Consider the following 71,608-nt stretch of genomic DNA (forward strand, 5'->3'; position numbering starts at 1 on the left):
TCTGGCTGCTCCTCTGTGAACCAGAGATGCAGAAATCAAATTCCACCACTCTGTGCTGATCCCAGGCACTGATGTTCACTCAGGTTTGGCTTCTGTTTCTCTTGTAGTCCGTCTCAATTCCAGAAAATTTCATTTCTCTTTCCTACAATTGGCTGTTGCCAAGAATTTCAGACATATTATAAATAGCATTTCTCAGCTTTCAGGGAACATGAGATGTCTCAAGAGGATGCATTACTGGATCATACTCAGTGTAGGGTCTGACACTTGGACCTCTCTTGTCCCAACCACAACCCTCTTAATCAGGTCGGGCAACTGACAATGATTGATCCTACTCCTGTTCCAGTCCCACCTACCCCAAAGCCAATCTGAGGAGTGGGGATCAGACAGCATGCTACAGGCCTGGTCACTCTGCTCAAGGTCACCTAGGCAGTGGACACTGGCATAAGATTTATTTATTTATTTATTTATTTATTTATTTATTTATTTATTTATGTATTTATTTTAAATAATAAATTTATTTTTTATTGGTGTTCAATTTGCCAACATACAGAATAACACCCAGTGCTCATCCCGTCAAGTGCCCCCCTCAGTGCCCATCACCCATTCATCCCCACCCCCTGCCCTCTCCCCCTTCCACCACCCCTAGTTCGTTTCCCAGAGTTAGGAGTCTTTATGTTCTGTCTCCCTTTCTGATATTTACTTTCTTCTCCCTTCCCTTCTATTCCCTTTCACTATTATTTATATTCCCCAAATGAATGAGAACATATAATGTTTGTCCTTCTCCAATTGACTTATTTCACTCAGCATAATACCCTCCAGTTCCATCCACGTTGAAGCAAATGGTGGGTATTTGTCATTTCTAATGGCTGCGTAATATTCCATTGCATACTTATTTATTTTATTTTGTTTTTTTTTTTAAGATTTTATTTATTTATTCATGAGACACAGAGGCACAGACACAGGCAGAAGGAGAGGCAGGCTCCATACAGGGAGTCTGACGCGGGACTCCATCCCAGGTCTCCAGGATCACACCCTGGGCCAAAGGCGGCACTAAACCACTGAGCCATCTGGGCTGCCCAATTCTAACATTTGATGACAGCACAATGAATAACTAATTTGTGGTATATACATAAAATGGATCTGTCCACAGACTTGAGAATGAGCACTCTAGAACTACCTATAACAACACATCAGCTAAAAGAAGCCAGACAAAAAAATACATATGGCATAGTATTTATATGAGCATTAGCTTTGTTCCCCAAATCAGAGCATTAACCCACATATTATCTCCTGCATTTTGGAATTAAGACACCAGTGTAGGGAGGTCAGCTCTGTCCAGGACAACGGGCACTGATGAGCCGGGAGTTTTCACAGATGTGTTCTCATGAACCGGATGTGGATGATGTCACAGGAAAACAGAGACATCAGCAGAGGCTGTGACAGAAAGAAAGCCCACACCCAGAGGCCAGAAGAGGGGCTGGATTTCCTTCCCTATTTGCCTGCACTTCTCTTTTGGGCTCATTGCCACAGTGACCTCAACCCGTGCTGAGCAGAGATGTCACGAGTCTTTGCCCTCAGGAACCCATGTTCCCTGCAGAATCTCTGGGTCTGAGGAACCTGTAATGGTGAGGACCCCAGGGATGTGCTGAGAATGAAGGAGACCCAATGGGGGAGGCTCTGGGAGGAAGGATATGTCCTGGTCTCCTCATTTGGTTAGGATTTCTCAGGAAACCTGAGTTCAATTTGCTGCCTCGAATGGACACCTCACTAGGGGCAGGGGAGGGGATGTTCCCCTTCCTTTAGGGATGCTGACAATGACATCTTGACAGGCAGGACTGGCTTCCGACTGGCCACACTCTGTGTGTATCTTTGTCCTGTGAGCACCATGGTCCCACTATCTGAATAGCTTAGCCAGAGACAGAAGACAACATGACCCCCAACCTCACAGCCCTGCTCTGTCTAGGTGAAGTCTGAAGAGAGGGGGGATGCCCTAGTCTGGGAGGGGCCTGTCACATAGCCAGGCCCTGGTCTGTCAGAGACCCCAGGTTTAGGAGGCTCATGGGGAGGAGGTGTTCTGCTCAGGATTTGAGGCAAACCTCTCACAGGGACTCTCTTCCAGGCCTGACTGTGGACTCCAGGACCCGAGTGCAGGCAGGTGAGTCTGTCTCCAGGGGTCCCAGTCCCACTTCCTCACTGGGGACAGGGACCACCGATCAGGCAGGAGGCATGGAGATCAGCATCTCTGGGCTAACAGAGGGGGACTTCTAGGGGTTTGGGGCTGAGCTGGGAACTGGGAGTGGGGAGGATCTTGTGACACAGCCTCTGTTTCCTTCCAGGGACCTTCCCCAAACTCACCATCTGGGCTGAGCCGTGATCTGTGATCCCCATGGGGACAGCTGTGACCCTCTGGTGTCAGGGGAGCCTGAAGGCTCAGGGGTACCTCCTGCATAAACAGGGACACTCAGGGACCTGGAACAGACAGAATCCACTGGAGCCCAAGGACAAGGCCAAGTTCTCCATCACACATTTCACACATGTATATGCAGGATGATATTACTGTGTATATCTCAGTGCCACTGGCTGGTCGGAGCCCAGTGACCAGCTGGAGCTGGTGATGACAGGTGCAAGCCTATTCAGGGCGTCCCCTCCTTTCCCCAGGCTCTTCCCTCAGGAAGGGGGTCTGCTCTCAGGGTGTCGGCCTCTCACAGCCCAGCCCTGGGGATCATGTGGGGGGATCTGAGCCCCATGTAACTCAGCCCCTTCCCCTCTCCTAGGATTCCATGGCAAACCCAGCCTCTCAGCCCAGCCCTATCATGCCCTCAGGAGGAAACATGACCCTCCAGGGTCCTGTTCACGGACAGTATTTGACAGATTCCTCCTGATGAAGGAAGTAGAAGGCCAGCCCTCCTGGACTTGGGACTCCCAGTAGGCCCCCATTGTGGGGGTCCAGGCCCTGTTCCCTGTGGGCCTCATAACCCTCAGCCTCACATGGATGTTCAGATGCTATGGTTATGACTGAAACACCCGCCAGGTGTGGTCACTGCCCAGTGACTCCCTGGAGCTACTGGTTTCGGGTGAGAAAGTCTGGTTTTTGTCCTATGTTTTGAAGTACCAGACAGGTTTCAGGGGCTCTATTCTCAGGTAAGCCCCAGATGTGCGGGTGGAGTGAGGGAACTACAGGGGCTCAGAGGTCAGAGACACAGAGGGTGAGGGACAGTGAGACTCAGGTTCAGGATGGGAGAAGGGAGGTTTTGGGGAGAATCAGCCCCTACAATCCATGGCTGGTCTTCTCCCAGGTGTGTCAGGGAAGCCCTCCCTCCTGACCCATCAGAGCCCTGTTGTGACCTCTGGACAGAGCCTGACTCTCCAATATCAGCTACAACAGACTCACTCTGTCCAAGGAGGGGGAACATGATCTTCAGCTTCATGGCCGGCAGACCCTGGCTAGGCTCTCTGGGCAGAGTTCATCCTGGACCCAGTGAGATCCTCCCATGGGGGCCGGTATACATGCTATGGTGGACACAACCTCTTCTCACAGTGGTCAGCCCACAGTGACCCCCTGGACATCCTGGTTGCAGGTGAGGGGCCAGAAGTGCAGGGAGGGCCCCAGAATCTCACTGGTCCTGACAGAGAACCCGACGAGGTGGTGGCCAAGACCCGGGTTATGAGGTCCCCAGGTAGGGAGGAGACAGAGAGAGAGAGGGGATGGGGATGGGAGAGACTCAGAGGACACAGACATCTCAGGTCAGGACAAGGCTAGATCACCACTCACTCATCCTTCCTCTCTCTAGGACAGTTCCCCTATACACCCTCCCTCTGGGTGCAGCCAGGACCTATGGTGGCCCCAGGAGAGAATGTGACCCTGCTATGTCAGTCACAGAGCTCTGTGCACACTTTCCTTCTGTCCAAGGAGGGGGCAGCTGATCACCCCCTGCATATTAGATCAAAGTACAAAGCTGGGCAGCACCAGGCTGAATTCTCCATGAGTCCTGTGACTTCAGCCCATGGGGGGCCTACAGGTGTTACAGCTCATCTAGTGCCTCCCTCTACAACTTGTCTCACCCCAGTGACCCCCTGGAGCTCCTGGTCTCAGGTGAGGAGCCCTGACTCTGTCCTGTCTGAGCTCCATCATCTCAGGACCCACATCTCAGGAAAGCCTGGGACAGTAACAAATATGGGGGTGTTGGGGGCTCCATAGAGGAGGGTCCAGCCCAGAAGAGGGTGGAAAGAGCCACAGCCTCCACCTGGGGCCCCCCATTCTGCAGTATCAGCAGAGGTAAGGAGTAGGGGGATGCATGGAGGGTGGGTGAGTGATGATGATTCTGAGTAGACACAGGCCTCCCACTCACCTCTTGCTGCCTCAATATCAGAGCCTGAACCATGGTGTCAGCCCCATGGACACTCCCCTAAAGAGAAGCCTCCCTGCCTGTGGGCACTTCTCTGCTGCCCCCTGTGCCCCCCATGCCCCTCGGTCCCCACCTGAGCCTGAGGAGGGGCCGTGCCTGGCTCACAGGAGTCTCTCCAGGGTTGCTGAACCCTGAATCCCTGTGAACTTGGTGTGCACTCTGCATTGTGTGTGGAAACTTGTCCAGCATCCCTGTGCCTGCTTCTCACACCATCTAGAGCAACCCCTGCACACATAATGACAGATGTGACTCATGTGACAGGGATGTCAGACTCAGAAACACTCATCCTTCTCCTGTGTCCATTGGGGTTAGATTAGATTCACATGATCCTTGTGGGGAAGACCACCTGGGAATTACCAAGTCTGAGCCCATTTCAAATGAGTCTAATTTATCTATCTCTCTATGAATCTATCTATCCACCTATCTTAAACTTTTGATAGCAAAAGTTTTTGCTATCAAAAAAAGTTTTTTGATAGTGCATTATTGATTTCTGGTATTAAACTCAGTGATTCTTCAGTTATATGCACTTCAGAGCCTTTGAAGTTTATTCATAACAGTGATGTCAATTCTTAGCTTGTCTGAAGAACTGCTCACCTACTTTAATACCATATTCTTAAGTTGTCTGAATAAAAGTTAGTATGTCTAAGAGAGCTCAGTCTGGGCATAGTTTATGTGCTGTGAACTCAGTCACACTCTCCCTTTTAACTATTTCTCATACGCTGCTAACTACTATCATAACCACGAACACATGGAATTTCACTTTCTCGTTTCTAAGATGTACACCTATATTTCTCACATCAAGGACAGAGTAAATCGTGCTCACATTTCACCTCAGGGACACAGGTTTATTTATACCCCAAACTTATTTTATTTCTAAGGAAAGTCTTTAAAAGTCCATAGTTATATCTACAACACCATTGATCTATGCATTCCAATTCATTTTACTGTTTCATTAGGCTTTTGTTAAAAATATGCTCTTTTCCTGAAAGATGTACATCTCTTGAACAACTGTATTTTTTCTCCTTGGTTGATAACTATATGAGGCTCTTTACAAAGGCTTCCTGGTTTCAAGCACTTGGATGTTAATCCTACAGCATTACATATACAGTTCATTGTATTTTCTGATTTGTAGAAGCTAATATTACTTAGACTATTTGTATGAATCCTTATAATTAGGTTCGGTCCATATTTTGTTTTTCCTTTCCTTTTATTTTGTTTGCTAATTTTGATTTTCTGTTTTTTAATTTAAATTCAATTTGCCAGCATAATCCACATCGTTATTCTCAGATGTAGTTTTCATAATTCATCAGTTGCATATAACACCTAGTGCTCATCCCATCACATGCCCTCCTAATGCCCATCACCCAGTCACCCTATATCCCACCCTGTCCCCACTATCAACCCTGTTTGTTTCCCAGAGTTAAGGGTCTCTCATGGTTTGTCCTCCTCTCACACCCACACCTCCAGGACATTCTCCCTCTCTCCATGACATTTCCTTATCCACTGACCCTCTCAACCACCAATTCCCTTTCTGTTATTCCACCCCTAACTCTGCTGTCTGCAATGTCACCCTGTCAAATGTTACCTCGCATCATCCCCCTATTGGCGGTTTCTTTTGGTACAATGGCACCGTTTCTAAATCTCTCAATACCTCTGCCTCTCTCCTCTGTCTGCCTGACTCTCTGGTTCCACAATTAACTATCTATAGTCAAGCAGAAGTAGCTCTCCTCGCCAGCCCCCTGGAAAAGCAGAAACGAGTAATCTTTCTCCCACTAGTTATCAGGGTCTCCCTGGCCTCAACCCTGGTGGCCACGGGATTGGGGACAGGGGCCTTAATCCACTCTGTAGATTCCACCAGGGGCCTATCTGAAAGGCTTCAAATGGCCATCGAGGCCTCGGCAGAGTCTCTGGCTTCCCTACAATGTCAGATAACCTCATGGCCCAGATAGCTCTCCAGAACTGACGTGCCTTAGACCTCCTCACCACAGACAAGGGCGGAGCCTACATGTTTCTCAACGAAGAATGCTGTTACTAGATGTAATATCAATGAAACAGGTGTAATTGAGACCAATCTCCACACCCTAGCCAAAGTTCGTGAGTCTCTCCAAAACCGGTACCACCCCAGCAGCCCAACTACACCCCAATGGTGGCAGACCCCACTAACCACATGGCTCTTCCCCCTTCTAAGCCCACTCCTAATCATTGGCATATTATTAATGGTGGCCCCTTGCATTCTCCAATTCATCCAGAACAAATTCGCGAAATGTCTTGAGTATCTGCCAACCAACTCCTCCTACATCCCTACTCCTGTTTGCCCACTTCCGAGGGACCCCACGATGCCCCTTACTCAGCAGGAAGCAGCCAGATCTGAACTGACTCCCTATAACAACAAAAGGATCAGAATGTTGGGCCAGCGGGATCAAGGGGGATCAGGAGGCACCAACAAAATGGCAGTGGACCCCCACACCTTATTGCCCCCACCTCAGAACTTTCCCATCACCAGAAGACTGCCGGGGGACACATCATCAGGGGGAGACTGGACCTATGCAGGAAACCTGAACCATACTTTACCCACACCCCATAAGGGCATGGGCAGTTGTTGCCCCATGCCAATTTCAGCAGTAATATGCCTAATACCTATTATTCTGTACAGACATACAACCCCTTACCCCTCCCCCCTTAAAAAGCCCATTTGCACTGCCCTGGGCACAATTTCCCCAGCCCATGACTTCTCCGCTCTCTCCCTCCTCTGCGGGCCACAGAACTCGCCTGGAGCGCATCCCATTAAAAACCTGATTAGACCAACTTTTGCCTGGCCTCTTTCATTTCATTACCATTTGGATTAAACCTGACACTATGGATCTATGACTATAGGTATTTCTAACTATATGAAGAATGAATTAATGCACATATCCTAGGATAAATAGGTATTGATTAAACTCCCGACTCTGAAGGAAGGATGCTGGTTGACACAGAGCGACAGGGACCCAGCCCCAGATATTGTCCCCTCTGTGCTCCGGACAGGAGCCCCTGACACCAGGTCTTCATCCAGGGATGCTGGGTCCTTGGATCCTGCATAAATGGGAACTCTCATCTAAAGGGATAGGAGCACATGAGGTCTTGTGCTGACTGAACAGAGAACATACAAGGACATGATGATTTCTGTGTTGTAAGGATATTTTCCTCTGTAACCCTGAGCTCTTAGAGCACAGCCAGAATCTATCCAGACTGACTCAGAAGCAAAGTCTGAAATCAAGGAAAACAAGGAGGCTGAGGGAATCCACTGAGGAGAGCAGAAGAACCCCTCTAATGCAGAGAAAGGCTAGTTCAGGAACTGTAGAGAAATGACCTGATGACAAGTGGAGGGATATAGAACATAGAGCAGAGGGCAGGCTGGATGGGAGTCTCCAGCTGCTCACCATGTGCTTCCTTTCCCCCCAGGAGTAGCTGACACCGTGAGTCCACCCCACAACATGTCAGACTCCAACAGTGGTGAGTAAGATAAAGTCTCAATTATGCGACTGATGTGGAGGGTGAAGTCCTGTCAGGGGAGTGGGGGGTAAGTGTGTGTGTACCCTTGGAAGACATCCTATATCCCTTGAGATCTGGGACAACCATGACCTCTGCAACCTCTCGTGTCCTCAGCCTCTGACTCCAATGATTACACAGTAGAGCATCTCATCTCCATGGATGTGGCTGCCTTCATCGTCATGGTCCTTGGCATTCTGCAACTAGAGGCTCAGCACAGCCAGAGAAGGAACCCAAGTGCAGCCAGGAGATAAACACAGGGAACAAACCCACCTTTCCTGCGGCAGAACTTTGGACATGAATGTAGTGTGCCCAGGGGGATCTGGAAGAGAGCATGAAGCTCCTGCTAGCTGAGCTCTCTGCTGAGAACACAGAGAGGGAAACATGGTTTAGAAGCCAGGAAGTGTCTGGGCTGTTCCCTGTCCAGGACTCATCTTCCATGATGTGTGATGCTGTCCCTCCTGCAATTGTTGGACGTTCTTGACTTCCCCCAGTCTTTCCTCATCCCTGTGACATGAGGGTATGTCCCACACAACAGCTTTTGGTTCATACCTTCCTATAGCAGCATCTTCTGTTCCTATGCGTGGCATACATTTTCCTTTCCTTCCCATTTCCACATTCCCTGATGGGTGCTATTGACTTCCATCCCTGCAGCCCAAATAACAAAATCTGTCTTCAGAAGTAAATACTTGGGTGAATATTATGTCCACACTGGAAAAAAGAATCCAAAACCACTCCCTAAATCCTCTCTGGATTCATAGAACTCTTCTCTCCTCATCAGGTGATACCTGGAAGTTTTTCCAGAAATACCATCAGTTTGAGTGAATTCAGGGGCATTTGAAGTGATACCCTGGTAGTGAGCTTCTATACTGGCTCTAAGAATTCATCATTTTTAAACAGATATCATTCATGACATTTGCTTATTTCTTTGATGTAAACACTCCCGTCATGACCAACATCAACGTGTCAAGTGAAGGCACTGTGTGCCCAGGAGGAATGTCATGGATTCACCATCTTTCATGAGTGTGTTCCATCGGCTGGCACATCTCACCTGTGATCTCAACCTGTACTTGTGCTTCCTTCTATTTTAAAGATCGTTTCCATTTGAGTGTAATGACACAGGTTCAGGGAAGTTGTGATGCTGAAAACATAGTACAACTACCTGAGTGGCAAGAAAATACAATGGCAATATTGATTGTTGGAAAAAAAACTATTGTGTACTTAGACCCACAATACATTACTGATAGGAGTATAAATTGCTCCAGTGAATAAGGGGAGTAGATCAAAATTGCCTGATTAAAAGAAGGGACACAGCTCTGGCCCATGACTCCATACCTAGAGGAAATAGTGTGCATTTGCATGGTGACCCTGTGTGAGGATCATGACAAGGAGCTCACTCAATGTAGACAAAACCAACAAATAAAATGACAATTAAAGAATGCTTTGTTATGTGTATATAATGGGATATTTTATGCCAGAAAAAAACACAAACTAAAACCAAAAGCCATCATACAGATCAAATTGGGACATCCCAGTGGTAAAATAAAGGGAAATTTTAAGAACCATGAGTGTATATTTATTCCATCACATAGGCAAAGTTCAAAAATAGAACCATTTCCTGCTTACAGAGGTGAAGTTATATTTAAGCCTCAAAGTAAAGCAAGGAAAGAATCCCATGGCCTCCCTTAGATGGCAGACTGCAAAGTGATGTTGGGAGGATTTGTTCAGGATGGAAACCACCCTGTGGAGCCCTGGCAATGTTCTCAGTGATGCTCCTCTGTCCATGCAGGGTCCAAGTGTAGTTCCTGGTAAAGAACACATTTCTGTTGTAACCTCCACCTATTCTGCAGATACCTTAGTGAGATGGGGCTGTAGGGGCTGGAACAAACAGTCTGCACTGGACCCTGAGTATCAACCCAAGTCGCCCAGGTGCTGACACAGCCCCTACCTCACATGTTGGCACTGAGGTCCCCCCAACATAGGATCACCATCTACCTGCTGAGCCTCACCCAAGTCTCCTTAGACATTGAGCCACATCCCAGGGGAGAAGCTGGGTCTCTGAACAGACACTTCAGTGTCCGGGGTGTGTGATTAGGAAATAAAACTGGGTTCCTGCGTCTGGACCCATCAATCCCCAGGATCTAAACTGGTATGTAGGTCCTTAGTGCAGAGGTGAGGCTACTTCCGAGTTGAGGCACAGGCATCTCCGATTTTCTTTGTCAACATGGATGATCAGGACCATGACGGCAGGGACTCTTATTCTGACATCCTGCTATCTGTATTTGTTTGAATTCTAACATTCCCCATGTGTTCCTATGATCTACTTTCATCTTCCCTTTTTTCTTAATATTTCTTAAATTGAAACCAATATTGCATGTCTTACTATTTTGACCCCTTCATGCAATCATCAGATTCCTTCATGATATATTCCTATTGCTCATTGCTAATTACATTGCTGCTTCCTCAGGGGACACACTGCGTAGGAGAGCAATTGGGAAGTAACTGGAGGTTCTTCTATTTTTGCTTAATAAATGCTTAACATTTCAGGAACAATATGAGCCATAAGATGTGCATTCCCTCCTGGTTGCTACCTGTGTGACACCATATTATTTGCATGGTCCCTCATTTTATATATAAGTATCACATATTATTACTCTGTGCATATTTATGTAACATAATTAATGAAAAGCTTTCTGATATTTGTACACATTCAATTAAGCATTTACTGTATAAAAATCAATTTCTGTACACTTACCCTGTTATTAATAGATTTGTAAATCTTATAATCTTATGGAAATATCAGTTTGAATCTCCACTTACGTACAACCTGATGCTTTGTGTATTTCAAGGACATGTGATTGCACAAATTCATGTATGTGAATACTGTATCTTCAAAAATATGAAGGGGATGATCCCAATCTTTTGGAATCTGTTAAGACCTGATTTGTGACCCAGTATGTGATCTATTCTGGAGAAAGTTCCATGTGCACTTGAGAAGAATGTGTATTCAGTTGCGTTTGGATGTATAGTTCTGTAAATATCTGTGAAATCCATCTGGTCCAGTGTATCATTTAAAGCTCTTGTTTCTTTGGAGGTGTTGTGCTTAGAATACCTGTCGACTGTAGAAAGTGCTACGTTCAAGTCACCAAGGATAAGTGTATTATTATCTAAGTATGTCTTAACTTTGGTTATTAACTGATTGATATACTTGGCAGCTCCCACATTAGGGGCATAAATATTCAGCATTGTTAGGTCCTCTTGTTGGATAGATCCTTTAAGTATGATATAGTGTCCCTCTTCATCTCTTACTACAGTCTTCAAGATAAACTTTAGTTTATCTGATATAAGGATGGCTACCCCTGCTTTCTTTTGAGGACCATTTTAATGGTACATGGTTCTCCAACCTTTTATTTTCAGGCTGTAGGTGTCCTTATGTCTAAAATGAGTCTCTTGTAGGCAGCAAATAGATGGGTCTTGCTTTTTTATCCAATCTGAAACCCTGCACCTTTTGATGGGGTCATTAAGCCCATTCACGTTCAGAGTTACTATTGAAAGATATGTATTTAGTGTCATCATGATACCTATTCAGACCGTTTTTGTGGATTGTTCCCTTGGACTTCCTCTTTCTATTACAGAATCCCCCTTAGTATTTCTTGCAGAGCTGGCTTCATGGTCACATATTCTTTCAGTTTCTGCCTATCTTGGAAGCTCTTTATCTCTCCTTCTAGTCTGAATGAGAGCCTTGCTGGATAAAGTATTCTTGGCTGCAGGTTCTTCTCATTTAGGACCCTGAATATAGCCTGCCAGCCCTTTCTGGCCTGCCAGGTCTCTGTGGAGAGGTCTGCTGTTAATCTAATATTTCTCCCCATAAAAGTTAGAGATTTCTTGTCTCTTGCTGCTTTAAGGATCCTCTCTTTATCTTTGGAATTTGCAAGCTTCACTATTAAATGTCGAGGTGTTGAGCGGTTTTTATTGATTTTAGTGGGGGATCTCTCTATTTCCTGGATCTGAATGCCTGTTTCCTTTCCCAGATTAGGAAAGTTTTCAGCTATGATTTGTTCAAATGCATATTCTGGACCTCTGTCCTTTTTGGCACCCTCAGGAACCCCAATTAAACGTAGATTTTTCCTTCTGAGGCTGTCATTTATTTCCCTTAACCTATCCTTATGATCTTTTAATTGTTTTTCTCCTTTTTCCTCAGTTTCCCTCCTTGCCATCAACTTGTCTTCTATGTCACTCACTTGTTCTTCTACCTTGTTAACCCTCGTCATTAGGACCTCTAGTTTGGATTGCATCTCATTTAATTGAGTTTTAATTTCTGCCTGATTGGATCTAAATTCTGCAGTCATGAAGTCCCTTGAGTCCTCTATGCTTTTTTCTAGAGCCACCAGTAGCTTTATAATTGTGCTTCTGAACTGGATTTCTGACATTGAATTGTAATCCAAATTTTGTAACTCTATGGGAGAGAGGACTGTTTCTGATTCTTTCTTTTGAGGTGAGTTTTTCCTTCTAGTCATTTTGCTCAGTGCAGAGTGGCCAAAAACAAGTTGTACTAGGAAAAGGAGAAAAAGAGAGAAGATAAAAAAGAAAAGAAGAAGAAAAAAAAAGTGGAAAAAAAAGGGGGGGGGGAGCAATCAGAAAACAAAAAATAAGGGGGAGTATCCTCTGATTCTATATACTGTATTCTATACACTCGACTTCCCCTGGAGCTTTCCAGTGCTGCTTGGTCAATAATTTGTTTTCCCCTTGTCTGTCTAGCTGGTCTTCTGGGGGAGGGGCTTGCTGTGCTGAGTCTCAGGTGTGAGCACCTGAGGGAGTTGCTCAGCCCCCTGCCTGGTGCCCAGCTCAGTGGGAGTTGCTTATCCTGTTTATCCTGTGAGGCCACTGTGAGGCTCAGTGGAGGTTGTTTATCCTGTGAGGCCCCAGGAGGAACAACAACAGTGGCGGCGGCCAGCTCTCCAGCCCTGGAGTCAGCTCCCGCAGGAACTACCGCAGCTCTCAGTCTGCAGGGGCCTGGAGGCTCCGGGGCGGGGCCGCTGATCTGCACAACTCGGGGCCACCCAGCGGCAGGAGCGTCCTGGCTGTCCTGGGCCCTCCCGGCCTCTGCCTGTCCCGGGGGGAGTGCCGGATCCTGGGCTGTGTCCCCCAGCGCCCTGGCTCCAGGGCCTGCGCCACTGGAATGACACTCCCGGGGCTGCACAGCCCCCTCGGTGCAGAGCCGCTGCCTGAGCCGCTGCCGGAGCTGCTCCCGGGGCCCCGCCGGGCGCTGCAGCCCTTTAGGGAGCTGGGCCTCGGGGTGTGGCACACTGTCCCCCGGGCGCAGGTCCTCTGTTAGTGCCCCTGGGAGCCTGAGGGCATCCCCGCCCCTCCTGGGATCCTGCTCCAACTCCCTGCGAGCGCCTTTCCATCCCGGAAGATTGGTGAAGCTCCTGCTTCTCTGAGACGGGGCTTTCCTGTCCTGGGGACACTCACCACAGGGCCTTAGTCTGGCTCCTCACGGGGGCCCCTCCCCCTTGGATGCTTTTTATTTCTTTCTTTCTTTATTTTTTTTGTCTTCCTACCTTGATAGAAGAGCGAACTCTTCTCACTGTAGCATTCCAGCTGTTCTCTCTTAATCTCAGGCCGAATTCCAAGATTTGTGTAATTTTGATATGTGTATATGTGTGTGTTTATGCGTGTGTGTTTGAGTGTACGCATGGTGTGTATGCATGTGTGCATAATGTGTGTATGCATTGGGAAGAATGTGTGTGTGTGTGAGTGTGTGTGTTTCTAAGTGCACAAGTGTTTGGAGGAAACTGTCAGTGAAGCCTCCTCAACAGACACATTTATGTATTACAAAATGATTGTCCCCATGGCCTTAGCACACACTTCCATCCCACAACATAGTTGCCTTTCTTGTAAGTGATAAGAACACTTAAGATCTCCTTTCATTGCAACATTCAAGAATATGATACAGTGTTATGAGCTGTGGTCACCATGCTATAGATACATCAGATCCCCAGAACTTGTGCTCTTGTAACAGTTTAAAACTTGTTCATCTATGTATAATCTTGACCATGGCCTCCCATTTCCACATCCCCAGCCCTGGCAGCAATTCTGTTCTCTGTTTCTGTTTCTACATCCTTCAGTTTTTGATCAGAGAGGGCATTTTTTTATCAGAGTCAATGCATTTAATGTATGCGTGAAGTGACACATATTTTCTACTTCTCCTTCATCACTTTGACAGCTTCTATTTTAGGATTTTGACTGTTTAATCTACATATTCTCATATTTCAACATAAAATTGTTCACAAGGTTCTCTTAAAAATTTAAGTACTGTAGAATGTGATGAATTCCTGATAATGGCGAAATGTGTCCTCACTCTTCACTGTTATGACTATGATTTATAAAAGTAATCAGGGTTTAAAAAAATGAACATCCTTTTTCATTGATTTTTCTCAATTTTTTTTATCCTCGTGGTAGCTATCTCATTATTTTCTTCCTTCTACCTTCATTTGAAGTAATTTGATATTTTTGTCTAAATTTATGATATAATGGGATATGTCATTAATACTTTAGGCTTTTTCTTTTCTAATAATTTTGTTCTTGGTTCTTAATTTTCCCATTTTACAGGTATGATGTGTAACATTTACATTATCCTTCAGGGTAAACATTCTCTCATTTCCATTTTGGTTTTCTCATTTCATTCCTGGATTATTGAGAAGTCCATTGCTTTAATTTCCAAAGTGCAGGGATATTAGCTATCTTTAAGGGCAGAATAGAGTGACTCCCAGAGGACTCCAGGAGTTCCTACTGGTCTGTGTGAGGAGTCCAGGTTGCCTGGGGTCATCAGGTAGCACCCACTGTGGGCAGGTCCTGTGCCTTCCTTGGGTCTGTGGGGTCTCCCTCCCTGGAGTATGGAGTCTGGATTCTTCCTGAGCTAGCAGATGGGCAGAGCAGCATACACTCTGGGCTGTGTTGGGGGCTCCCCTGATTGGGAAGGAGTGGATGCACTTGTCTTCTGTCTGTATCAGAGCTAGGGTGTCTTGGGTTAATACTGAGAGTCTAGTGCAGACTGTCTGCTCCATCCCCCTGCAGCTCCATCTCACTAAGGTGTCTGCAGAATAGATGGAGGTTACAGACAGAAACGTGTTCTTTATCAGGAACTACACCTCTTACCCTGTGTTGACAGAGGAGCTTCACTGAGAACATTGCCAGTGCTCCAGTGGGGGGTTTCCATCCTGAACAATACCTTCCAACAACACCTTATGGTCTGCCATCAAAGGGATGCCATGGGACTCTTTCCTTGCTTTATTTAGAGGCTTAATATAACTTCACCTGCTTAAACTGAAAATGTTTCTATTTTTGAACTTACCTATGTGATGGAATAACTCTACACCCATGTTTCACAAAATTTCCCTTCATTTTTTCACTGTGATGTCCCAATTTGATCTGTATGATGGCTTGTAGTTTTAGTTTGTACTATTTCTGCCATAAAATATTGTATTACATACACATAACACAAGCATTCATTAATTTTCATATTATTCGTTGGTTTTGCCTACACAAAGTGAGCCATTGTCAGAATCCTCATGCAGGTGTCAGCATGAACATGCACACAGTTTCCTGTAGGTATGGAGTCATGGGCCAGAGCTGTATCCTTTCCTTTAATCAGGTGATTCTGATCTACTTCCTGAATTCACTGGAATAATTTATACTCCTGTAAGTAATGTCCTGTGAGTCAAAGTACACAATATTTTCTCCAATAATTGATTTTACCATTATATACTTTTGCTTATCTTGTGGTTACTGTAGGAATTCAGCAGTACAGTGGTCATGAAACTGTAACATTACACTGAGGTGGAAAATACCAGGGCCTTTATTTATTTATTTTTTTTGGGGGGGAGGCAGAGATATGTTTATTGTATGCATGGGTCATCCTGGGTCATTGAACAGCCAGGATGAGGTTTCCTCAAGTGACCCTTGGCAGGGAAGAGAGGTGACCCGGCTGAGGGAAGATCTGTGACAGGCTGACAGCTAAAATCTGTTGCTTCCTGAATAGCCAGGGACCATTAAGAGTCCAGGGGCCTGCTGATGGGTCCCACAGAAGGAAAACACACGCACATGAACACATGCACACACGTGGCTGAGGTTCTGGGATGTACCCCAGTGGGACCAACTCACACTGACCGCCCCGAGTGGCCGTGGCTGCCCCTCCGTCTGCCATTTGTGGACCGTTGGCAGTGCTCCGGGTGAGATGCCAGGCCGAGGCCCCAGAGGATTCCAGCCATAGCCTGGGACAGGAGGCTGACAGGGGGGAGACCACAGGCTTTGCCCCTTAGGCCAGTTCCCTCCCTGACAGCCTAGATGCATCCGTGTCCCTATACCAGGGCCTTTAAAACAGAAGGAAGCATACGTGCACATCGAGGTCACCAATGAGGTGTGCAGCAGCTGGATCACACTTACTTGTGAAAGATGGTAAATCTATGACATCCCCCTGGGCACATGGCACATTCACATGACACCTTGTGTTGGTCATGACCGGAGTGTTTATACCAAAGAAGTGGGCAAATCCATGAGTGACAACTTGAAAAAAAATCAGTATTTTCTTGGAGCCAGTGTAGAAGCTCACCACCTGCTTCTCAGTTCAAACATGCCTGAGCTCACTCAATCTGATGATATTTCTGGAAAACCCTACCAGGTATCAACTGATGAGGAGAGAAGAGCTCTATGAGTGCAGAGAGGATTTAGGGAATAGTTTGGATTCTTCTCTTCCTTTTTTTAAAATAAATTTATTTTTTGTTGGTGTTCAATTTGCCAACATATAGAATAACACCCAGTGCTCATCCCATCAAGTGCCCCCCTCAGTGCCCATCACCCAGTCACCCCCACCCCACCCCCACCCACCTCCCCTTCCACCACCCCTAGTTCATTTCCCAGAGTTAGGAGTCTCTCATGTTATGTTTCACTTTCTGATATTTCCCACTCATTTTTTCTCCTTTCCCCTTTATTCCCTTTCACTATTTTTTATATTCCCCAAATGAGCGAGTTTCTTTTGAATGAAGATCCAGCCTTTTCCTCCGGTTATTCCTCCCATTCTTTTTAGTGTCTGAGTTTCCTCGTCTGTGCAGAAAGGGGAATGTGGTGTGTTGAGGAAGAGGAGGGGAGCTGGTGAGGAGCCTAAGGCAGTGGCTTGGGCAGTGGAGTTGGCTTTGTTGTTGCCCTGGGACACTGGGTCCTTGGAGGATTGGTGTCCACGACAGTGGACAATGGCTACTTCAGTGGGAACACTGAGGGCCTCTAGTAGTTTTGAAATGAGAGGCCCATTGATTATGGGGGTTCCCTTGGTTGTAAGAAACCCTCACTCTTGCCAGAGGAAAGAATGTGTATGTGTGATGAGGGAGGCATATTTGGAGTCAGTGTATATGGTAACTCATTGCCCTTTGGACAGGTGAAGAGCCCTGGTGAGAGCTGTAAGTTCTGCCTTATGATAGCTTGTCCCGAGGGGAGGGGAACTGCCTCTAGGATGGCGTCTAGGGTAACAACGGCATATGCTGCATGTCTTTGGCCATCTGGGGCGATGATAGAACTACCATCCACAAAGACTATTCGGTCAGAGTTAGGGAGGGGTTGATCAGAAAGTCCTGGATGTGGAGGAGTCAGCTCCTCCAGGAGTTGAGGACAGGAATGGGAGGGTTCTGAGTTAGTGGAAGGGGTAGGTAGGAGGGTAGCAGGATTTAGATGAGAAGTTGATAGATGTCAGGATTTTCAATGAAGAAGAGGTGAGTAGAAACAGTGGGTGACGGAGAAAGATGAAATGGTGGCCTTGAGTTTGTGTAGGATATCCCGGCTGAGGAGAGGAGCTGGGCAGGAAGGAATTATAAGGAAGGAATGTGAGAAGGGGAACCCATCCAGGCTGGAAGAGAGGAGTGGTGTAGTCTGTGGAATAGAGGAGGTGCCATCAATTCACATCACTGCTACTGGAGAGGTAGCCCCCATGTCCAACAGGAAAGATATGGACTTATCTGCTACCTGAAGCATGACCTGGGGCTCAGCCTAGTTAGGGGAGTGTCCGAGTCTGGGCCCCATCAGTCATCGTTCAATCCAAGTAATTGGAAGGCTGGACTTATCAGCTCGGGGTTTCCTCCACATGGAGGCACCGAGGATCCTCGGACACCGGGGCAGTCGGATTTCCAGTGGCCCATCATTTGACATTGAGGACATGGCTGTGTTGGCTCCTTGGGATTGGGACATTGACAGGCCCAGTGTCCCTTGGTTCCGCATTTGAAGCAAGCCCCAGGCAGAGTGCGGTTGATTTCCCCTTTCTCTTGGCTCCTGGAGACAGCCAGACCCAGGGCTGCTACCAAGGCTTGTGTTTGGAGTAGGACCTTCTGCTGGAGTCTAGCCTGCCTCTTAAGTTTAGCCATTTCCTCTCGGGTGTTAAAAACTTTATTTTTTAAAGATCTTATTTATTTATTCATAGACACACACACACACACAGAGAGAGAGAGAGAGAGAGAGAGAGAGAGAGGCAGAGATACAGGCAGAGGGAGGAGCAGGCTCCATGCAGGGAGCCTGACATGGGACTCGATCCCAGTTCTCCGGGATCAGGCTCTGGACTGAAGGCAGTGCTAAACCTCTGAGCCACCCGGCTGCCCTGTTAAAGATTTTAAATGCCATTTTCACCAGGTCAGGAATGGGAGTTTGAGGACCCTCCTTGGCCTTCTTTAATTTTTTATGGATATCGGGGGAGGACTGAGAGATAAAATGTGTTGCAAGACGGTAGCCCCAGCTGGGGAGGTAGAGTCCAGGTGAGTATATTGTCTTAAAGCCTCAGTGAGCCTATTAAGGAAAACTGCAGGGTTTTCATCTGGGTTCTAAATGACTTCCCAGAGTTTATCATAGTTGACGGCCTTGTTAGAGGCCCCCTGTATGCCAGCAATGAGACAATGGACCATGTGGTCGTGGCGCCGGTGGCCATCCTGGCCAGCCTGATAATCCCATCCAGGATCCACAGCGGGAACTGCCTGAGCACCAGCCGGCATAGCGCATAGCAGCATCGGTTAAATGGACCTGGTCAGCGTGTTCTCAGGCAGCAGCCTGAATATGTTTCCTCTCCTCTGGTGTAAGGGTTGTGGTCTGGACAACGTGCAAATCATGCCAAGTCAAGTCATATGCCTGGGCCAAATATTGGAATTCCTTGATACAGTTTCCTGGATTAGTAACATAAGAGCCCAGCAGTTTTTCAATTTGGGAAAGGTCCTGGAGTGAGAAAGGAGTGTGGACCTGAGCAACCCCTTCAGCTCCCACCACGACACCTCTCACAGGGGGCAGACCACGTCAGGGGAAGAGGAGACCTTGTGAGATCTTGCGCACATGGAGATTGGAGGAGAGGTAAGGGATGAAGGTTGGGGGTCAGAAACGGGTAAAGAGATGTGTGGTTGGGAGGCAGGAGGAGAAGGAGAGGGGGCGGAGGTTTCGGATAGGGAGGGGGGAGGACTGGCATTCCCTTAGTAGGTGGACAGACCAAGGTCTCAGGAGACTCCGAGAGAGGGGAAGGGGGAAAGGTTTCAGGGGCTTTTGGAGCTGAGGCAATAGGTAGAAGGGAGGGAGGGAACAACGCCCGCGCCAAAAGGACCTGGGTGGTAGAACAATGGGAGCAGAGGGAGGGGTGAGAGCGGAGGTCCCAGAAAGCCTGCATGTATGGGACCTCGGTCCACTTGCCGTGGCGTCTACAGAGATTGTCCAAGTCTGTGAGAATTTGGTAGTCAAAAGTACCCCAGGGGGCCATTGAGACTGATTGTCTAGGCAATATTGGGGCCAGGCCACCATACAGTAACGAATAAGGTGGCACCTTTTTAAGTCCTGGGAAAGACCCAGAGTTTTGAAATTGGCCGGTAGACAACCCAACGGAGTTTCGGGGTCGAATTTGGATTAGGCAGTTCCCATGATTCCTGCCGGGTAACCCAGAGACTGAAAACAGGCATCCCCATTTGCAGCTCAGGGTCACAGACAGAAGTGGAGATCACCATGAGGATGAGGACTTCCTGATCCCCAGGGACCGATGGAGAGCCACCCAGTGGCTCGGTGGAGTTGCCCTGGTGTGGCCGTGGCTTCAGGCAGGACCACCCAGATGGAGGCACAGAATCAGGGAACTTACCCAGCATTTCCAGGTGCTGGGTGCAGTTAAGGTCCTGATGATGAGAGGAGAGAGGCTCCCCACCAGCGTGGGGCCTCCATCTCCTTCCGGGTTTTGGCACCAAATGTCAGGTTTAATACGATCGGTAGTGAAATGAAATAAAGAGGTCAGGCAAAAGTTGGTCTAATCAGGCTTTTAATGGGATGAGCTCCTGGGTGAGGTTCTGCAGCCTGCAGAGGAGGGAGAGAGCGGGGAAGTAGTGGGCTGGGGAAGTCCCACCCAGGGAAGTGCAAATGGGCTTCTTAAGGGGGGAGGGGTAAGGGGTTGTATGTCTATATGGGATGATGGGCATTAGGCATATTACTGGTGAAATTGGCATGGGGCAACAACTGCCCATGCCCTTATATGGGGTGTGGGTAAGGGTAAAGTATGGTTCAGGTTTCCTGCATAGGTCCAGTCTCCCCCGATGACGTGTCCTTGGGCAGTCTGCTGGTGATGGGAAAGTTCTGAGGTGGGGGCAACAAGGTGGGGGGGTCCACTGCTATTTTGTCGGTGCCTCCTGATCTGCCTTGATCCCATCGGCCCAAAACATAGATCCATGGATACAATGATACATAGATAGGTACATAGATCTGTATACATACATCTATATCAAATATTTTCAAATGTATCCCCTAAGGTGATATGCAGTAATTGGATCATGTAAACATCATTATTGGGATGCCTGGGTGGCTCAGTGGTTGAGTGTCTGCCTTTGGCTCTGGGCGTGATCCCGGGATCCTGGGATCAAGTCCCACATCTGGCTTCCTGCGTGGAGCCTGCTTCTCCCTCTGCCTATGTCTCTGCCTCTCTCTCTCTCTCTCTGTGTGTCTTCCATGAATGAATGAATGAATGAATGAATGAATAAATAAAATCTTTAAAAAAAACCATGATTCATTGCTTATAATGTGGATCTAGGCAAGTAGAGCAGTTACAAACATGTGAAAACCTGTGGGATGAGGCTTATGAACATGAGGAGGAATGGCTGTAGATACATACGCACACACACACACACACACGGATATATATGTATATGTATTATGCATTCATAGATTATATATGGACATATATAACCATGAATATTTCTAAAATTGCTGATATAATAAATATACACTCTTAATCAGGTGTATATGGAGGGATATCTACATCTTTCTGAGTAGAGAGAGAGGCAGAGAGAGGCGTGGTCTGTCTGTACCTCAATAGGAGTGCAGCTGTTTTTGTGGCATGTGGGTAGGCAGGTGACAGGAGGGTCTGGGCACAGCTTGGGGGCTTCATCATCATCTCAATGTTTGAACACAAATGCTAGCAATATGGTGAGGGTTCAGGTAGGGATAGCTAATCATTTTATTTTTTATGAAAAGACAACCTCTGTCTCCACTATATGACTGAGCCTGAACTGAGGGGGTCTATATGTGTGGATTTGAAACCTCCAGGAACAGAGAAGTTCAGTAGAATTATACATGGAGAGAACACACAAACTAGGAAAGCATGAACGCTTGTTACCTCATTTTTTGATATGAAAATCTAAGTTATGCTAAGTGAAATAAGTCATTTGGAGAAAGACAATTATTATATGGTTTCACTCATTTGCGGAATATAAGAAATAGTGCAAGGACCAAAATGGAAGGAGGAAAAATTGAAAGGGAAAAAATTATAGAGAGGAAGATAAACTGTTATAGACCTTTCATTCTGGGAAACATATTAAGGGTTGCTGGAGGGGAGGGGATGGGGGTATGCAGTGACCGGGTGATGGGCATTAATAAGGGCACACAATGTGATGAGCACTGGGAGTTATATGCATCTGATGAATTATGAAATCTACATTTGAAATGAATGATGTAATATATGTGACAAATTAAATTTAAAATAAAAAAGAATATCAAAAAGGCAAACAAAATAAAAGGGAAAGAAAAACAAAATATGGACCAAAGCTAATTATAAGGTTTCATACAAATAATCTAAGTAGTATTAGCTTCTACAATTCAGAAAATACAATGAATAGTAAATGTTATGCAGTTGGGTTAATATCCATATGTTTGAAACCAGGAAGCCTTTGTAAAGAACCTCATAGTGTTATAAAAAAAAAAAAAAGTTGTTCAGGAGATGAACATCTTTCAGGAATAGAATACATTTTTAACAAAGCCTAATGAAACAAGGAAATGGATTGAAGTGGATAGATCAATGGTGATGTAGATATAAAAACAGATTTTAATTAACTTGTTTTTTTTAAGACTCCTAACTCTGGATTGGGGCAAGATGGTGGAAGAGTAGGGGTCCTCAACTCACCTGGTCCCACCAACTTACCTAGATAACTTTCAAAACATCCTGAACACCTACTAATTTGACCTGAGATTTAAAGAGAGAACAGCCCGAACACTACAGAGAGAAGGGTTTTCACTTCTAGCAAGGTAGGAAGGCAGAAAAAAATAAAATAAAAAAGAATCAAGGGGGGAGGGGCACCACAGGGAGCCAGGCAAAAGCCACTGTCAGTCCAGGACAGGAAAGCCCAGCCCCAGAGAAGTGGGAACTTTAAAAATCTGCACCGGATTTTTCTCCAGAAGGAAAAGTGCTTAGCAGGGAAATCAGGCAGACAGATTAGGGGCAGTGAAGGCTCCAGTTTCCCAGAGTCACTAATAGAGGAAGTGCACCCCGGGGGGAAAGTGCACCACATTCTGTGGACCGATCTCCCTAAAGGGCTGGAGCGCACAGCCAGCGGAGCATTTGGGAGAAGCCAGTTGGTTAGGTGGGTAACTCCATATGGAGGTGTCTGTGCCCTGCTGCTTTCGGGAGCCATGTGTCCCAGGGATGCGATTCCAAAAGCACAGGACCCTGGATCCCAGGGTGACAAGCAGACAAAGCCCACAATCCTGCACTCCACCTGGGACAGGTGGAAGTGAGGAGGGCACCGGACAGAGAGAACTCTCCTGCTGCTAGGCGCCCCCAAGCTGTGCAGATCAGCACACCCAAGCCAGCCTCTGGAGCATCTAGGTCATTGGAGACTGGGAGATTGCATTAGTTACTAGTGGGGAGCTGAGTCTAGAGCTGGAAATCTGGCTGCCACTATTGTTGTTTTTCCTCCTTGTTTCACCTGTGCAGGGTCACCAGGAAACAAAGACCTCACAGGATGAAGCTCACACTGAGCCAGGCACCCGGCAGGGGGCGGGGCATCTCCACCCAGGCAAAGACACTGAGAATCAGCACAGCAGACCCCTCTCCCAGAAGACCAGCTAGAAGAACAGGGGAAGAGCAATTTCTTGACCAAGTAGCACTGGAAAGCTCCAGGGGAACTCCAGGGGTTTATACTATTTAGAACTAGAGGGTACCCCCCACTTTAAAATTTTTTCCCTTTTCCAATACAACTTGTTTTTATATCAGACTAAAAATTTCCAATATTTTTTCTTTTTCCACCTTAACTACAATATTTTACCACCTCTTCTTTTTTTTAAGATTTTATTTATTTATTCATGGGAGAGAAAGAGAGAGAGAGAGAGAGAGAGGCAGAGACCCAGGCAGAGGGAAAAGCAGACTCCATGCCGGGAGCCCAATGCGGGACTCGATTCCGGGTCTCCAGGATCACGCCCTGGGCCAAAGGCAGGCACTAAACTGCTGAGCCACCCAGGGATCCCCACCACCTCTTCATTTTTAAGTTTCTTCCTTTTTGACTTTCATATTTCTACAATTACATGTCTTACATATATTTTCCACTTCTAGATTCCCTTCAACATATTCAATTTAATTTTGGGAGATATACAAGATATGGTTTTTTGCTTTCTCTGCCTCATTTTGTTCTATAATGGCAGAAAACATGACCAGCATGCACCCATAACCAAGTGGTATACCATGCTGGTTCATTCTGTGAGATTATATTCTCTCTTCATTCCTATTCTGCCCCCTTCTTTTGTTTCATTTATGTTTTGGTGGTCAATGTTAGGACTTTCTACAAGTATTGCTGATTTATATAAATTTGGGACTGAGTATCTTCTAACATACAGAACGTAGTACACTCAGAACCAAGAGGATCACCCTCTATGACCCCTCAGGTATACTACATTCTCCCTGCACTACAACTTTCACCACCATCATCTCCCAGTCCCCCCTTTTTTCTTTTTCTTTTTTTCTTCTTCTTTGGGATTTTTGGCCTTTTATTTTTTACTACTTGTTTTAAAATTTGTTTTTCACCTTCGTGGTCCTTTTGTTTTATTTGGTTCTGATCTTCATTTTTATTTTCTGGTCTCTGACCTCGTAAGAATAATCTAGGGTGAAATTTACTTAGGTCGTGGTTCATATTCTTGACTCAGCCCACTTATATAGCCACTCTGCACTGAGAAAAATGACTAGAAGGAAGAATTTACCACAAAAGAAAGAATCAGAAACAGTACTCTCTGCCACACAATTACAGAATTTGGATTACAATTCAATGTCAGAAAGCCAATTCAGAAGCACAGTTTTAAAGCTACAGTGGCTCTGGAAAAAAGCATAACACTCTAGAGACTTTGCTACTGCAGAATTGAGATCTAACCAGACTGAAATTAAAAATCAATTAAATGAGATGCAATCCAGACTGGATGTCCTAATGATTAGGGCTAATGAGGTGGAAGAGTGAGCAACATAGAAGACAAGTTGATGGCAAGGAAGGAAGCTGAGGAAAAAAGAGAAAAACAATTAAAAGACCATGAGGAAAGGTTAAGGGAAATAAATGACAGCTTCAAAAGGAAAAATCTAGGTTTAATTGGGGTTCCAGAGGGTGCCGAAAGGGACAGAAGAACAGAAAGTGTATTTGAACAAATCATAGCTGAGAACTTCCCTGATTTGGGGGAGGGAAACAGGCATTCAGATCCAAGAGATAGGACACCCCAAGAAATCAACAAAAACTGTTCAACACCTCGACATTTAATAGTGAAACTTATAAATTCCAAAGATAAAGAAAAATCTTTAAAGCAGCGAGAGACAAGAAATTCTTAACTTATATGGGGGGATTATCAGATTAACAGCAGACCTCTCTGCAGACACCTGGCAGGCCAGAAAGGGCTGGCAGGATATATTCAGGGTACTAAATGAGAACATGCAGCCAAGAATACCGTATCCAGCAAGGCTGTCATTTGGAATAGAAGAAGAGATAAAGAGCTTCCAAGATAGGCAGAAACTGAAAGAAATTTGACAACAAACCTGCTCTGCAAGATATATTAATGGGGATCCTATAAAATAAAGAGAAGCCCAAAGAAATAATCCTCAAAACAGGGACTGAATAGGTACACAAATTACCAAACAGGAAACAGGAAGAAATAGAAAACCTGAACAGGCCTATAACCATGGAGGAAAATAAAATACTCATCAAAAACCTTCCAAGACACTAAAGTCCAGGGCAGATGGCTTCTCAAGGGAATCCTATCAAATGTTTAAAGAAGAAACCATACCTATTCTACTAACTCTTCCAAAAGACAGAAGGACATGGAATACTTCCAAGTTCATTTTATGAGGCCAGCATCACATTAACTCCAAAACCAGACAAAGACCCCACCGAAAAGGAGAATTATAGATCAAAATTCCTGATGAACACAAATACAAAAATTCTTAACAAGACACTAGCCGATACAATCCAACAGTACATTAAGAAGATTATTCACCATCACCAAGTGAGATTTTTCCCCGGGATGCAAGGCTGGTTCCACACTCGTAAAGCAATCAATATGATTGATCATATCAACAAGAGATAAAACAAGAACCATATGATCCTCTCAATAAATGCACAGAAAGCATTTGACAAAATACAGCATCCATTCCTGATCAAAACTCTTCAGAGTGTAGGATAGAGGGAACATTTCTCAGCATATTAAAAGCCATCTACAAAAAGCTCACAGCAAATATCATTCTCAATGGGGAAACACTGGGAACCTTTCCCCTAAGATCAGGAACAAGACAGGGATGTCCACTCTCACCACTGCTATTCAACATAGTACTAGAAGTCCTAGCCTCAGTAATCAGGCAACAAAAAGAAATAAAAGGCATTCAAATTGACAAAGAAGAAGTCAAACTCTCCCTCTTCGCCGATGACATGATACTCTACATAGAAAACCCAAAAGCCTCCACCCCAAGATCTCTAGAATTCATACAGCAATTTGGCAGTGTGGCAGGATACAAAAGCAATGCCCTGAAATCAGCGGCACTTCTCTACACTAACAATGAGACTGAAGAAAGAGAAATTAAGGAGCCGATCCCATTTACAATTGCAACCAAAAGCATAAGATACCTAGGAATAAACCTAACCAAAGAGGTAAAGGATCTATACCCTAAAAACTACAGAACACTTCTGAAAGAAATTGAGGAAGACACAAAGAGATGGAGAAATATTCCATGCTCATGGATTGGAAGAATTAATATTGTGAAAATGTCCATGCTACCCAGGGCAATTTACACATTTAATGCAATCCCTATCAAAATACCATGAACTTTTTTCAGAGAGTTGGAACAAATCATCTTAAGATTTGTGTGGAATCAGAAAAAACCCCGAATAGCCAGGGGAATATTAAAAAAGAAACCAGAGTAGGAGGCATCACAATGCCAGATTTCAGGTTGTACTACAAAGCTGCGGTCATCAAGACAGTGTGGTACTGGCACAAAAACAGACACATAGATCAATGGAACAGAAAAGAGAATACAGAAATGGGCCCTCAACTCAATGGTCAACTAATATTCGAGAAAGCAGGAAAGACTACCCACTGGAAAAAGGACAGTCTCTTCAATAAACGGTGCTAGGAAAATTGGACAGCCACGTGCAGAAGAGTGAAACTAGACCATTCTCTTCCACCATACACAAAGATAAACTCAGAATGGATGAAAGACCAAAATGTGAGACAAGAATCCATCAAAATCCTGGAGGAGAACACAGGCAACACCCTTTTTGAACTTGGACACAGCAACTTCTTGCAAGATACATCTATGAAGGCAAGGGAAGCAAAACCAAAAATGAACTATTGGACTTAATCAAGATAAAAAGCTTCTGTACAGCAAAAGAAACAGTCAACAAAACTAAAAGACAACCTATGGAACAGGAGAAGATATTTGCAAATCAGATAAAGGGCTAGTATCCAAGATCTAGAAAGAACTTAAGAAACTCAACAGTGAAGAAACAAACAATCCAATCATGAAATGGGCAAAAGACATGAACAGAAGTGTCACAGAAGATGACATAAACATGTCCAACAAGCACATGGAAAATGTTCTGCATCACTTGCCATCAGGGAAATGCAAATCAAAACCACACTGAGATACCACCTCACACCAGTGAGAATGGGGAAAATTAACAAGACTAGAAACAGCAAATGTTGAAGAGAATGCAGAGAAAGGGGAACCCTCTTGCACTGTTGGTGGGAATGTGACCTGGTACAGCCACTGGAAAACTGTGGAGTTTCCTCAAAGAGTTAAAAATAGATCTTCCCTATGACCCAGCAATTGTACTGCTGGGGATTTACCCCAAAGATACAGATGCAACGAAAGGCCGGGACACCTGCACCCCGATGTTTATAGCAGCAATGTCCACGATAGCCAAACTGTGGAAGGAGCCTCAGTGTCTGTCGAAAGATGAATGGATAAGGAAGATGTGGTCTATGTATACAATGGAATATTACCCAGAGATTAGAAACGACAAATACTCACCATTTGCTTCGAATTATATGGTCTCATTCATTTGGGGAATATAAAAAATAGTGAAAGGGAATAAAGGGGAAAGGAGAAAGAAATGAGTGGGAAATATCAGAAAGGGAGACAGAAAATGAGAGACTCCTAACTCTGGGACACGAACTAGGGGTGGTAGAAAGGGAGGTGGGCGGGGGGTGGGGGTGACTGGGTGATGGGCACTGAGGTGGGCGCTTGATGGGATGAGCACTCTGTGTTATTTTATATGTTGGCAAATTGAACACCAATAAAAAATAAATTCATATAAAAATAATAAAATATAATAGAAATGACAAATACCCACCATTTTCTTCAACGTGGATGGAACTGGAGGGTATTATGCTGAGTGAAATAAGTCAATCGGAAAAGGACAAACAATATATGGTCTCATTCATTTGGGGAATATAAGAAATAGTGAAAGGGAATAAAGGGGAAAGGAGAGAAAATGACTGGGAAATATCAGAGAGGGTGAGAGAACATGAGAGACACCTAACTCTGGGAAATGAACAAGTGGTGGTGGAAAGGGAGGTGGGTGGGAGGTTGGGGTGACTGGGTGACGGGCACTGAGGTGGGCACTTGTCTGGATGAAAACTGGGTGATATGCTGTATGTTGGCAAATTGAATTCCAAGGTGTTATTCTATATATTGGCAAATTGAACACCTATAAAAAATAAATTTATTAAAAAAATAAAATAAATAAAAATAAAAATAAATAAACTCAACAACAAAGAAACAAACTATCCAGTCATGAAATGGGCAAGAGACATGAACAGAAATCTCACAGAGGAAGACATAGACATGGCCAACAGGCACATGGGAATATGCTCCGCATCACACTGTGAATGAGGTAGTGATGCCATTTAACTGAGTGTGTACTGTGTTCCAGGCACCTACTGGGCTATGTGCAGTCACCTCTGACTCAGACTATGATCAGGAAGCAGGAGATTGCTGCTCCTCCCACCCACTCCACAGATGAGAAACTGAGGCACAGAGAGGTCAATCACATGTCTCATCTTGTCGAGTTTAGAAGTGGCAGGGCTAAGTTTGGAACCACAGATGAGGGTTCCCTGACCTCTGTCCCCTGTGGAGTCACCACTTGGGGCTCTGGGCTCATCATCTGGGGGTGGGACCTGTCCCAGCATCTTCATCCTGAGGGAGGGTCCTTCCAGATCATTTTTCTCCTGAATGCTCCCATCCATTATCCTCCCTTCATTCCTCCTACAATGTCAGTCACTGCTGCAAAGGGACAGGCACCCCCATAGAATCTGACTTGAGTGGCTTCCCCATGAGTTCTCCTCTCCCAGGAGGTCAGAGCCATGATCAGAACTGAGGAGAAATCTAATCTGGGCCAGGACTCTCACCTTTATACTTGGGAAAACTGAGGCCCACACAGGAGAGTGGCATATCCAAGCAAGGTCATGTAGGGGTGCATGAAGTAAGAGTGTAACCCAGCCTCTGCTCCCCATGACCCACCCACCACCTCCTGACAGAGACCCTCACTTACCCTCAGTGTCTCCTGGGATCAGGAGAGGGTGAGAGGAGGGCCTGCAGGTCTCACCACTGTACCAGCTCCCCCACTCCCAGCTGGGTCTCCACCCGTCCCTCTGCCATGACAGCCCAGCCTCCTCCACCAACCCAGTGCCTCTGGAGCCCAGTTATCCCCGTATCATCTCTGAGAGACTTGAAGAAGAGCCCCTGGACAGATACCCCTGTGACTCACCAGCTGTTGGGCTGGACAATGTGGGTAGAGGTCTGGGGTCTCCAGAGGATGCTGGACCTTCCTTAGACCCTATCTTTGCTTACACTCCTCTTCCTCATGTGACCTGGGATCCCCAAGGCCCTCCTCCTCCTCCACCTGGAGAAACCTGGTGATGGAGGCAAGGAAAGGGGCATGGGTGGGAGGGCAGTATGAGAGGTGGACCCCTCTGGTGAAGCTCCCTCAGAATCCCTCTACCATCCCAGCCTGGCGTTCTTGTGGGCACAGGGCCCTGAGGACAAAGTTGGCACAAGGAAGGGACAGGGACAGGGGACCAGGAACTTCACAGGGACACTGGGCTATGACAACAGGTACAGGGAGGTGTTGAGTGAGCCATAGCACCTGTAGGTCCCCCCATGGGATGAGGTCACAGGACTCAAGGAGAATTCAGCCATACAGCCCAGCTCGGTACTTTGATCTAAGATGCAGAGGGGGATCAGCTGCCCCCCTCCTTGGACAGTAGGAAAGTGTCCACAGAGCTCAGTGACAAAAGGGTCACATTCTCTCCTGGGGCCACCATAGGTCCTGGCTGCACCCAGAGGGAGGGTATGTAGGGGAGCTGTCCTAGAGAGAGGAAGGGCCCTTGTTCTGATCTGAGTCTGTCTGTGTCCTCTGAGTCTTTCCCATCCCCATCCCCTGTCTCTCTCTCTCTCTGTCTCTCCTTCCCTGGGGACCCCACATCCCTGGTTGACACCATCACCTGGGGCTCCCCTGTCAGGGCCCTGTGAAAGTCTGGGGTCCTGCCTGCACCCGTGACCCTTCGCCTGTGATTAGGATGTCCAAGGGGTTATTGGGGCCCATCACTGGGAGGAGAGGTTGTGTCCACCTTAGCATGTGTACCGGCCCCCATGGAAGGATCTCACTGGGCCCAGAGGGACATCTGCCCCAGATAGCCCAGCCTGAAGCTGCCAGCCATGATGCTGAAGAAGGTCACGTGCCCTTCCTTGGATAGAGCAAATCTGTCATACTGGACATCAGAAAGACACTGGAGGGTCAATCTCTGTCCAGAGGTCACAAAAGGGCCCTCCTGGGTCAGGAGCAAGGGCTTCCATGACACACTGGGGAGAAGATCAGCCATGGGTTGTAGGGGCTGATTCTTCCCAAACTTCCATTTGCCTGTCCTGACCCCAGGTCTCACTCTCTCTCACTCTCTCTGACCCTGGGGACCTGTGAGTCCTGGTGGTCCCCTCTCCCAACCCTCTCATCTGATGATCCCCTAGGAGCAGAGATCCCTTTACCTGTCTTTTGCTTCAAACTATGGATGGTAAAAAATCAGACTTTCTCACCTGAGACAAGCAGCTCCAGGGGGCCACTGGGGACTGACCACACGTGGGGTGTGTGGCTGTAATAACCATAGCATCTGAACTTCCAGGTGAGGCTGGGGGCTACCTGAACCACAGGTAATAGGGCCTGGACCCCCCCAATGGGGGCTCCCTGGGAGTCTAGGGTCCAGGAGGGCTGGCCTTCTACTTCCTTTATCAGGATGAACCTGTGGAATCCTGTCCATTACCACACTGGAGAGTCACGTCCCCTCCTGAGGGCACGACAGGGCTGGGCAGGGCTGAGAGGCTGGGTTTGCCATGCAATCCTAGATGAGGGGGAGGGGCTGTGTTAAATGGGATTCAGATTGCTCCACATGATCCCCAGAACTGGGCTGTGAGGGAGACACCCGGGAACCAGACCCTCTTCCTGAGGGCAGAGCCTGGGGCTGGGCCCTGTGTGGGCTCGCACCTGTCACCACCAGCTCCAGGGGGTCACTGGGCTCTGACCAGTCAGTGGTGCTTTCATAGTAACAGTGATACCGTCCTGCATATACACGTGTAATGTGTGTGATGGAGAACTTGTCCTTGTCCTTGGACTCCAGTGCCTTCTGTCTGTCCCAGGTTCCTGAGTGTCCCTCTTTATGGAGGTGGCACTCCTGGGCCTTCAGGCTCCCCTTACAACAGATGGTTGCAGGTGTCTTCAAGGGGATCACAGAGCCTGGCTTAGTCCAGATGGTGGGTGTGGGGAGGGTCCCTGGAAGGAAACAGGCTGGGTCACAAGACCCTCCCCACCTTCAGTTCCCAGCTCAGCCCCAAACCCCCAGGTGCCCCGCCTCTGTCAGCCCAGAGCTGTTGATCTTCAGCCCCTGCCGGTGGGTGGTCCCTGTCCCCAGTAAGGAGGTGGGAGTGGGACCATGGGGACAGACTCACCTATCTATACTCAGGTCCTGGAGCCCACACTCAGTCCTGGAAGAAGGTCTCTGTGAGAGGTTTACCCTGTATCCTGAGTGGAACCCCTTCTGCCTGTGAGCCTCCTAGGCCTGGGATCTCTGACAGACCAGGGCCTGGCTGTGGGGTGGGTCCTTCCCAGACTAGGGCATCCCCTTCTCTCATCAAATCCCACCTAGACAGAACTGGGCTGTGAGGGTGCAGTCATGGTGTTTCCTGTCTCTGGATCAACTGTGCCAATGGTAGGATTTTAAAACCCACAGGACAGGCCTACTCACAGGGTGTGGCCTCTTGGAAGCTGTTCCTCCTTTCATGTGGTTGTTCTGTCAGCAGGATGTGACAACAGGAAGGGTAACAATCTCCCCCAGAGCTCTTGCTCTGGTGTCCATGTTGGTGCAGGAGGTGGTCCCCAAGGAGTTTTAGATGTCCTGTCCAGGCGAGGAGACCACAGCATGTCCCCTCATGGGTCCTATGAGTTCCCCTCATGGGTCTCATGACCCAGAACCTCCCCTATGGAGTCTTCTTCATCCTCAGCACAACCCTGGGGTCCTCACCATAGACGGGATCCCCAGGGGATCCAGATATGCTGAAGGGGACGTGGGTTCCAGCTGTGCTGTGGAGCTCATGTCAGTTCAGATAGATGTGTGACATCTCTGTTCACCTCAGATAGAGGTCACCATAGCAATAAGACTTGAGGATAAATACAGGCAAAGAGGAAGGGAAACACAGCCCCTCTCCTGGCTCAGGAGCATGGGCTTTCTTTCTGTCACAGCCTCCTTGGACTTCTCTATTTTCTTCTGATGCTGTGCACACCCCTTTCCTGAGAACACACCAGTGAGTTCTTCCCAGCTCATTGGTGACTTAGGTTCCTGGGGTAAAGCCATCCTTGCCATCCTGGGGTTCTTCCTGAAACTTGTAGGGGGCAATATGTGGGTGACTGCTCTGATTTGGGGAAGAAAGCTGATGCTCAGGTAAATACTACATCAGCGTCCACTACCTGGAGACCTTGAGCAGAGTGATCTGGTCTGTAGTGTGCTTTCTGTATCCCACTCCTCGGGGGGGGGGGGTAGAACATGAGTGTAATTAAGCATTGTTAGTCTCCTGACCTGATTAAGAGGGTTGTGGTTGGGACAAGAGAGGTCCCTGGGTCTGATCCAGTGATGCACCCCCTTGAGAGACCCCATGTGCTCCTAAAGGTGAAAAATGCTATTTATACTATTTCTGAAATTGTTGGCAAAAGCCAATGCAGGAAAGTGAAAGGAACCTTTATAGAATTGAGAGGGACCACAACAGAAACAGAGGTCAACCTAAGTGAACATCAGTGCCTGGGTTCAAGCCTGGGATAGTCAAATTTGATTTCTGCTCTGCTTGGCCAGGAGAAGTGGCCAGGTCCTCATGGGCAGGAAGGGCATCCAGACTCTGGGTGACTCTGGAAGCTGTGAGACCCCACCAACATGTGTGGTATGGGCACTGGCATGTCTCTGCCCACTGACCCAGCCCAGAAGGCAGAACTGAGTCTTGTCCCCTCTGTGTGTATGTGGAAAGTTTCAATCCAGTGGATGTTCCCATGGGAGTCTCTGCATGTGTGAGTGTGGGACTCCTATGGAGGCCATCCCTGCTCCTATGCTAAGTTGAGAGAGTAGTTGTCATGGGACAGTGCGACTGGGACCATCCACCTCTCCCATCCTGAGCTTCAACACAGCCCTGGGAGCAACTGTCTCTGGAACCCAGGTATGTGGGAGGTGAGGGTTCAAAAGGAATGGACATCAGAGACTGACCACAAAATGATAAGGAGTGCTGTGGAAGACTGTGCAGAATCATCAATCATAGCCCAGAGCATGGAACAGCAGGAATATGGGAAAGTCATCTTATGTTAGCATGTGAAATATCTGAAAAGGTGGAGAAGAAATTAAATGTTTGAAGCCACAACAGAAGTTAAGTTATGGAAGAAAATAAAAATCTTAACATGAATTATTCACAAACTCTGGAGGTAAAGAATAAAAACATGATGGAACAGAAGGAAATTCATCCCTCCGTCCATGAGAAGATGCAACTGAAGAGTAGAACATGAAATTGGAATACAGTGCTGAGCAGAAAATATCATTCTTAATGGGAAAATACGGAGAGCCTTTCCCCTAAGATCAGAAACATGACAGGGATGTCCACTCTCACCACTGCTATTCAACATAGTACTAGAAGTCCTAGCCTCAGCAATCAGACAACATAAAGAAATAAAAGGCATTCAAATTGGCAAAGAAACCAAACTCTCCCTCTTCACAGATGACATGATACTGTACATAGAAAACCCAAAAGACTCCACCCCAAAATTGCTAGAACTCATACAGCAATTCAGCAATGTGGCAGGATACAAAATCAATGCCCAGAAATCGGTGGCATTTCTATACACTAACAATGAGACTGAAAAAAGAGAAATTAAGGAGTCAATCCCATTCACAATTGCACCCAAAAGCAGAAGATACCTAGGAATAAACCTAACCAAAGAGGTAAAGGATCTATACCCTAAAAACTACAGAACACTTCTGAAAGAAATTGAGGAAGACACAAAGAGATGGAGAAATATTCCATGCTCATGAACTGGAAGAATTAATGTTGTGAAAATGTCAATGCTACCCAGGACAATTTACATATTTAATGCAATACCTATCAAAATATCATGGACTTTCTTCAGACAGTTGGAACAAATCATCTTAAGATTTGTGTGGAATCAGAAAAGACCCCGAATAGCCAGGGGAGTTTTAAAAAAGAAAACCATATCTGGGGGCATCACAATGCCAGATTTCAGGTTGTACTACAAAGCTGTGGTCATCAAGACACTGTGGTACTGGCACAAAAACAGACACATAGATCAATGGAACAGAATAGAGAACCCAGAAGTGGACCCTGAACTTTATGGTCAACTAATATTCGATAAAGGAGGAAAGACTATCCATTGGAAGAAAGACAGTCTCTTCAATAAATGGTGCTGGGAAAATTGGACATCCACATGCAGAAAAATGAAACTAGACCACTCTCTTTCACCATACACAAAGATAAACTCAAAATGGATGAAAGATCTAAATGTGAGACAAGATTCCATCAAAACCCTAGAGGAGAACACAGGCAACAACCCTTTTGAACTCGGCCACAGTAACTTCTTGCAAGATACATCCACGAAGGCAAAAGAAACAAAAGCAAAAATGAACTATTGGGACTTCATCAAGATAAGAAGCTTTTGCAGAGCAAAGGATACAGTCAACAAAACTAAAAGACAACCTACAGAATGGGAGAAGATATTTGCAAATGACATATCAGACAATGGGCTAGTTTCCAAGATCTATAAAGAACTTATTAAACTCAACAGCAAAGAAACAAACAATCCAATCATGAAATGGGCAAAAGACATGAACAGAAATCCCACAGAGGAAGACATAGACATGGCCAACATGCGCATGAGAAAATGCTCTGCATCACTTTCCATCAGGGAAATACAAATCAAAACCACAATGAGATACCACCTCACACCAGTGAGAATGGGGAAAATTAACAAGACAGGAAACAACAGGATGAGCACTGGGTGTTAAAGTATATGTTGGCAAATCGAACTCCAATAAAAATAATAATAATAAAAAAGACAGGAAACAGCAAATGTTGGGGAGGCTGTGGAGAAAGGGGAACCCTCTTGCACTGTTGGTGGGAATGTGAACTGGTGCAGCCACTCTGGAAATCTATGTGGAGGTTCCTCAAAGAGTTAAAGGTAGATCTGCCCTTCGACCCAGCAAATGCACTGCTGGGGATTTACCCCAAAGATACAGATGCAGTGACACCTGCACCCTAATATTTATAGCAGCAATGTCCACAATAGCCAAACTGTGGAAGGAGCCTCGGTGTCCATCGAAAGATGAATGGATAAAGAAGATATGGTATATGTATACAGTGGAATATTACTCAGCCATTAGAAACGACAAATACCCACCATTTGCTTCGACATGGATGGAACTGGAGGGTATTATGCTGAGTGAAATAAGTCAATCAGAGAAGGACAAACATTATATGGTCTCATTCATTTGGGGAATATAAAAAATAGTGAAAGGAAATAAAGGGGAAAGGAGAAAAAATGAGTGGGAAATATCAGAAAGGGAGACAGAACATGAAAGACTCCTAACTCTGGGAAACGAACTAGGGGTGGTGGAAGGGGAGGTGGGCGGGGGGTGGGGGTGACTGGGTGATGGGCACTGAGGTGGGCACTTGACAGGATGAGCACTGGGTGTTGTTCTATATGTTGGCAAATTGAACACCAATAAAAAAATAAATTTAGAAAAAAAAAACAAAAAAAAAAGAAGTAAAAAATATAAATTGAAAAAATCAAAATAGCAAAAACAAAAAAAGTAAATGAAAAAACAAAATATGAACCAAACCTAACTTTAAGCATTCATACAAATAGTCTAAGTAATTTTAGCTTCTACAATTCTGAAAATACGAATGAACAGTGCATATTATGCTGTTGGGTTAGCATCCAAATGTTTCAGGTTTTTTTTTCTTTTTTGTTTTTTGGGGTTTTTTTTTTTTTTGTATTTTTTTATTGGAGTTCGATTTGCCAACATCTAGTTTAACACCCAGTGCTCATACATCAAGTGTCCCCGTCAGTGCCCGTCACCCAGTCACCCCATCCCCCGTCCACCTCCCCTTCCACTACCCATTGTTCTTTTCCCAGGGTTAGGAGTCTCTCATGTTTTGTCACCATCTCTGATTTTTCCCACTCTTTTTTTCTTCTTTACCCTACAATCCCTTTCACTATTTTTTATATTACATGCAGGAGCCTGATGTGGGACTGAATCCTGGGACTCCAGTATCACACTCTGGGCTAAAGGCAGATACTCAACCACTGAGCCACCCAGGCGTCCCTTGCATCCAAATGTTTGAAATAGGAAGTCTTTGTGAAGAGCCTCACATGGTTATAAATCAAAGAGAGAGAGAAAAAAAAAAGGTTGTCAAGAGACATACATCTTCCCAGAAAAGAACACATTTTTAATAAAACCTAATGAAACATGAAAATGGATTGAAATGGATAAATGGTTTCACTTATATGGGGAATATAAAAAAGGCGGTTTAGGGATCCCTGGGTGGTGCAGCGGTTTGGTGCCTGCCTTTGGCCCAGGGCGCGATCTTGAAGACCCAGGATCGAGTCCCACGTCAGGCTCCCTGCGTGGAGCCTGCTTCTCCCTCTGTCTATGTCTCTGCCTCTCTCTCTCTCTCTGTGTGTGTGACTATCACAAATAAATAAAATTAAAAAAAAAAAAAAAAAGGCGGTTTAGCGCTGCCTTCAGCCCAGGTTGTGATCCTGGAGACCCGGGATGAGTCCCATGTCAGGCTCCCAGCATGGAGTCTGCTTCTCCCTCTGTCTGTGTCTCTGTCTCTGTCTCTCTCTCAAGAATAAATAAATATGGGATCCCTGGGTGGCGCAGCGGTTTGGCGCCTGCCTTTGGCCCAGGGCGCGATCCTGGAGACCCGGGATCGAATCCCACATCGGGCTTCCGGTGCATGGAGCCTGCTTCTCCCTCTGCCTCTCTCTCTTTCTCTCTCTGTGACTATCATAAATAAATAAAAATTAAAAAAAAAGAATAAATAAATAAAATCTTTATTTAAAAAAAGGAGATTTTTGATGAGCTTGCTTAAAAATAAAATAGTTTTTGGGTGTAAATCAAGCTGTTTCCCTGAGGTGAAGCATGAGGATATTTTCCTGTGTCCTTTGATGTTAAAAATAGGTGTGCATCTGGGAAATAAACAGAAATTTATGTGTGTTCATGGTTATGATAATATGTAGTAGCATATGAGAAACAGTTGAAAGGGAGAGTGTATAGTGAGTTCACAGCACATAAACTATGCCCAGCTGAGAGCTCTCTTAGGCATATTGACTCTTATTCAGACACAGCAAAAGCAGTCCTAAGGGGGAAATACATCGCAATACAAGCATCCATTCAAAAACTGGAAAGAACTCAAATACAAAAGCTAACCTTACACATAAAGGAGCTAGAGAAAAAACAGCAGATTGACCCCACACCCAGCAGAAGAAGAGAGTTAATTAAAATTCGAGCAGAACTCAACGAAATCGAGACCAGAAGAACTGTGGAACAGATCAACAGAACCAGGAGTTGGTTCTTTGAAAGAATTAATAAGATAGATAAACCATTAGCCAACCTTATTAAAAAGAAGAGAGAGGAGACTCAAATTAATAAAATCATGAATGAGAAAGGAGAGATCACTACCAACACCAAGGAAATACAAACGATTTTAAAAACATATTATGAACAGCTATAGGCCAATAAATTAGGCAATCTAGAAGAAATGGACGCATTCCTGGAAAGCCACAAACTACCAAAACTGGAACAGGAAGAAATAGAAAACCTGAACAGGCCAATAACCAGGGAGGAAATTGAAGCAGTCATCAAAAACCTCCCAAGACACAAAAGTCCAGGGCCAGATGGCTTCCCAGGGGAATTCTATCAAACGTTTAAAGAAGAAACAATACCTATTCTCCTAAAGCTGTTTGGAAAGATAGAAAGAGATGGAGTACTTCCAAATTCGTTCTATGAGGCCAGCATCACCTTAATTCCAAAACCAGACAAAGACCCCACCAAAAAGGAGAATCATAGACCAATATCCCTGATGAACATGGATGCAAAAATTCTCAACAAGATACTAGCCAATAGGATTCAACAGCACATTAAGAAAAGTATTCACCATGACCAAGTAGGATTTATCCCCGGGGCACAAGGCTGGTTCAACACTCGTAAAACAATCAATGTGATTCATCATATCAGCAAGAGAAAAACCAAGAACCATATGATCCTCTCATTAGATGCAGAGAAAGCATTTGACAAAATACAGCATCCATTCCTGATCAAAACTCTTCAGAGTGTAGGGATAGAGGGAACTTTCCTCGACATCTTAAAAGCCATCTACGAAAAGCCCACAGTAAATATCATTCTCAATGGGGAAGCACTGGGAGCCTTTCCCCTAAGATCGGGAACAAGACAGGGATGTCCACTCTCACCACTGCTATTCAACATAGTATTGGAAGTCCCAGACACTTTTGAATATGCTTTTAAAGTAGGTGAAGCAGTTCTTCAGACAGGCTAAGAATTGACATCACTTTTATGAATAAAGTTAAAGGCTTTGAAGTTCACAGAAGTGATGAATCACTGAATTTTATACCAGAAGCAAATATAGCACTATCTGTATGTTAATCAACTAACACAGGAGGAGGATGAATGTTTCTGAATCTGGTGTCCCTGTCACATGAGTTACATCTGTCATCAGATGTGTGTGCAGGTGTCACTCTAGAAGGTGTGAGAAGCAGGCACAGGGATGCTGGACAAGCTTCCACACACAATGCAGAGTGCACACCAAGTTCACAGGGACTCAGGGTACAGCAACCCTGGAGACTCCTGTGAGCCAGGCACGGCCCCTCCTCAGGCTCAGGTAGGCACCAAGGAGCATGGGGGCCCCAGGGGGCACAGGGGGCAGCAGAGCAGTGTACACAGGTGGGGAGGCTTCTCTCCAGGAGAGTGTCCTATGGGGCTACACCCACAGGTTAGGCTCTGATATAGAGGCAGCAGGAGAGGAGTGGGAGGTCTCTACCTATTCATGGTTGTCCTCACCTACCCACCCCTCAAGTAGCCCCCTACTCCTTACCTCTGTTGAGACTGCAGGATGGGGGACCCCAGGTGGAGGCTGTGGCTCGTTCCATCCTCTCTTGGGCTGGACCCTTCTCTGTGGAGCCCCCCAATGCCACTACATTTTTTACTGTCTCGGGCTTTCCTGAGATGTGGGACCTGAGCTGGTGGAGCTCAGATAGGACAGGGTCAGGGCTCCTCACCTGAGACTAGGAGCTCCAGGGAGTCACTGGAGTGTGACAAGAGGTAGGGGGAGGTGTTGGATGAGCCATAACACCTGTAGGTCCCTCTCTGGGCTGAAGTCACAGGACTCGGGGAGAATTCAGCCTGGTACTGCCCAGCGCATTACTTTAATGTAAGACATGGATGGGGGGTATCAGCTGCTCCCTCCTTGGACAAAAGGATAGTGTGCACAGAAATCCATGACTGACACAGCAGGATCACATTCTCTCCTGGGGCCACTGAGGGTCCTGGCTGCATCCAGAGGGAGGGTATGTGAGGAGCTGTCCTAGAAAGAGGAAGGGTTGGTGTGGGGTGATCCAGCCCTTGATCTGACCTGAGTCTGTCTGTGTCCTCTGAGTCTCTCCCATCCCCATCCCCTGTCTCTCTCCCTAGTCTTGGTTGGCCATCACCTTCTAGGGTCCCCTATCAGGGACCTGTGCAGAATCTGGGGTTCTGCCTGCACCCATGGCCCCTAACCTGTGACCAGGATGACCTGAGGTTCACTGAGGGCTGACCACTGGGAGGAGAGGTGTGTCCACCATAGCATGTGTACCAGCCTCCATGGAGGGTGTCACAGGGCCCGGGGGGATATCTGCCCTAGAAAGCCCAGCCTGTGGCTGTCAGCCATGACACTGGAGAAGGTTCTGTGCCCCCCTCTTGGACAGAGTGAATCTGTCATAGCTGACATCGGAGAGACACTGGAGAGTCAGGTTCTGTCCAGAGGTCACAATAGGGCCCTGCTGGGTCAGCAGATAGGGCTTTCGTGCTAAACCTGGGAGAAGACCAGCCCAGATTCCAAGGGCTGATTCTCCCCAAACTTCCCTTCTCCCATTCTGATTTCTGGGTCTCATGTCCCTCACCCTCTGTGTCTCTGACCTGTGAGCCCCCACGGTCCCCTCATCCTATCCTCTCATCTGTGGGTCCCCTGGGAGCAAGACCCCAGTAACCTGTCTAGTTCCTGAAACCATGGATGGGACAAAAAACAGCTGCTGATCTCCATGCCTCCTGCCTGGTGGGTGGTCCTGATCCCAGTGAGGAGGTGAGATGGGGACCCCTGGGGACAGAATCACCTGTCTATACTCAGGTCCTGGAGCCCACACTCAGTCCTGGAAGAGAGTCCCTGTGAGAGGTTTGCCCTGAATCTTGAGCAGAGCCCCTCCTCTCTGTGAGCCTCCTGAGCCTGCAATATCTGACAGACCAGGGCCTGGCTGTGGGGTTGGTCCCTCCCAGACTAGGGTGTCCCTTCCTCTCCTCAGATCTCACCTAGACAGAGCAAGGCCATGAGGGTGGAGGTCTTGGCATCTTCTTTGTTGCTGTGGCTGTGCAAATTAAGGGACCTCAGTGCCCACAGGATAGATAGACACACAGGGTGTGACCACTGGGAGGCCAGTGCTGCCTGTCACAGGGTTGTCATGTCAGTAGCCCTAAAGGAACATCTTGTTCCCAGGATACTAGCCTGGCTTTCGTGTCCAAGGCAATGCAGCAAATGGACCCTAAGGCTACTGAGATGTCAAGTCCAGGTCAGACACCAGGACATGTCCTTCCTTTCCAGAGCCTCCCCCATGGGGTCTCTTCAGTCTCAGCACATCCCTGGGGTCCTCACCATGGATGAGGTTCCCAGGACCCAGATGCTGAAGGGAACTCAGGTTCTTGCTATTCTGTGGAGCTCATGTCAGCACAGACAGACCTATGTCATCTCTGCTTAGCTCAGGTCGAGGTCACTGTGGCAATAAGCCCAGAGGAGAAATACAGGCAAATAAGGAAGGAAACAACCCGTCTCCTGGCCTTGCAGTGTGGGCTTTCTTTCTATCAGAGCCTCTATGGACTTCTCTATTTTCCTTTGATGTTATTTACTCACCCTTCTTGGGAACACTCCTGTGAGTCCTTCCTGGGTCATCAGTGCCCCCTTGTTCCTATGGCGGAGCTGAACATCCTACAGAGGTGTCCTGACTCCAAATTGTAGGAGATCATATGTGGGTGAGTGCTCTGATTTGAGGAACAAAGCTGATGTTCAGGTCGATCCTCCTCCAGCATCCACTGCCCCAAGACTTTTAGCAGAGTGATCTGGTGTAGTACTGTGTTGTCTGAACCCCACTCCTCAGGGTGGTTCTGTGGGGGGCTGGGACCTGGACCATGAGTGGGATCAATCATGTTAGTTTCCTAACCTGATTGAAATTATTGTGTTCAGGACACAAGAAGTATAAGTGTCAGACCCCACAGTGAGGGAGGGTCAGTGATGCACACTCTTGAATGACCCCATGTGCCCCTAAAGCTGAGAAATACTATTTATACTGATTCTGAAATTGTTTGCAAAAGCCAATGGAGGAAAGGGAATTGAAATTCTCTGGAACTGAGAGGAACCACAACAGAAACACAGGTCAAAGCTGAGTGAACATCAGTGCCTGGGGTGTGGCCTGGAGTGGTGAAATTTGACTTCTGCCCCGGTGTTGCCAGAACAGGCAGCCAGGTCCTCATAGACGGGAAGGGCATCAAGTCTCTGGGTGACTCTGGAAGTCATCAGACCCTGACATCATGTGTTGGGAGGGCACTGGCATGTGTCTGCCCACTGACCAGGCCGAGAGGTCAAAACAGAGCCTTGTCTCCGTGTGTGTGTGTGTGTGTGTGTGTGTGTGTGTGTGTGGAAAGTTTCCATCCACTGGATCTTCCCATGAAGGTCTGTGCATGTGTGAGTATGAGGGTTCCTCTGCCTCTGCACTAGAGGGTTCCTCTGCCCCTGCCCTCCCTGTACTCTGTCTCTTTATCTCTCAAATAAATAAAATAAATATTTATAATAGAAAGAGGGTCACCTGGGTGCTCAGTCATATAGCATCTGATTCTTGATCTCAGCTAAGGCCTTAATGTCATAGTTGTGATTTTAGGCTCTGTGTTGGGCTCCATGCTGGGCGTGGAGCCTCCTTAGAAAAGTAAGAAAAAAATTAATAAATAGAATAGAAGGAGGCATACATGGCCAGCAGTGAGTTGTGCCCACAGCTGGATCCAACTCAATTGTGGAAGACGGTGACTCCCACCTCTGCATATGGTGCACTCACATGACTACTTGATGTTGGACATGATAGAAGTGTTTATACCAAAGAAATGGGCTAATGTCATGAATGACAGTTGTTTAAAAACAATTAATTCTTAGAGCCTGTGTAGCAGCTCACAACCAGGCTGTCACTTCAAACACCTCTGAGTCACTCAAACTGAAAGTATTTCTCAAAAACTCTTAAAAACAGGTTCCTTTGGATGAGTAGAGAAGAGCAATATGAGTTTAGAAAGGGCTTAGGAGATGGTATTCCATCACCTGTTTCCAGGTAGACCCTATTTTCATCCGATCCATTTAGTTATTCAAAAACAGATTCTGTGTTCCTAGTAAAATAGAAGTATACTTCCAAGAATGTGGTTACTAAAAACAAAGGATATGTGTATATATGCAAAAGTGGGCCAGCCCATGAAGGTGTGTGTAGGTGTGGGTCCACACCTGGGACATGAATGCAGTCTCATGTCATAGGAGTTAAAGGCAAGAGCCTGTCAGGGATAATCAATATTCAAATTATCAGCTTCACTGCACAAAAGTCCTCTCCAGGCAAGAAATGTTCTCTCCATACATTTCCTACATGCGAACCACTTTTACTCCTCTGGACCTTCTCAACACACTTTCCTCAGGGTAAGCTCCAGATCTTCTTCCAGAATTTCTCTTATTCATAATGAGGACCTACCTTGATGAATGGTTGGCTTCTCTCTCTTACGTTTATTTACATTCCCTGACTGCACCTCGGGGTCTTCTCTGACTTGTCGAGGTTGAAAGAGCTGTACCCCGAGAACCATCAAGATCCAGGCAGACCTGACAACCCAATGAGATTCTCCACTGTGTAATCATGACTTTGGGAGGCTAGAGTTTGTGGATAAAGAGGTTGTGGAGATCAGGGTAATATGAATTCACCCTGGGATCCCTGCACCTCCATCCTTCTGCATTTATTGAGAAAATGCAACCCTGTAGTCCATCACATAACTTAGAATTTCTCCATAACCATTCCTCTTGTACTCTAACTTCTTCTGTGATGGTCTGAGGGTATTAGCTATTCCTGAGAATCAAAAATAGAGTCTGTGGTTGAGGAGATATAGGAATGCTTAAATAATCCCATCTCTCATGTCCTAGAAGTTTCTGAAACTAGCTAATGCCATCTCAATCACCTCAGGTACCCCATGTACTATGAACTATGAGGAGGGGTCCCCTGAGACCACACTACATTCCTTTCTGCCTGGAGAAGGGGCCCCAGGGGAGAGTCCAGCTCCTGCCCTTACCTCTAACCTTCAGGGTCAGGAGATCACTCCACTGTGACCAACCATTCCTGCTCTGGTATGCACACTGGTATTCACTGCATAGTGTGGGCTCACGGATTCAATGTAGTAACTGGCCTTGTTGCTGAAATCCTGTGAGATCTTCATGGACAAGGATCCAGAGTCCTTCTCTTTGTACAGAGAGTAGATGTCAGCCTGCAGAGAAACCTGACACCAGATGGTCACAGGGCTCCCCTCACTGACCATGAGGTCTGAGTCAGCCCAAATGGAGGGTTTGGGGAGGGTCCCTGGAAAGGAATCAGATGGAGAGTTGCAAAGGTGCCCTTCTCCTCTCATTTTCCCAACTGTCCATCCAAGGCCCCTACAACACTGGTCACCAGCAGCCCTGACCCTCTCTGACCCTCTCTGCCTCCCAGCTGTCCAGAGCGCCTGTTGAGTGGAAGCAGGAGGTCTGAGGAGGACTTACCTGCCTGTCCTCCATCTCTTGCCCCTAACACTGACCTGGATGTGTCTAAATTACAATACATATAACAAGTACAACGTTGTTGGTGTGAGGGCACATCATTTAGATGTACATAGTTTTCCCACATTTCACAGGAAGATGTAAAATGCTAATTCTAACCTGACTGTTAAGTTAGGTATGCTATGATAATGTCTAGACAGACACTCAAAGAGCACCCAAGATGTATAGTTAAAATCCCACTAGAGACAATAAATTGGAATACTAAAAATATTTCTTAAAGCCAAGAAAAGGCAGAAAATGGAAATAGAAGAACAAGCAAAAGAGAGGATGAGCAAAAATAAAATATATCTAATAACAATCTCATCACCGGGCAGCCCTGGTGGCTCAACGGTTTAGCGCCACCTTCAGTCCAAGGCCTGATCCTAGAGACCCGAGATCGAGTCCCACGTCCGGCTCCCTGCATGGAGCCTGCTTCTCCCTCTGCCTGTGTCTCTCATGAATAAATAAATAAAATATTTTTTTTAAAAATCTCATCACCAATCATATTATATATATATATATATATATATATATATGATGTAAACACAACACTTAAAAGACAAAGATGGTAAGATGAGTTGAAGAAAAACAAGTATAAAAAAGAATCTATTTGCATTCTATAAGAAATTCACTTCAAACATAATCACGTAAGTAGGTTAAAAGTAAAAGAATGAACAATGTGACTGAGCCTTGAAAACACTGTGCTAAGTAAAGAAATCCAGACTCAAAGGTCAATATTGTGTGATTCCACTAATAGGAACCAAAAATGCAAATTCAGGAGACAGGTATTGGAACAGAGATTGCCAGGGGCTGGTGGCAAAGGCACACAGGAGTGGTTATGTAATGAGCAGGGACTATCCTTTGGGGTAACAAGAATATTCTGGAAATGGAGAGTGATGATGATTATCTAACATGGTACATGTACTTCATACTGCTGAATTACATACCTTAGTAATGAATGGTTAATGCGGTAATTTTATGAAATGTATATTCAACCACATTGAAAAAGTAGAAGAAAATTGTGCAATAAAATGGGCAAAAGACGGAAGACATAGACTGGCCAACAAGTACATGAGAAAATGCTCCGCATCACTGGTAATCAGGGAAATACAAATCAAAACCACACTGAGATACCACCTCACACCAGTGAGAATGGGGAAAATTAACAAGGCAGGAAACAACAAATGTTGGAGAGGATGCGGAGAAAGGGGAACCCTCTTGCACTGTTGGTGGGAATGTGAACTGGTGCAGCCACTCTGGAGAACTGTGTGGAGGGTCCTCAAAGAATTAAAAATAGACCTGCCCTACGACCCAGCAATTGCACTGCTGGGGATTTACCCCAAAGATACAGATGCAATGAAATGCCGGGACACTTGCATCCCAATGTTTATAGCAGCAATATCCACAATAGCTAAACTGTGGATGGAGCCTCGGTGTCCATCGAAAGATGAATGGATAAAGAAGATGTGGTCTATGTATACAATGGAATATTACTCAGCCATTAGAAACGACAAATACCCACCATTTGCTTCAACGTGAATGAAACTGGAAGGTATTATGCTGAGTGAAATAAGTCAATCGGAAAAAGACAAACTTTATATGGTCTCATTCATTTGGGAATATAAAAACTAGTGAAAACTAGTGAAGAAAAAATGAGTGGGAAATATCAGAAAGGGAGACAGAACATGAGAGACTCCTAACTCTGGGAAACGAACAAGGGGTGGTAGAAAGGGAGCTGGGGGGGGGTGGGAGTGACTGGGTGATGGGCACTGAGGGGGGCACTTGATGGGATGAGCAGTGGGTGTTATGCTATATGTTGGCAAATTGAACTCCAATAAAAAATAAAAATAAATAAATTTTTAAAAAGAAAGGGAATAAAGGAGAAAGGAGAGAAAATGAGTGAAAATATCAGTGAGGATGGCAAAACATGAGAGACACCTAACTCTGGGAAACAAACAAGGGGTAGTGGAAGGGGAGGTGGGCGGGGGGACGGGATGACTAGGTGATGGGCACTGAGGGGGCACTTGGCGGGATGAGCACTGGGTCTTATACTATTTGTTGGCAAATTGAAGTCCAATAAGAAAAATTTTTAAAAAAGAACTAATCAAGGGATGCCTGGGTGGCTCAGCGGTTTCACGCCTGCCATTGGACGGGGGCTTGATCCTGGAGTCCCGGGATCGAGTCCCGCGTCGGGCTCCCGGCATGGAGCCTGCTTCTCCCTCTGCCTGTGTCTCTGCCTCTCTCTCTCTCTCTTTCTCTCTCTCATGAATAAATAAATAAAATCTTTAAAATTTTCTTAATTAAATAAAAAGAAACTAATCAAAAAGATTGACATGGTTGAATGAGCTTCCAATAGTTGCTGTCTCAAATGACCACAAACTTGGGGTCTTCAAACAACATAAATTTATTCTCTTACAACTATGGATGTCAGAAACACAAAATCAGTGTCATGAGTATAAACTCAAGGAATGGGAAGACATTCACCTAGTTCATCTGCATCCAGAACCAGAAGTCTGATGCAATGAACTTGTAAATATTGGCCATATATCCAGTAAATCTGGAAAACTCTGGTAATACATCTTTATATTATTTTTTCATTTTCTATCCACATAACTGTGTAATCTGGGAGCAATACAATATTAAGTAATTGAGTACTTATCACTTTTTTTTTTTGCTTCATTGAATTGGTGGCACCTCCAATTAAATGAATAGAATGATGTGCTGAACAAACATGGTCAGAGGAAACATACTTGGATCATTCCCCATCACAGAGAGCATTACTTCAAGTTCTCGCCTTGAAAGATGATGTCTAGGTGCTGATTACTACCACGCCTTCACCAATTGTAGGAAATATCCTTTATTTCTGTTTTCGTTTGTTTGTTTGATGTTGAAAGTCATTTTATGTAGATTTTCAGTGAATTCCCTGCTGCAATCTGCGTGCTGGTATCCTGACACCTCTACAGAAACAAAGTGGTTCAGAGCCCCTGGGGAAATGAGGCAGAGAGTCAGTGGCTGAGAAGGACACCAACAGTGGCAGTATCGGTGTTCAGAGAGTGCCACCACTGCTCCATGGATCCCTACGATCCCACCTCCAGCAGACAGAGCACAAGAGGTGCTGCATTTCTTCCTGCATCATTAAAACCAGTACCAAAGAAAGGCCACAGAGGTCCAGCAAAGGCACATTCAGAGAAGGTATAGATGAGGGAGCCATGGTCAGTGATGTTGTAGAAGGAGGCTGTGTGGGCCTCACAGACCAAAAAGATCCCAACTTGGCATGGAGGCACCTGAAGGTGGAGGGGAGTCTGGGGGCAGGTGCCAGCTTCGTATTTGTGTTTGTTCCACAGCCAAATTGTCCAGAAGCCTTTCCCAGGGATGAGCAAAAAGTGTCCCTTCCTCTGTACAGAGTCTGTACAAACACCTAGGTCCCAGGCCTCCTTTCCTCTCACATCTACCTCCAGTAAGCCAGTAAGAGTCAAAGCACTGGGCACCCAGGACCATGGGATACATGTCAAATCTGATTTCATTTTCAGGCACTTCCTGCAGGCTGTCTCCAAGCCTCACTTGTCTCCGATCCTCTGAAAAGATGAGCCACGGATTGGCTGTGTGTGGATCCAGGGTGATGTGTACTCCATAAAGATTTTATTTTCATTATGAATTATTGGTATGTTTTATCAAAAGCTTTTCGATATTTGTTGAGATTGCTATTTCTTCATTATTTTTTATATTTTTTATTGAAGTTTGATTTTCCAACATATAGTATGACACCCAGTGCTCATCCGGTCAAGTGCCTTCCTAGGTGCCCATCACCCAGTCACCCCAGACCCCACCTACCTCCCCTTCCACTACCCCTTGTTTGTTTCCCAGAGTTAGGAGTCTCTCATGTTTTGTCTCCTTCTCTAATTTTTCCCACTCATTTTCCCTCCTTTCTCCTATAATCCCTTTCACTATTTCTTATATTTTTTCATTAAAAAACTTTAAAGTACAGCTGATATGTAATAGTATATTATTTAACATAATAAGTCAACAATTATATACATTATGTAATGCTTACCATATGAAGTGCAGCTATCATGTGTCACACAAAAAAATTATCACAATACTATCGATTATATTCCTTGAACTATATATTTCATCCCTGAGGCTCATTTACTATTAAGTGGAACGTTTTTTTAAAGATTTTATTTATTTATTCATGACAGACATACAGAGAGAGAGGCAGAGACACAGGCAGAGGGAGAAGCAAGCTCCATGCAGGGAGCCCAAAGCGGGACTCGATCCCAGGTCCCCAGAATCACACCCTGAGCCAAAGGCAGCGCTAAACTGCGTAAGCCACCAGGGGCTGCCCTATTAAGTGGAAGTTTGTCTCTCTTAATCCCTTTCACCTGTTTCACCCCTCTCCGCCTCCCCTCCCCTCTGGTTTGTGAGATGGTCATTTTTCTCTAAGTGTATCAGATTATATTGATTGAGTTTTAAAATTTGAAGCTACTTGTTCTTCCTCTCCCTTCAAAATCCAGTGTGGTTATGATGTAGTGTTCTTTTTATGCATTACTGATTCTTATTTGTGAACAATTTTTAGAGATTGACATCTAAATTTATGTGAGAGATCTTTCTGGGCCTTTCTATTCTGTAATTTCCTTGCCAGGTTTTGGTGTCAATGTTTTCTTGGCCTGATACAATCTTACTTCTTTTTCTCTACTCAGGAAAGGTTTGTGTAATTTTTGTGTGTGTGTATGTATGTGGGTGTGCATGAGTGTGTATGTGTGCATGCCTGTGTGCTTGAGACTATGCAAGTGTGTACACATGTGTGAGAGTGTGTGTGGGCATGTGTATATGCATGTGTGTATGCATTGCATGTGTGTGTGTGTGCGTGTGTATCCTAAATGCATAAGTGGAGGAAGTTGCCTCCTCAACAGACACATTTATATATTACAAAATGATTATCCCCTTGAAGTTAGCTCACACTTCCATCCCACAACATAGTTACCTTTCTTGTATGTGATGAGAACATTTAAGATCTCCTTCCATTGCAACATTCAAAAATATGATAAAGTGTTATGAGCTGTGGTCACCATGCTGTACATCAGATCCCTCGAACTTGTGCTCTTGTAACCATGTAGAGCTTGTTCATCAACTACCTATCACCCTGACCAGGGCCTCTCCATTTCCACAACCCCAGCCCTGGCAGTCACCACTCTGCTGTTTCTCTCGCTCTCCACATACTTCAGTTGGGGAGCAGTTTTTGATCACATGTCATTGCATTTTATATACACATAAGGTGACACACATTTTCTACCTCTCCATCATTTTGGTAGCTTCTGTTTTGAGGATTTTGACGGTTTCATCTACATTTTTTCATATATCGGAATAAAACTGTTCTAATATTCTGTTATCAATTTATAGTCTGTAGGATGTGATGGTGTCCTGATAATGGCGACATGTGCCCGCCCTTTTCTATCTCTTTTCTTAGTGGTTGTTGCTAAGATTTATAAAATTAAACAATGTTCACAAAAATGAACATTTTTGGCTTTATTGATTTAAAAAAATTTTTTGTCCTTATTCTTAGCTACTCTTCTCATTATTTTCCTCCTTTACCTTCATTTGCAATCTTTTGCTATTCTTTCTCTAAATTCTTGATATGATAGAATATGTCATTCATTTTTTTTAGGCTTTTTCCTTCCTAAACATTTTGTTCTTGGTTCTTAATTTCCCATTTCAGGTTTTATGTGTAACGTTTTACATAATCCTTCAGTGTAAACATTCTCTCATTTCCATTTTGGTTTTCTCATTTCACTCCTGGATTATTGAGAAGTCCATTGCTTTAATTTCCAAAGTGCGGGAGTATCTTTGAGGGAAGAATCGAGTGACTCTGAGAGGACCCCAGGAGTTCCAACTGGTCTCTATGAGAAGTCCACAACCAGGTAGCACCCACTGTGGGCAGGTCCTGTGCCTTCCTAGGGTCCGTGGGGTCCCTCTCCCTGGAGTATGGGGTCTGGGTCCTTTCTGGGCTAGTGAATGGCCAGAGCAGCATACACACTGGGCTCTGCTGGGGGCTCCCCTGACTGGGAGGGAGAGGATGCACTTGTCTTCTGTCTGAGGGTCAAGTGGTTCAGCTGAGCGTAGGTCACATCTGGGGGGGCGTCAGATGCAGTAGCCTGCAGCAGGGGAGAGTGAGAGGGGAGGTTGGTGTTGGGGTGGGGGGAAGCCAGGGTGATCAGAGAAGACAGGGCCCACCTGACTGTCCATCCACCTATCTTCCTCTGCTTGTCTGTCCTCTGAGTCCTGTAATCCTCCTGAAAGGGAGGATAGAGGAGTGGCCAGGACCCACTTGAGACTTGACACTGAGTGGCTCACCTGGGCGTATGTCACTCCCTGGGGATCTTCATCCTGTGTGTTCTGCTGCAGACAGACAGTGAGAGGGATATTTATCTCCTTGAACCCACTCAATCCCCCCAGTCAATTTATCACACTGTGGCCAGAGTAATGCTTTCAAACTTTCAGGTAGATTAGGTCACTTTCCTGCTGGACTCTGCAGGGACTTCCTGAGCCTTGGAGCATGTGATGCTGTCTTAAAACAGCTCTGATTCTATTCCTGACACTGTTTCTTGCCCATTTGGCTCCAGCCACATGACCCGTGTTCCTGAAGTACCATGTTGCTGCCTCAGGACCTTTGCAGTTGCTACTCTCATATCTTGTTTTATTTCCTTAGCCACACTTTGCACCCGAGGACGCTGTGACTTCCTTGCATATTGTCTGACACCCACAAGGAGAGCTCGTTCAGTGGGGGTCAATTATGTTCACTGCTAAACCTGGAACACTAAGTGGGATTAGGTAAATATTGGACTCCCAGTTATCTTTGCTGAGTGAATGAATGAAGGAGGTCCAGAGACCTTTGGGTGATTCACTTCTTCATGCACCCTGTTGAGATCTGGGTATGCACTCCAACAACCCTAAGTCAGACAATGGATGGGGAGCCAGGCAAGGAGAGCCTGGAGGAGGGGCCAAGAGGTCACAGCGGGATGTCCCAGGTGCCCAAGGGTGGAGAGGTCATCAGTGGAACAGAGCTGAGACTGGGTGGTGTGAAGACAGAGAATCATGCATTGGATTAAGTTTGGCACCAAGAGGGCCCTGGGGTCTGGATGGGAGTGGGGGTCTCACCCAATGGTCCAGCTTGACCCCATCCTCAGGCCATGAGTCTTGCACAGCAGCATCTGTGGAGTAGAACGAGGTGTATGTCGTGGCAAAGTCCCCTGAGCTCCCTCAGGGCTGCAGACCCTGACCTGCTCCCAGATGGGGCGGCTGTGACCCAGGGGATCCAGGGGTGAGGTGCTGAGGTCATGCATGGGGGAATTGGGTCCTCACCCTTTCCCAAACCTTCCCAGCCCACCCCCAGGGTGGCCCCTTCCTCTCACAGAGGGTTTCCTCCTGGGCGACAGCAGCTGGCCTGGAGCTGGGGAGGAGACATGGTGTCAGAGGGCATGCAGGGGGCGAGCGGGTGGGAGTGTGGGGGTCTGTGGGCAGGAGTTACCTGTCCTGAAGGCCTCTGTCCTTGGGCTCTGGGTCTGCATCCCCTGCTGGACATTAGGAATCATCATTCCTCTGGGATGGAAGGTTACAACCTCCCCGCTCCATGTGATTCCAGGGAAAGGAGCCCTTCACCCGCATTGCCTGTGTGTTTCTCCATCTCCCAAGATTGAAAAGAGGGGAGCACCTTCTATTGGCACATGGGAGCCAACCTGGGTGTTTTCTGTCTAGACTCTCTGACTTGAGATTCTGTGGAAGTGTCCTACATCGGCCTTTCCCACCTCTCTGGGTTCCCTCTGGCCGCTGCCCTGAGCCCACCCTGGGTCAGCCCACAGAGCACCACCACCCCTGGGGTGCCTCAGCCCCTTCTTACTCGACTTCCTGCATTTGCCCCGACGTTGCTGTCGGACCAGGAGGAGGATAAGGAGGCAGAGCATCAGGATGAAGGCCACCGAGGCCCCAATGAGGACATACAGGTACCAGCTAGGACCTTGGGCAGGAGCGATACCATGAATGAGAGAGTGATTCCATTTTACTGAGCGCCTACTGTGTGCCAGGCACCTGTTGGGCTCCGTGCTTACACCTGTGACTCTGACAACGATCATGCAGCAGGGGATTGTCGTCCCTCCCACCTGCTCCACAGACTGGAAACTGAGGCACAGAGCAATCAATCATGTGTCTCAGGTTGCTCAGCATGGAGGTGGCAGGGCTGGGACAGGAAGTTGGGATGCAGGTTCCCTGTGCTCTACTCATGCCTCCCCTGTGAGGTCACCACTCCGAGGCTCTGGGCTCCTCATTTGGGGCAGGATCTGTCCCAGCATCTTCATCCTGAGCTGAGGGTCCTTCCAGACCTCAACACCCCCAGCCATCAACTTCCCTCCCCTCCCCCTACAATGTCACTGTCACTGCTGCAGAGGGACAGGCACCCCCCTAGAATCATGACTTGGGGAACCTCCCCATGAGCCCTCCTCACCCAGGAGGTCAGAGCCATGGTCAGAACCGAGGACAAATCTAATCTGGGCCATGACTCTCTCCTTTACACTTGGGTAAACTGAGGCCCACACAGGGGAGGGGCATGTCCAAGATAGGGAATGAAGGGGTCATGAAGTGAGGGTGTAACTCAGCCTCTGCTCCCCACGACCCACCCATCACCTCCTGACAGAGACCCTCACTTACCCTCAGAGCCTCCTGGGGTCAGTAGAGGGTCAGGGGAGGGCCTGTGTGCTTCCACTGCACCTGCTGCCCCTCCCCCAGATGGGTCCCCACCCCTCCCTATCCCATGAACACCCAGCCTCCTCCACCAGCCAAGATCCCTGGTGCCCGTCGGCCCCCTGTCATCTCTGAGAGACTGGAACCAAAGGCCCTGGATGGACGCCCCTGTGACTCACCAGCTGTTGGGCTGGACATTGTGGGTGGGGGGCCATGGTGTCCAAAGGATCCTGGGAAAAAAGTCAGGAGAGGAGGCTAGAGCTTCCCACAGAGACCCTGCCTATGCTCACACTCCTCCTCCTTATTTACCCTGAGGTCCCCAGGTACTCCTCCTCCTCCACCTGGAGAATTCTGGTGACGGGGTCGAGAGAAGAACCAGGGGTAGGAGGGCAGTGTGAGGGGTGGACCCCTCAGAGCCCCCCTCTCCCATCCCAGCCCTGTGCTTTTGTGGGCACAGGGCCCTGAGAACAATGTTAGCACATGGAGGGGACAGGGGCAAGGGCTACTCACCTGAGACCAGGATCTCCACGAGGACACTGGGGTATGACAACAGGTAGGGGAAGGTTTTGATAGAGCCGTAGCACCTGTAGGTCCCCCCATGGGCTGGGGTCACAGGACTCATGGAGAATTCAGCCTCGTACTTCCCAGCTCGGTACTTCGATCTAAGACGCAAGGAGGCATCAGCTGCCCCATCCTTGGACAGAAGGAATGTGTCCACATTGCTCAGTGACTGACACAGCAGGGTCACATTCTCTCCTGGGGCCACCGTGGGTCCTGGATGCACCCATAAGGAGGGTGTATAGGAGAGCTGTCCTAGAGAGAGGAAGGGTAGGTAAGGGTTGGTCCAGCCTTGTCTTGACCTGAGTCTGTGTCCTCTGAGTCTCTCCCATCTTTATCCCCGGTTTCTCTGTCTCTCTCCCTCCCTGTGGACCCCACACCCTTGGTCCTGGCGGCCACTACCTGGGGTTCCCCTCAGGGACCTGTGCAGTCTGGGTCCTGACTGTACCCATGGCTCCTCACCTGTGACCAGGATGTCTAGGGGGTCACTGGGGGCTGACCACTGGGAGGAGAGGCTGTGTCCACCGTAGCATGTGTACTGGCCCCCGTGGGAGGATTTCACTGGGCTCAGGGAGAAGTCTGCCCCAGAGAACCCAGCCTGAGTCTGCCGGCCATGAAGCTGAAGGAGGTCACTTGTCCCTTCCTTGAACAGAGCGAATCTGTCGTAGCTGACATCAGAGAGACACTGGAGGGTCAGGTTCTGTCCAGAGGTCACAACAGGGCCCTGCTGGGTCAAGAGGGAGGGCTTCCCCAACACACCTGGGAGAAGACCAGCCATGGATTGTAGGCTGATTCTCCCCAATCCTCCCTTCTCCCATCCTGACTCCTGGGTCTCACTGTCCCTCACCCTCTCAGTTTCTGACCTGTGACCCCATGGTCCCCTCACCCCACTGTTATGTCTGAAGGTCTCCTGGGAGCAGATCTGCAATAACTTGTCTGGTGCCTCAAACCACAGATGAGGCAAAAATCAGACTTTCTCACCTGAGACCAGCAGCTCCAGAGGGTCACTGGGGAGTGACCACACCTGGGGGGTGTTGCTGTAAAAACCATGGCATCTGAACGTCCACATGAGGCTGGGGATCACGGGGCCCACAGGGAACAGGGCCTGGAACTCTCCACTGGGGGCTCGCTGGGAGTCCCGGGTCCAGGAGGGCTGGCCTTCTACTTCCCTCATCAGAATAAACCTGTTAAATCCTCTCCATGAACCACACTGGAGGGTCACATTCCCTCCTGAGGGCACGATAGGGCTGGGCAGAACTGAGAGGCTGGGTTTGCTGTGCATCCCTAGGAGAGGGGAGGGGCTGTGTTAAATGGGGCTCAGATTCCCCCACATGATCCCTAGGGATGGGCTGTAAAAGGGTGACACCCTGAGAGCAGACCTTCTTCCTGAGGGCAAGACCTGAGTAGGCTTCGCACCTGTCACCACCAGCTCCAGCTGGTCACTGGGCTCCGACCAGCCAGTGGGGCTTTCATAGTAACAGCGATACCGTCCTGCATATACACTTGTCATGTCTGTGATGGGGAACTTGGCCTTGTCCTTCGGCTCCAGTGGCTTCTGCGCCTCCCAGATCCCTGGGTATCCATCTTTATACAGGATGTACTTCTGGGCTTTCAGGCTCCCCTTACACCAGAGGGTCACTGATGTCTCCATGGGGATCACAGAGCCTGGCTCAGCCCAGATGGTGGGTTTGGGGAGGGTCCCTGGAAGGAAACAGAGGCTGGGTCACAAGGTCCTCTCCACCCTCAGTTCCCAACTCAGCCCCAAACACCCAGATGTCCCCCCTCTGTCAACCCAGAGCTGCTGATCTCCATCCCCCCTGCCTGGTGGGTATTCCCTGTCCCCAGTGAGGAGGTGGTACTGGGACCCCTGGGGACAGACTCACCTGCCTGCACTTGGGTCCTGGAGCTCACACTCAGCCCTGGAAGAGAGTCCCTATGAGAGGTTTGCCCTGAATTCTGAGCTGAGGCCCTCCCAGTGAGCCTCCTGACCCTGGGGTCTCTGACAGACCAGGGCCTGACTGTGGGGTGGGTCGCACTCAGACTATGGTGTCTCCTCCCCTCCTCAGATCTCACCTAGACAGAGCAAGGCCGTGAGGATGGGGGTCATGATGTCTCCTGTCTCTGTCCCAGCTATACGGATGGAGGGACCTTGGTGTCCATAGATCAGACAGATGCACGGAGCACAGGCACTCGGAGACCAGTCCTCCTTGTCACGGGGTTTTCACGTCAGCCACCCCACAGGAAGGGGAACAGCCTAGCTGTCATTTCCCAAGGGCTGAGGCTCAGGCAGGCAGCAGGCTTTGCAGTTGTTTCTGATCACAATTGAGGCCTCACCTGACCCAGAAACTGCTGTCTCCCTGGCCTGATACCCCCTTGTGACACAAACTTCAATATGTATTATTGAGTGTTTGCAATGTCTCTGTCCCAGAAATACATCTCTGAACTAGACTGATTCAAACTACTTTGTAAAGCTCAAATTCACAAAACAAAAAACTAAAGAAAAAGGCACACAATTAAAAGTAGGTGTATCTGGTGTATAATTTTCCTGTTGTGTTGCTGCTATAATCAATCACTACAAGCTAGTGGGTTAAAGCAGCACAGATTTATTATCTTACCTTTTTGAGGACAGAATTGCAACATGGACATCCCTGAGTTAAAGTCAAGGTGTAATCTAGCTGTTCTAGAGTTCCTGGGGATGAATCCATTCCCTTGCCTTTGCAAGCTGCTACTCCTGCCCATATGCCTTGGGGTCCCCTTCCATCTCCAGGGCCAGCATCACGTTGCTCCAGCTGCTCTGGAGTCTCTTCTTTGGTTCTGACCCTGCCCCTCTGGCCCACTCCTTCACTCATGAGGACCTTTGTGATGACTCATTGCCAAGCATTCTGTCTCTACTAGAGCCTAGGAGCAACCCAGAGCTGCTTCACAAAAGGAGAGTAGTTCTCTGCAGAAATGGCATAGTGTGGCTTCAAAATCTTTAATATCTACATTGTACGTCATCTATATGGTTCCCTGCCAAAGGACGTTGAGCTCATCTGCCACAGAAACTCCAAACACCATTGGAGTTTTTAGGTCATACAAATCAGGCTTTCTGAAGTTTGGGCCCATTGCAAAGACTTCTCTTGTTCTGGGCTCAAAACCAACAGCTCCTCAACTCACTCAGTAAGTGGGTAGAGGTAGCATGCACAGGGAGCTCTATATTGTCTCCATGTTCCAAAGCTGCCTCACTAGGAATTGAACTTTTGTCTCATTAGTAGGAGGATTAGATGGAGCCATGAGTGTTAAGCTAGGATGGGGTATCTCAACATGCCTCAGGCAGCTGGATGCCTAGAAATTTCACAGAGGTAGCAAGAAACTGAAGTTTGGAGAGATTTATTTCCCATAGTCTTACAAATCACCTAGAATAGTTGCTACTTCTTGTTTCACAGATATAATCCACATGGTGTGTACTGGATCTGTGTGATGTCCTATTCAATGGAAGGACAGTCATGGTCCACACAGCCTGGATAACACAGGGCTGGAGATGTGACACAGAGCTAGAGATGTGGTACAGGGCTGGCGATGTGGTCAGGGCTTGAGATGTGACACAGGGCTGAAGACATGCTCAGAGCTGAAGACATGCTCAGGGCTGGAGATGTGTGCAGGACTGGAGACGTGGGCAGGGCTGGAGACATGCCACAGACCTGAACAAATGTGGACAGTGACAGTGTATAGCTGAGCCTGAGAACTAACTATAGACCAAACCTAATGGCATTTACAGACTCAGGAAAATAAACCCATTAATCAACAGTTGCATACCAGGTGCCAGGAGAAAGATGGGTTTCTCTGTGGGTCTTCAGCTGGAGCAGAAATGGACATTGGAATCACCTGGTGCACAAGAATCCAATTCTCCAAGGTCCTTCTGTCTTCTGTGCAAACGAAGTAGGCAAGTTGAATGGAGAGTGGAAAACATCACTGCCTCTGTATTGATTGGAGTTATTTATTTTTATTTTTTTATTTTTATTTTTTTAATAAATTTATTTTTTATTGGTGTTCAATTTACCAACATACAGAATAACACCCAGTGCTCATCCCGTCAAGTGCCCCCGCTCAGTGCCCATCACCCATTCACCCCTACTCCCCGCCCTCCTCCCCTTCCACCACCCCTAGTTCATTTCCCAGAGTTAGGAGTCTTTATGTTCTGTATCCCTTTCTGATATTTCCCACACATTTCTTCTCCCTTCCCTTATATTCCCTTTCACTATTATTTATATTCCCCAAATGAATGAGAACATATAATGTTTTTCCTTCTCCGATTGACTTACTTCACTTAGCATAATACCCTCATTTCCATCCATGTTGAAGCAAATGGTGGGTATTTGTCGTTTCTAATGGCTGAGTAATATTCCATTGTATACATAAACCACATCTTCTTTATCCATTCATCTTTCGATGGACACCGAGGCTCCTTCCACAGTTTGGCTATTGTGATCTGAGTTATTTTTATTTATTTATTTATTTATTTATTTATTTATGTATGTATATTTTTTATTGGAGTTCGATTTTCCAACATATAGTATATAACACTCAGTTCTGAGTTATTGTTGGTGGTATGAATCTGTGCAATATCTGCAAGGGTGAGAATTACTTTTGTTTCACTATTTTGGTAAGAGGCATTTCCAGCACTTTCCACCTGGCCTTTCCTTCACTGAATCTCTTACATCACAGGTTAGAAAACCAGTGCTCGCTGTTGAGGATGTTTGTATGGTCTAAGGATCCCAAAACTAGAGAAATGACTACAAGAAAGGTCCAAGGAGCCACTAACCACACCTCCTCCTTATGCCTCAACTCTCACTGGCCTGCTCAGACATCAGTGGTTTGGGGGTCTCCAGAAATAATTGGATATTTAACAAAATGGTAAGATCAACAATGCACATTTTAGTTAAAAAAGAAAAGAAAAGAAAAATCCATAGGAGACAATAGATTACTATTTCACTAATAAAGAAGGCAATGGCATTGGTTTTATTTATTTATTTATTTATTTATTTATTTATTTATTTATTTATTTATTTATTTTTGGCATTGGTTTTAAATGAGGGGAGCAAAGTGCTGAAAAGCCTGTGTGCAGGGAACAGTGGCTCTGCCCACTTTCAACTTCCTACACACTTTCCAAAAACTGAATGTGGAATGTGCATGAGGCACAGCTCATACATCTTCCTCTCTGGAGAAACAGACTCTATTGGAAAGAACTCCTTATGGCCATTTCTCCTACTCAGAAGTTCATACTCTATGACTTCCCATTTTAGAGTGGATACCAGATCTGAATCTGCCTTTCTTGTTATCTGCACTCCCATCTCTCCTGAATTGCCACCCAAGGCTCCCCTTCACCTACACATCCAACATAATCTCAGCTGGTGTCTAGGACCTTCATGGAAGTGACTACCTTTGCATTTCAAACTGATTTTATGCTAGTTACACATTCACTGTCTCTCCCTGCCTCATAAATAATTATCCCTGATAGGGTAAGGGGTGTATCTGAGAATTTGTTATAATGATTCCGTAGACAAGCAGGAGTTAGGCAATAACTTAAGCAATAATTCCCATGGAATTCTAAGCCACATCTTCTCATTGCTGAATCATGAGCACACTTCACACTGTGCTCCAGCATGTAAAACACAATAAACGAACATTTACAAGCAAATAACTACATTATTAATGATTGGTTTTAATAATTGCTTAATTGATCACCAGTGCTTAATTTAAGAGTATTTATTAATGAAGAGTAAATTGATAACATACCATTGAGAAGATAATTTGAGGGGAATTTTAAAGAGGAATTCAAGGCTCATTCTAAAAGTACAAAATGATATCATAAAGACATGACTCACTTTCCTTCCCTGCAATGTAAAGCAGAGCAGGGTGGTGAGTTTTGCAACCTCAGTGACTTTCCTGCCTGTCCCAACTGTACGGAGAGGTGGGGGGTGGGGGGAGACAGAGCCTGGAAGACCACACTGAGCAACAGGATGCATGAGTAGGCATCCATTAATCTCTCAGCCCAGCCACATTTCAACACTGACACTTTACCAGAAGCAGAACAGCTACTTCCTCATTTGTCAACTCTGTACTGGTCCCAAATAAGATGTGGACTTCTCCTTTTTCAGAAAACCATTTCTACCTGTCATAAGTGCACAGTTCTGCATTTCAGGAAATGTCCAAATGTGCCATTGAGTGAAAGAAAAGTGACCAGTGCCTGTTTCAGAGCTGGACATTCAGAAGATTTGTGGGTCATGCCCAGGTCACCACTTCTCCCCACACTTGTGTGGTTTGTGTGCATCACCAGAGCATGGAATCCAATCTGTATTAATGAAGTTTAACACAAGTGCACCTTGGGTGCCTTTCTTACAGCTGTTGGTTATGGCTAGAGTGGTGAGTGGAGATGACCCAGGGCTGGAAAGGGGGAGTCTCGGCAGAGAAAGAAACCATGATGCATACAGAAGAGCTTTGTCCAAGGATACCTCACGCTTAGATTCAGGCTGTGTGTTTTGGGGTGGAATACCTCTCCAGCGACATTGTCCATATTTTTCCTTATGGGTGATTTTTGCTTTCATAACTTGGTTAATTTTCCATTCCTCACGTTTCTTCACAATAAAGTTTCCATTTGTCTTTTGTAATTGATAATCGATTCATGGAGAGATACTTTGAGTGTGTACATATCATGCTGCCCATTAAACTTCCACTTAGATAATTCTATCAGCCACTGACCATTATGCTAAAGCAAACACCTTCTCTTTCCCCCAAGTGAATTATTTGCTATAAAAATAATACCGTTAATGGCATCTCACTGCTTTTACGTACTTGGGAAACATGGCTGATGCTTCTTGTATTTCTCCCATAATATGCGAAACCATCTAAGCTTTCTGATTTCCCTACGTCTCCATATTGACATCTGGTGTTCTTCCAGCACCATTTTTTCTTCCGTTTACTATTTCCTCTTTTCATTTAAAATTCCACCCTAAAATTCACTGTATATAAAGATAGCTTTTTTGCAAAAAAAAAAAAAAGAAAAAGAAAAGAAACTAGACCCCTGTTTAACACCATACACAAAAATACACCTAAAATTGATTAAAGACCTTGATGTGAGACCTGAAACCATAAAAATCCTAGAAGACAACACAGGCAGTAATTATTCTGAAATTGGACGTAGCAACATTTTTCTAGATATGTGTCCTCAGGCAAGAGAAACAAAAGAAAAATTAAACTACTGGGACTACATCAAAATAAAAACTTTGTGCATAGCAAAGAAAATCATCAAAAATAAAAAGGCAGGGGCACCTGGGTGGCTCAGTGGTTGAGCATCTGCCTGTGACTCAGGTCATGATCCTGGGGTCCTGGGATCGAGTCCTTCATCATGATACCCCCAGGGAGCCTTTCTCCCTCTGTCAATGTCTCTGCCTCTCTCTGTGTGTCTCTTATGAATAAATAAATGAAATCTTTTAAAATAAATAAGTAAATAACAAAAAATAAATAAAATGAAATAAAAAGGCAACTTATGAGATGGGAAACAATATTTGCAAATGGCATATTTGATAAGGGGTTAATATCCAAAATATATAAAGAACTTCTACAACTCAACACCAAAAAAAAAATTACAAATAATCCAATTAAAATGGGCAGAGAACCTGAATAGGCTTTTTCAAAGAAGACATCCAGGGGCTCTAGGGTGGCTTAGTAAGTTAAGTATCTGCCTTCGGTTCAGGTCATGAATCCCAGGCTTCTGGGATTGAGTCTCATATCAGGTCCCCTCCTTAGCGGGGAGCCTGCTTCTCCTTCTCCTTGTGCTATTCCCCCTGCTTGTTCTCTCTCAAATAAATAAATAAATAAATAAATAAATAAATAAATAAATATTATTCATGAGCAACACACACACACACAGAGAGAGAGGCAGAGACACAGGCAGAAGGAGAAGCAGGCTCCCTGTGCAGGGAGCCCAATGTGGGACTCAATCCCAGGATTTCAGGACCACACCCTGGACGGAAGGCAGGCACTAAACTGCTGAGCCACCCAGGGATCCCCAAATAAACAAAATCTTAAAAACAAACAAAGACAACCAGGAGGCCACCAGACATATGAATATATGTGCAACATCACTCATCATTAGGGAAATGTCAATCAAAACCACAGTGAAATATCACTTTACATCTGCCAGAATGGCTAGAGTGAAAAAGACAAGAAACAACAAGAGTTGCTGAGGAATGTGGAGAAAAAGGAACCCTCCTACACTGCTGGTGTGATTGCAAACTGGTGCAGCCACTCTGGAAAACAGTAAGGAGGTTTCTCAAAAAATTAAAATATAATACCATAGGATCCAATAATTCCACTACTGAGTATTTACCCAAAGAAAACAAAAACACTAATTTGAAGAGACATATTCATTCCTGGGGCATCTGAGTAGCTCAGTTCATTAAGTGGCCAACTCTGGATTTCAGTTCAGGGCATGATCTTGGAGTCATGAGATCAAGCCACAGTTCAGGCTTCAAGCTCAGTGAGGTTTCTGCTTGAGATTCTTTCTCTCTCCCTCTCCTTCTGCCCCTCTCTCTGCCTGCTTGTTCTCACTCTCCTTCTCTAAAATACATAAAATAAATCTTAAAAAAACATATTCACCCATATGTTTACAGCAACATTATTTACAATAGTCAAGATATGGAAGGAACTCAAGTGTGGATGAAGAAAATGTGATGTACATGTACATATACACATAATGGAATATTACCCAGGCTTGAAAAGGATGAGATCTTGCCATTTGTGACAGCATGGATGGACCTAGAGGGTATCACGCTAAGTAAAATAAGTCAGATAGAGAAAGACAAATGTCATGATTTCACTTATATGCAGAATCTAAAAACCAAAACAAATTAATAAACAAACAAAAAGCAGAATCATATCTTTAAATACAGAGAACAAATAGATGGTTGCCAGAGGGGAGCTGAATGCAGGGGGATGGGCTGAAAGGGTGAAAGGGAGTGGGGGGAGGTACAGGCTTCCAGTTATGAAATTAGTAAGTCATTAAAATAAAAGGCTTAGTACAGGGAATATGGTTAATGATACTGTGATAACGTTGTGTGATGACAGATGGTAGCTACACTTAGGGTGAGCACAGCCTAACGTACAGAGAAGTTGAATCGCTTTGTTGTGCACCTGACATTAATGTAATATTGTATGTCAGCTATACTCCAATTAAAAAAAGAATATAGGGCAGCCCCGGTAGCGCAGCGGTTTAGCGCCGCCTACAGCCCAGGGCGTGATCCTGGAGACCCTGGATGGAGTCCCACATCGGGCTCTCTGTATGATGCCTGCTTCTCCCTCTGCCTATGTCTCTGCCTCTTTCTCTCTCTCTGACTCTATGAATAAATAAATAAAATCTTTAAAAAAATAAAAAAGAATATAAATGTCTCTTGTTCTGTACAGTGGTAAACAGCTCCATGTTGAGATGAACTTGAGTTTGCTTAGCCCAATTTCCCAATATTTCACAAGTACAAATAATACTTCAATTAGTAGCCTTGAGATATATCTTTTCACATTTTTGGCAGGAATTTCCTGAGGCAAAAGCATAATTTCCACATGTTGTTTGGTAAATAATGATAATTCTCCTAAATGTGAATTGTCCAATTTTTTTTTTTTTACACAAAAGAGCAAGTCTTTTATTTTAAGGAAATTGGTATTTCCCAAAGGTATAGAACTTTGAGGGTCTGGGTGGCTATGTATTTTGATAAATACTAGAATTAGACTAGAAATTTTAATTTACTATCTAAAATGCAACAGTGCTTTTGACACACGCCAGCTTTTCATGTGACCATGTTCCAATTTTGCATTCCTATCAACAATATAAGAGCATTTCTGTTTATTCTCAAATTTGTAAGAGCAAGTTGGAAAGCTTCTTTTTTTTGCCAAATAGAAAAAATAACATTTCAGTTTAGTTTAAATTTGCATTTACTTAAGTAGAAGTAAATCTGAACGGATTTTCACGCGTTAAAGTGCCATTCTATTTTTTTATTGGAAAATATTAAAATTAGTTTGGAAAAAATAGAGCATATTGTGAAAAACATGTATTGGATTATTCCTTTTGTAATTGTAGAGTAAAAATATTCTGAATATTTATTTTTTGATCATTTTTAATTTTTTATGTTTTTATGTTTTAGGTTTTTAAAAAACATTTTATAATTGTCAACATAGTGTTATATTGGTTGCAGGTGTACAATATTGTACACAGCACAATACAGTGACATGATCTTCACAAGTGTCATTTTAATCTTTTTAAAAATTTCCTATTGAAGGTATCCCTGGGTGGCTCAGCGGTTTAGCGCCTGCCTTTGGCCCAGTGCACGATCCTGGAGACCGGGGATCGAGTCCCTTGTCGAGTCCCGCGTCGGGTTCCCGACATGGAGCCTGCTTCTTCCTCTACCTGTGTCTCTGCCTCTCTCTCTCGATCCCTCTCAATCTGTCTATCATAAATAAATAAATAAATCTTTAAAAATTTTTTCCTGTTGATCCCAGGACTCTGGGATCATAACCTGAACTGAAAGCAGATGCTTCACTTTCACCAACTGAGCCACCCAGGTGCCCCTCTAATTATATTAAAAGAGAAACATTTATTTTTTATATTTTCCCCCAGCTTTATTGAGGTATAATTAGCAGATAACTGAGTTATTTCTTTGTTTAAATTTTTTATTGGAGTTCCATTTGCATAACACCCAGTGCTCATCCCGCCAAGTGCCCCCCTCGGTGCCCATCACCCAGTCACCCCCACCCCCCGCCCACCTCCCTTTCCACCACCCCTTGTTCGTTTCCCAGAGTTAGGAGTCTCTCATGTTCTGTCTCCCTTTCTGATATTTCCCACTCATTTTTTCTCCTTTCCCCTTTATTCCCTTTCACTATTTTTTATATTCCCGAAATGAATGAAACCATATAATGTTTGTCCTCCGATTGACTTATTTCACTCAGCATAATACCCTCCAGTTCCATCCACATCGAAGCAAATGGTGGGTATTTGTCGTTTCTAATGGCTGAGGAATATTCCATTGTATACATAAACCACATCTTTATCCATTCATCTTTCGATGGACATCGAGGCTCCTTCCACAGTTTGGCTATTGTGGACGTTGCTGCTATAAACATTGGGGTGCAGGTGTTCCAGCGTTTCATTACATCTGTATCTTTGGGGTAAATCCCCAGCAGAGCAATTGCTGGGTCATTGGGTAGATCTATTTTTAACTCTTTGAGGAACCTCCACTCAGTTTTCCAGAGTGGCTGCACCAGTTCACATTCCCACCAGCAGTGGTTCCACACAAATCTTAAGATGATTTGTTCCAACTCTCTGAAGAAAGTCCATGGTATTTTGATAGGGATTGCATTAAACGTGTAAATTGCCCTGGGTAGCATTGTCATTTTCACAATATTAACTGTTCCAATCCATGAGTATGGAATATTTTTCCATCTCTTTACATCTTCCTCATTTTCTTTCAGAAGTGTTCTGTAGTTTTTAGGGTATAGATCCTTTATCTCTTTGGTTAGGTTTATTCCTAGGGATCTATCTTATGCTTTTGGGTGCAATTGTAAATGGGATTGACTCCTTAACTCCTCTTTCCTCAATCTCATTGTTAGTGTAGAGAAATGCCACCGATTTCTGGGCATTGATTTTGTATCCTGCCACATTGCCGAATTGCTATATGAGATATAGCAATCTTGGGGTGGAGTCTTTTGGGTTTTCTATGTAGTATCATGCCATCTGTGAAGAGGGAGAGTTTGACTTCTTCTTTGCCAATTTGAATGCCTTTGATTTCTTTTTGTTGTCTGATTGCTGAGGCTAGGACTTCTAATACTATGTTGAATAGCAGTGGTGAGAGTGGACATCCTTGTGGTATTCCTGATCTTAGGGGGAAGGTTCTGAGTGTTTTCCCATTGAGAATGATATTCGCTGTGGGTTTTTCATAAATGGCTTTAAGATGTTAAGGAATGTTCCCTCTAAACCTACACTTCGAAGAGTTTTAATCAGGAATGGATTCTGTATTTTGTCAAGTGCTTTCTCTGCATCTACTGAGAGGATCATATGTTTCTTGTTTTTTCTCTTGTTGATGTGATCTATCACGTTGATTATTTTACGAGCGTTGAACCACCCAGGGATAAATCCCACTCAGTCATGGTGAATAATCGTCTTAATGTGCTGCTGGATCCTATTGGCTAGCATCTTGTTGAAAATTATTGCATCCGTGTTCATCAGGGATATTGGTTGATAATTCTCCTTTTTGTTGGAGTGTTTGGTTTTGGGATCAAGGTAATGCTTAACTCATAAAATGAGTTTGGAAGTATTCCCTCCCTTTCTATCCTTCAAAACAGCTTTAGTAGACTAAGTATTGTTTCTTCTTTTTTTCTCATTAAACTTTTGTTTTAATGGGTCTCAAAATTCTGTGACAGATTTTTGGTCAAGTTATTTCCATTAAAAAGTACTGATTTTAAAAACTAATAACTTAAAACTGCCACACATGCACACACAAAAAACAAATGATCCACAAAACATTCTCCTTTCCTTCTGAAGGTTTTATGATGCTTTGTTATCATTAACCACTCTTTTACTATTAAACTTAAATGGCCAATTGACACAAACAGTTCTGAGACCCTTCTTCCGCCACCGATTAAGACTGGGGTAGCAGGTATTGGGGATAATATTCATTTAGCCTTCTGAGCTTTCTGGGAAGACTTGGTAACTTTGCCAGCTCCAGCTGCCTTCCTGTCCACTGCCTTGATGACACCCACAGCAACTGTCTGTCTCCTGTCACAAACAGCAAAACAGCCATGAGGAGGATAGTCAGAGAAGCTCTCAAAGCACATAGGTTTGCCAGGAACCATATCAACAATGGCAGCATCCCCAGATTTCAAGAACTTGGGACCATCTTCCAGCTTTTTTCCAGAACGATGATCTATCTTCTCCTTCAGCTCAGCAAACTTGCAAGCAATGTGAGCTGTGTGACAATCCAGCACAGATGCATATCCAGCACTGATTTGGCCTGGATGGTTCAGGATATCACCTGAGCCATGAAGCCAGCTGCTTCCATTGGTGCGTCATTTTTGCTGTCACCAGCCACATTGTCACAACGAACATCTTTGACAGATACCTTCTTGACATTGAAGCCCACATTGTCCCCAGAAAGAGCCTCACTCAAAGCTTCATGGTGCATTTCAACAGACTTTACTTCAGTTGTAACATTGACCAGAGCAAAGGTGACCACCATGCCAGGCTTAAGAACACCAGTCTCCACTCGACCCACTGGGACAGCACCAATACCACCAATTTTGTAGACGTCCTGGAGAGGCAGATGCAAGGTCTTATTAGTTGGATGAGTTGGTGGCAGAATGCAATCCAGAGCTTCAAACAGTGTGGTTCCAGTGGCATTCCCATCTTTACGGGTGACTTTCCATCCCTTGAACCAAGGCATGTTAGCACTTGGCTCCAGCATGTTGTCACCATTCCAACCAGAAACTGGCACAAATACTACTGTGTCGGGGTTGTAGCCAATTTTCTTAATGTAGGTGCTGACTTCCTTAATGATTTCCTTGTATCTCTTCTGGCTGTAGGGTGGTTCAGTGGAATCCAATTTGTTAACACCAACAATTAGTTGTTTTACACCCAGTGTGTAAGCCAGAAGGGCATGCTCACGGGTCTGCACATTCTTGGAGATACCTGCTTCAAATTCACCAACACCAGCAACAACGATCAGGACAGCACAGTAAGCCTGAGATGTGCCTGTAATCATGTTTTTGATAAAGTCTCTGTGTCCTGGGGCATCAGAGATGGTCACATAATACTTGCTGGTCTCGAATTTCCACAGGGAGATATCAATGGTGATACCATGTTCACATTCAGCTTTCAGTTTATCCAAGACCCAGGCATACTTGAAAGGGTCTTTTCCCATCTCAACAGCCTCCTCAAATTTTTTGATAGTTCTTTTGTCGATTCCACCACATTTGTAGATCAGATGGCCAGTAGTGGTAGACTTGCCCGAATCTATGTGTCCAATGACGATGATGTTGATGTGAGTCTTTCCCATTTTGGTGTAGGTTTAGTGGTGGTTTTCATGACACCTGTGTTCTGGCGGCAAACCCACTGCAAAAAAAGGGTATTGTTTCTTCTTTAAACATTTGATAGAATTCCCTTGAGAAGCCATCTGGCCCTGGACTTTTGTGCCTTGGGAGGTTTTTGATGATTGCTTCAATTTCCTCCGTGGTTATTGGTCTGTTCAGGCTTTCTATTTCTTCCTGTTTCAGTTTTGGTAATTTGTGGCTTTCCAGAAATGCATCCATTTCTTCCAGATTGCCTAACTTGTTGGCATATTGCTGCTCTTAACTTATATTAAAAACATAATATATTTTTTCAGATTAAGATTTTTTTAATTTTTTAAATTGGAACTAAATTTGCCAACATATAGCATAACACCCATTGCTCATCCCGCCAAGTGCCCCCCTCAGTGCCCATCACCCAGTCACCCCACCCCCTGCCCACTTCCCCTTCCACTACCCCTTGTTCATTTCCCAGAGTTAGGTGTCTCTCATGTTTTGTCACACTCGCTGATATTTTCACTCATTTTCTCTCCTTTCCCTTTATTCCCTTTCACTAATTTTTATATTCCCCAAATAAATGAGACCATATAATGTTTGTCCTTTTCTGATTGACTTATTTCACTCAGCACAATACCCTCTAGGGGGTATTTCCACGTCAAAGGAAATAGTGGGTATTTTAAAATCGTTTGCATTTCCTTGGTATTGGTTGTGATCTCTCCTCTTTCACTCATTATATTATTAATTTGAGTCTTTTCTTTTTAATAAGGCTGGCTAGTGGGGCAGCCCAAGTGGCTCAGCAGTTTAACGCTGCCTTCAGCCCAGGGCCTGATCCTGGAGACCTGGGATTGAGTCCTGCATCAGGTTCCCTGCGTGGAGCCTGCTTCTCCCTCTGCCTGTGTCTCTGCCAATCTCTTTCTCTCTCTCTCTCTCTCTCTCTCTCTGTACTCTGTACTCTCATGAATAAATAAATAAAAATCTTTAAAAAACTAAGGCTGGCTAGTGGTTTATCTATCTTATTAATTCTTTCAAAGAACCAATTCCTGGTTTTGTTAAACTGTTCTACAGTTCCTCTTATCTCTATTTCATTGAATTCTGCTCTAATTTTTATTATCTCTCTTCTGCTTGGTGTAGGCTTTACTTGCTGTTCTTTCTCCAATTCCTTTAGGTGCGAGATTAGCTTGTGTAGTTGAGTTTTTTCCAATTTTTTGAGGGAGGCTTGTATTGTGATGTATTTCCTTCTCAGGACCACTTTTGCCATATCCCAACGATTTTGAACGGTTGTATCTTCATTTTCATTAGTTTTCATGAATCTTTTTTTTAAGATTTTATTTATTTATGAGAGAGAGAGAGGCAGAGACACAGGCAGAGGGAGAAGCAGACTCCATGAAGGGAGCCCCACACAGGACTTGATCCTGGGACTCCAGGATCACACCCTGGACCAAAGGCAGGCGCTAAACCGCTGCGCCATCCAAGGATCCCCTCCATGAATCTTTTTAATTCTTCTCTAATTTCTTGGTTGATCCATTTATCTTTCAAATAGATGCTCTTTAACCTCCATGTGTTTGAGTTTCTTCCAAATTTCTTCTTGTGATTGAGTTCTAGTTTCAAAGCATTGTGGTCTGAAAATATGGAAGATACAATCGCAATCTTTTGGTATCAGTTGAGACATGATTTGTGACCCAGTATGTAGTCTATTCTGGAGAAAGTTCCATGTGCACTTGAGAAGAATGTGTATTCAGTTGCGTTCAGATGGAATGTTCTGTATATATCTGTGAAAGCTATCTGGTCCAGTGTATCATTTAAGGCTCTTGTTTCTTTGGTGATGTTGTGCTTAGAATATCTGTCATTTGCAGAAAGTGCCATGTTGAAGTCTCCTACCATTAGTGTATTATTATCTAAGTATGTCTTTACTTTGGTTATTAATTGATTGATATACTTTGGCAGCTCCCACAATAGGGCTATAAATATTCATGATTGTTAGGTCTTCTTGTTGGATAGATCCTTTAAGTATGATATAGTGTCCCTTTTCATCTCTTACTACAGTCTTTGGGATAAACTTTAATTTATCTGATATGAGGATTGCTACCCTGCTTTCTTTTGAGGACCATTTGAATGGTAATTGTTTGTAAATGGTTTTTCAACCCTTCATTTTCAGGCTGGAGGTGTCCTAAGGTCTAAAATGAGTCTCTTGAAGGCAAGATAGAGATGGGTTTTTCTTTTATATTCAGTCAAATACCCTTCATCTCTTGATGGGATCATTTAGCCCATTTGTGTTCATAGTAACTATTGAAAGATATGAATTTAGTATTCATACTAATCATACGATGATTTTAGTCATCGTATTACCTATACAGTCCCTGTTTTTGTGTATTGTTTCTTTGGGCTCCCTCTTTCTTTCACAAGGTTCCCCTTAATATCTATTGCAGAGCTGGTTGGGTAGTCAAATATTCTTTCAGTTTCTCTCTATCCTGGAATCTCTTTATCTCTCCTTCTATTCCGAATGACAGCCCTGCTGGATAAAGTATTCTTGGCTGCATGTTTTTCTCATTTAGTACCCTGAATGTATCATGCCAGCCCTTTCTGGCCTGCCAGGTCTCTGTGAAGAGGTCTCCTGGTTTTTTTTTTTAATTAATTTATTTTTTTAATTGGAGTTCAATTTGCCAACGTATAGCATAACACCCAGTGCTCATCCCATCAAGTGCTCCCCTCAGTGCCCATCACCCAGTCACCCCCACCCCCCGCCCACCTCCCTTTCCACCACCCCTTGTTAGTTTCCCAGAGTAAGGAGTAAGAGGTCTCCTGTTAATCTGATATTTCCCCCCATATTAGTTAAGAATCTCTTGTCTTGCACTACTTAAAGAATTTTCTCTTTATCTTTGAAATTTGCAAGTTTCACTATTAAATGTTGAGGTGTTAAATGGTTTTATTGTTTTTTTGGGGAAAAACAATAAAACCATTTATTGGATCTGAATGCCTGTTTCCTTCCCCAGATTTGGGAAGTTCTCAGCTATGATTTGTTCAAATACACTTTGTGGTTCTCTCTGTGTGTGTGTCTCTCTGTGTCTCTCTGTGTCTCTGTCTCTGTCTCTCTCTCTCTCTTTCAATCTCTTCTGGACCCCAATTAGACGTGTATTCATCCTTCTAAACCTATGGTTTATTTCACTAAGCCTTTCCTCATGGCCTCTTACTTGTTTTTCTCTTTTTTTCTCAGCTTCCTTCATTACCATTACCTTGTCTTCTATGTCACTCAGTCTCTCTTCCACCTCATTAACTCTAGCAGTCGGAATATCCAGTTTGGATTGCATCTCAGTTAAACTATTTTTAGTTTTGGCCTAATTTTATCTCGATTTTGCAGTAACGAAGTCTCTAGAATCCTTTACGCTTTTATCCAGAACCACCAGTAACTTTATAATTGTACTTCTGAATTAAATTTCTGACATCGTACATAAATCTAAATTCTGTAACTCTGTGGCAGAGAGTATGTTTCCAGTTCTTCCTTTGTGGTGAATTCTTCCTTCTAGTCATTTAGTCCAGTGCAAAGTGACTGTATGAGTGGACTGAGTCAAAAATATCAACCACAACCTAAGTAAAATACATCCTAGTGATTCTGAAGAGGCCAGAGACTAGAAAATAAAAGAAAACAAGAACAGAATGAAATAAAACAAAAGGACCCCTAAAGTGAAAAACTAATTTTAAAACGAAGTATTAAAAATAAAAATCCAAAAACCAAAAAGAAAGAAGAAAAAAGAAAGAAAAGTTAAAGAAAAGAGGACAGAACATAAAGACTCCTAACTCTGGGAAAAGAACT

The 71,608-nt window shown here is 45.4% G+C and overlaps 1 protein-coding gene and 5 pseudogenes across 9 annotated transcripts; 1 reads left to right on the forward strand and 5 right to left on the reverse strand.

The window, feature by feature from the left end:
* The first annotated feature begins 1,929 nt into the window (after positions 1-1,929).
* On the forward strand, positions 1,930-9,956 carry LOC144302310 (leukocyte immunoglobulin-like receptor subfamily A member 5; annotated as a pseudogene). Its single transcript, XR_013369400.1, has 6 exons — positions 1,930-1,963; positions 2,337-2,542; positions 2,951-3,082; positions 3,449-3,578; positions 7,848-7,898; positions 8,052-9,956. The product of XR_013369400.1 is annotated as a leukocyte immunoglobulin-like receptor subfamily A member 5 (transcript).
* A 6,137-nt stretch (positions 9,957-16,093) lies between these two features.
* LOC144302935 (leukocyte immunoglobulin-like receptor subfamily A member 6) lies at positions 16,094-39,475 on the reverse strand (annotated as a pseudogene).
* Positions 39,476-39,521: 46 nt separating this feature from the next.
* Positions 39,522-44,406, reverse strand: LOC144303423 (leukocyte immunoglobulin-like receptor subfamily A member 4; annotated as a pseudogene).
* A 3,026-nt stretch (positions 44,407-47,432) lies between these two features.
* Positions 47,433-48,060, reverse strand: LOC144304085 (E3 ubiquitin-protein ligase TRIM21 pseudogene; annotated as a pseudogene).
* Positions 48,061-49,938: 1,878 nt separating this feature from the next.
* LOC144324026 (leukocyte immunoglobulin-like receptor subfamily B member 3) lies at positions 49,939-56,072 on the reverse strand. 8 transcript variants are annotated; one of them, XM_077915181.1, is made up of 13 exons: positions 55,789-56,049; positions 55,599-55,634; positions 55,132-55,416; positions 54,697-54,999; positions 54,178-54,474; positions 53,668-53,970; positions 53,337-53,387; positions 52,322-52,450; positions 51,953-51,995; positions 51,837-51,874; positions 51,583-51,635; positions 50,659-50,823; positions 49,939-50,579 (listed from the first exon to the last, which is right to left on the reverse strand). In XM_077915181.1, the coding sequence occupies exons 1-13, from the start codon at positions 55,820-55,822 to the stop codon at positions 50,433-50,435; spliced, it is 1,884 nt and encodes a 627-aa protein (XP_077771307.1). In that variant the 5' UTR covers positions 55,823-56,049; the 3' UTR covers positions 49,939-50,432. The 8 variants fall into 8 exon arrangements, with proteins under 8 accessions (XP_077771307.1, XP_077771297.1, XP_077771337.1 ...); XM_077915171.1 differs by having other exon boundaries at positions 51,953-51,998; positions 55,789-56,047; XM_077915211.1 differs by having other exon boundaries at positions 50,779-50,823; positions 51,953-51,998; positions 55,789-56,039.
* An 8,454-nt stretch (positions 56,073-64,526) lies between these two features.
* On the reverse strand, positions 64,527-67,933 carry LOC144324089 (elongation factor 1-alpha 1 pseudogene; annotated as a pseudogene).
* Between the last annotated feature and the right edge of the window lie 3,675 nt (positions 67,934-71,608).

Source organism: Canis aureus, chromosome 1, assembly GCF_053574225.1.
Source record: "Canis aureus isolate CA01 chromosome 1, VMU_Caureus_v.1.0, whole genome shotgun sequence".
Taxonomy (NCBI): Eukaryota; Metazoa; Chordata; class Mammalia; order Carnivora; family Canidae; genus Canis; species Canis aureus.

Excerpts from the sequence above, each read along its gene's own strand:
- LOC144324026 (XM_077915171.1), bottom strand. The coding sequence starts at position 55,822 with ATGACCCCCATCCTCACGGCCTTGCTCTGTCTAG. Across the intron at positions 54,475-54,696 it reads TCTGGAGCTGCTGGTCTCAG|GTGTGTTGGGGAAGCCCTCC; the intron begins GTGAGAAAGTCT and ends GTCTTCTCCCAG. Across the intron at positions 50,580-50,658 it reads ATAGGTGGATGGACAGTCAG|GCTACTGCATCTGACGCCCC; the intron begins GTGGGCCCTGTC and ends CCCCTGCTGCAG.